The 72089-nt window shown below is 38.1% G+C and overlaps 3 protein-coding genes and 2 long non-coding RNA genes across 13 annotated transcripts; 3 read left to right on the top strand and 2 right to left on the bottom strand.

Annotated features, from left to right (window-relative positions):
* Window positions 1–24108: 24108 nt before the first annotated feature.
* LOC149663477 (uncharacterized) lies at window positions 24109–27723 on the bottom strand. 6 transcript variants are annotated; one of them, XR_016368564.1, is made up of 9 exons: window positions 25936–26182; window positions 25819–25863; window positions 25686–25748; window positions 25543–25593; window positions 25404–25469; window positions 25274–25309; window positions 25151–25201; window positions 25011–25085; window positions 24109–24944 (listed from the first exon to the last, which is right to left on the bottom strand). XR_016368564.1 is itself a non-coding variant. In XM_089842223.1 (9 exons), the coding sequence occupies exons 3-9, from the start codon at window positions 25880–25882 to the stop codon at window positions 25075–25077; spliced, it is 342 nt and encodes a 113-aa protein (XP_089698349.1). In that variant the 5' UTR covers window positions 25883–25983; window positions 26408–27363; window positions 27455–27723; the 3' UTR covers window positions 24109–25074. The 6 variants fall into 6 exon arrangements, 4 of the variants coding, with proteins under 4 accessions (XP_089698349.1, XP_089698350.1, XP_089698347.1 ...); XR_016368565.1 differs by having other exon boundaries at window positions 25011–25082; XM_089842223.1 differs by adding exons at window positions 26408–27363; window positions 27455–27723 and having other exon boundaries at window positions 24109–25085; window positions 25819–25983.
* Window positions 27724–33159: 5436 nt separating this feature from the next.
* LOC149663476 (uncharacterized) lies at window positions 33160–41884 on the bottom strand. 4 transcript variants are annotated; one of them, XR_016368538.1, is made up of 7 exons: window positions 41683–41884; window positions 40261–41594; window positions 37919–40196; window positions 37725–37837; window positions 35171–37647; window positions 34617–35105; window positions 33160–34535 (listed from the first exon to the last, which is right to left on the bottom strand). It is a non-coding gene; the product is annotated as an uncharacterized LOC149663476 (long non-coding RNA). The 4 variants fall into 4 exon arrangements; XR_016368535.1 differs by having other exon boundaries at window positions 37919–41594; XR_016368536.1 differs by having other exon boundaries at window positions 37919–41591.
* Window positions 41885–55560: 13676 nt separating this feature from the next.
* On the top strand, window positions 55561–56482 carry LOC149663475 (uncharacterized). Its single transcript, XR_016368563.1, has 2 exons — window positions 55561–55631; window positions 55701–56482. It is a non-coding gene; the product is annotated as an uncharacterized LOC149663475 (long non-coding RNA).
* An 803-nt stretch (window positions 56483–57285) lies between these two features.
* Window positions 57286–58402, top strand: LOC149663474 (uncharacterized). Its single transcript, XM_089842220.1, has 4 exons — window positions 57286–57414; window positions 57471–57695; window positions 57759–57980; window positions 58040–58402. Coding segments are annotated over exons 1-4 (657 nt in total). The 5' UTR covers window positions 57286–57412; the 3' UTR covers window positions 58248–58402.
* Window positions 58342–59102, top strand: LOC149663473 (uncharacterized). Its single transcript, XM_089842187.1, has 4 exons — window positions 58342–58446; window positions 58503–58664; window positions 58721–58906; window positions 58970–59102. Coding segments are annotated over exons 1-4 (483 nt in total). The 5' UTR covers window positions 58342–58444.
* Window positions 59103–72089: the final 12987 nt, after the last annotated feature.

The raw sequence follows: 72089 nt of genomic DNA, 5'->3' as shown, positions 1-72089 counted from the left end.
AATACTTAAAATTAAACATCAAATTATCATTTTTGTTTGTCCAAAACTGTAACGTGCTTAAAGAGAAAAAGAAAGTTTTCAGGCTTTAGCTTATCTAATCCCAACACCCAAATTTTTTCCGGGACTGTACCTAGTGACACTGTCTTGGTACATGCTCATCATCAGCTAAATTTTATAACTTTTTATTATTAAAATATTCTATTCAGTAAGCCAAATACCAATTCCTTACCCTCCCTCCCTTCATCATAAGTAAAGAGTACTCCTTCACTCTCTGAACTTAAAAACTGCTGCTACTTCCCTCCCTATGAAAATAGATCAATTTCAGACCTTCTAATCTTCACTCACTGCGCTTGACTTTGCGAAATTTCCTAATGGCGTAGAATTGTTGACTTTTGGTCTTCGATTCCTAGATTATATCAAAAAATACACGATTAAGAACTTTTAAATTAATAATTTATTAACTATTCTACTCCAGCAGATAAATGTTAACGAGTCCCAGCATGTGTACAAGCTCCACTAGTTTCTTTCTACATTAGAAACATAAAATAGAAAAACATATTAATTCTAAATTTTAATTAAACTAGTTTTTTATTTACAGGCCATCCAGGAGATGATTTTTTTCAAGTTAGATTCAAAGAATTTTTTCAAATTAGATTCAAAGAATTTTTTTAAATTAAATTCAATCAATTTTTTTAAATTCAATCAATTTTTTTTAAATTCAATTCAAAGAATTTTTTTAAAATTAAATTGCAAGAATTTTTTATATAAAATTTAAAGGATCTTTTTAAACTAATTTCAATGATTTTTTCGAATTATTTTGAAAGAAGTAAGAATTATTTTTTTTAAATTAAACTGAAAGAATTTCTTTTAAAATTATTTTCAAATTTTTTTAAAATTATTTCCAATAAATTTCTTTCGAAATTTATTTCTGTTAATTTTAAAATTATTTACGATTTCCTTAAATTTCAATTAACTTTTTATACCTTTTTGTTAAAATTAAACGAATGATTTTTTTTTAAATATATTTTAAACTAAGTTATTTACTATTGTTTCTTTTTAGGTTAAAATGTTCTTTTTTTCTATATTGACTAAATCTCACATAAATCGATGTTCTTTCCTAAGAAATTAAGTTTGGAATTAGTCTCGAAACTCTCAAAATATTAATAATAATATTCTTACTTTGTCTACCATTCTAGTACCCAGGTAGCAAAATCACGTTGACACAACGTTTAAACGTAGCATTCAATAAACGTGGGTATTAACGTTTTTAAAGCGGTGATCATGTCACCTTGAAACACGGTGTTTACACACGTTTTTATTTTGTCGCAAATACATGAGAAATCTCGTCTATTTCTCGTTTTAAAAACGTATATTATAAAGTAGGTTAACGTGGATAAAACGTGCGTTAAACGGTTCCAGTTATGTTTATTTTTCGGGTTATTTGAACGTGTTTAATAAGTTAATCTAACGTGTCTCAAAAGTTAATTGAACGAGTGTAACAACTTAATCGAACGTGCACAAAAATTTGTCTAATGTGTTTTATAAGTTAGTTGAACCTGTGTATAACGTTGGTTTAACGTGTTTAATAAGTAGATTACACGTGTTTAATAACTAAATTACACGTGTTTAATAAGTAAATTACACGAGTTTAATAAGTAAATTACACGTGATTAATAAGTTAATTGAACCTGTGTTTTAAATAAATTTAACGCGTTTAATAAGCCATTTCAAGTGTGAAATTCGTTAACTGAGGCGTCTAATCAGATATTTGAGCGTGCGAAATAGTTTAATTTTACGTGTGATAAACACGTTAATTAAAAGTGTTAAAGACAATAATTGAACGTGTGAAATAAGTTAATTGAACGTGTAAATTTGTTTAATTAAACGCTTATAATAAGTTAATTGAACGTGTGCAATAAGTTAATTGAACGTGTGCAATAAGTTAGTTGAACGTGTGTAATAAGTTAATAGCACGTGTGTAATTATTTAACTCGTGTTCTCAAAGTGGAACCGAAACATTGCCAGTATTAGCTTCGGCATTTTCATTTATAGATGCAATCCGAACCAATATCACAGCAATGACAGGACTAATACAAAGCTTAGTTTTCAGTTGTTATGTATAAATGTAGTATAGCTAAATCAAAAGATAACAAGGCTTTTGAAATATTAATATTAAACGATTTTCTTGGAGTTTTGAAACGAAACATAGCTTTATAGCTATACTACTACTAAAAGAATCGTAATGCCGAAACATATTTACCATATTTTCATGTTATATTTAGCAAAACCGAAAAAAATACAGTTTTGTAAGAGTTCTATTCACGCCAATACAAGGAGAAAAAGCAATAAGGGAGTATTAACCGAGGAGTAGAAACTGAAAACTTCTTATAATTAAAAAAATTTATAGCTCAGGCCTATGCATTACATGTCAACAGTTTTTTAAATAAGCTCTAATTCCTATTAATAAAAACTGTCATTGTAGACAAAGACGGGAAAGTGTAAAAGATAAGTGTAGAAAATGAATTGCCTGAAGTAACAGATATTAAAATTTTCACTTTTGAAGACATGATCATAAAACATCGATTATTTTAAAAAATTCTTATCTTAGTTTTTTCACCAAAATTAGTCAAAATATTTTGTCATGAAACATGAGCATCATTTTAAAAGTAGTATGCGTGAACATTTTATTTTATATCAAAAATTTACAATTAGTTTTGAGTATTCGGTCCCATAAGGAGAATTAAATAGTCAGAAAATGGTTGAACAAGAAACTGTGTGAAATCTTGAAAAATCGTAGTCGTTAATTTGAAAGTTTTAAAAATATCAAAATTAACGTGATGTATAGCTCCCAAAATATCTTTTGAACATTAATAACTACATCACAGTTGAACGGCCTTTGTAATTTGTAACCTAGTATCATGCCAGTATCCCTCAAAAAACTTGAAGATACCATTTTTTCTGGACTACTATATAGAGAAAAATACTTGTGTAAATAATGTAGAAAAATATTTTGAGTTTAATGAAAATTTAGTGAAAAAACTAAGATAAGAATTTTTTCAAATAATCGATGTTTTATGATCATGTCTTCAAAAGTGAAAATTTTAATATCTGTTACTTCAGGCAATTCATTTTCTACACTTATCTTTTACACTTTCCCGTCTTTGTCTACAATGACAGTTTTTATTAATATCTGTCACTTCAGTCTTAATATTAATTCAAATTGTTCAGAATCCTTAGGAGAGTAAAAGTGTTAGGGCATTGTGCATATATTAGTTAACTCGTTTGAACTAACCAACCATCTATTATAAAACTGTCATTCCTAACTGCTTGACTTGACAATGAACGTCCGGTCAAACTCAAATTGCTTTCCCGTCATTTTCACATGCAAATACAGAGGAAGCTGTACATAGTTATACCACAAAAAGATTCCGTATACCTGAGCACCAACACATGTCATATACTTATCAAGTTCAATTACCAGTCGTCGGTACTCTGGCTTAATTACCAGTCGTCGGTAATGTAGCTTAATTACCAGTCGTCGGTAATCTAGCTTAATTACCAGTCGTCGGTAATCTAGCTTAATTACCAGTCGTCGGTAATCTAGCTTAATTACCAGTCGTCGGTAATCTAGCTTAATTACCAGTCGTCGGTAATCTAGCTTAATTACCAGTCGTCGGTAATCTAGCTTAATTACCAGCCGTCTGTAATCTAGCTTAATGACCAGTCGTCGGTAATCTAGCTGAATTACCAGCCGTCGGTAATCTAGCTTAATTACCAGTCGTCGGTAATCTAGCTGAATTACCAGCCGTGGGTAATCTAGCTGAATTACCAGCCGTCTTTAATATAGCTTAATAACCAGCCGTCGGTAATCTAGCTTAATTACCAGTCGTCGGTAATGTAGCTAAATTACCAGTCGTCGGTAATGTAGCTTAATTACCAGCCGTCTTTAATCTAGCTGAATTACCAGCCGTCGGTAATCTAGCTTAATTACCAGTCGTCGGTAATCTAGCTTAATTACCAGTCGTCGGTAATTTAGCTAAATTACCAGTCGTCGCTAATCTAGCTTAATTACCAGTCGTCGGTAATCTAGCTTAATTACCAGTCGTCGCTAATCTAGCTTAATTACCAGTCGTCGGTAATCTAGCTAAATTACCAGTCGTCGGTAATCTAGCTAAATTACCAGTCGTCGCTAATCTAGCTTAATTACCAGTCGTCGCCAATCTAGCTTAATTACCAGTCGTAGGTAATCTAGCTTAATTACCAGTCGTCGGTAATCTAGCTTAATTACCAGTCGTCGGTAATCTAGCTTAATTACCAGTCGTCGGTAATTTAGCTAAATTACCAGTCGTCGCTAATCTAGCTTAATTACCAGTCGTCGCTAATCTAGCTTAATTACCAGTCGTCGCTAATCTAGCTTAATTACCAGTCGTCGCTAATCTAGCTTAATTACCAGTCGTCGCTGATCTAGCTTAATTACCAGTCGTAGGTAATCTAGCTTAATTACCTGTCGTCGGTAATCTAGCTTAATTTCCAGTCGTAGGTAATCTAGCTTAATTACCAGTCGTAGGTAATCTAGCTTAATTACCAGTCGTAGGTAATCTTGTTAAATCACCTTTGTTGTTACTGTCTCTAAGGCAGTTGGTAACTTAAAATAAATGTGTGGGGTCCTTTTCCAACTTAACTTGTTAGCTATTACAAGCTTAGGTTCTCTTGTTTTTTACCACTACGAAAAATTGGACCAAATAGCCTTAACCGTGCTAACATCATAAACTGACTCTTATCCATGGTAAAATATCGCATATTGGAATGGTTTTGAAAATGTGAAATTAAACATACTTTAACTTAAATCTAATTAATGAAAATTGGAAAGCACAAAATCTAAATGCCAGGCTTTCGTTTAAAACCGGTTTCAAGTCAAACAGCCGAATAGTTATTGCATTACGGCTGCCACAAAATGGTTATTTGTAAAATATTTTCCCATGTTATTTCTATGGGAAAATTTTATGTTTTTCATCAAAATATCGTAAAAGTTTTATGGAAATGAAAACCACCCTTAGCAACTTTATTTTTTATAAAATAAACTATTAAATGAATCTTTTTGAAATTTTAACCACATATTGAGGGTCCGAATTGTAGTTCTGTGGAATTTTTTCAAAACAGTTAATACAATACAAAAAAAGTTATATCCAATCAAAAAACCATCCTTATACATTAAAGTCAGTATGAAGTCTTATCTAAGAGAGCTACCGCTCTCCTAGAATTAGGGCTTTCGTTGTTGATCATGAAAAACCAACCGTCTCTATCCTAAATCGACTTCTCAACAATGTCATAAGTCCCTTACTAACTTTGAATAGATTTCCCATGATTAGTATTTCAATGGGAAAACGTCTTAATTACTCGCTTCATATTAACTATGAAATGCGTAGAGTTCCAACTTCATTACTCGTTCTATATATATTTAACGGATGTCTATCCGATGAAAGAGGCTTTTCTTAAATAATTAGGATTATATGAATGATATAAATTATTTTAATCGTCACTATTTTACCTTAATTATTGTTAAGTCGATTTAAGAAACTTTATTCCTAAAATCATTTTAAACATAGCTATTTTTAATATTTTACTTCTAGTGAACACCTTTTTAAGAATTTTTGTAAATTTAGGGTATATAAGGAGATTGATTCCTAGATACTAGGATAAGAAAAAATTGCAATTGCGTGAACCTTTGGCGAAAGTCCTGCCATCGGGGGCTAGACGTTTCTCGTAACCATAGACGCTCGCCTCGTAAATTTTAACCCTAACGACAAGCTAATGTTGCAGATTGGTGTCTATGCGGTATAGACGAAAGACCAGTTCAAGGTGGTGTTTGAAGCCAATAAGAATTGATTGGTGTGTATGGTATTTTTAACCTGCGAACGCGAGGACAGATACACGTCCAGTAAAATACCTCCGTGACGTCATCGAAACTCGGAGAGGTGATAACGATTGATTATAGCTTTTGTGACGCAAGACATGTACGAAATATCAACGTTTCCGAAACGTACAGTAATAATGCAAAATTAAGGGTCATTTAAAGCCATTTTCACACGTGTTGTGAACGAACTTCTTATAAAGACTTGAAAATAAAGCTTTTGTGTAAATGTGTTTACAACTTTCTCGAAACTTAAATCAAAACGCAAAACTAACAGTCCACTTATCACCATTTCGAAAGGTGATTTTAACCTAAAATAAACGTATTAGTTATCACTTTGTATAATCGTTTTAACAACGTTGCCCAAATATACAGTAATAACGCTAAACTAACGGTCAATTGAACACTATTCTCAAACGTGTTACGAACGTAACATATAGACTTGAAATAAACGCTTTAGTTATCACTTTCTATAAACGTGATAACAGCGTTGCCGAAACATACAGTAATAAGACTTAACTAACGGTCAATTGAACACCATTCCCAAACGTGTTGCAAACGAAACACGTAGACTCTAAATAAACGCTTAAGTTATCACTTTCTGTAAACGTGATAACAACGTTTCCAAAACATACAGTAATAACGCTAAACCAACGGCCAATTGAAAACCATCCCCAAACGTTTTTCATACGTGTAAAGTACACGTGAAACGTTTTCAAAACATTGGCACCAAAAATCTACTTTAAATCAACGTTAATATTAAAAAACGTCTTGGTTTGGACCAAGGACGAAAAAACAAACGATATGTGAGAGGTTTATCAATTGACTGATGTTTCAGATATTGAAATTTTTTTCTAGTTATTTCTATCCACTCAATCCTTAATCAATATTTAATTCGATCAACTGATTTTGCTTTTAATTGATCTAGTCCCTCTAAATTAATTGAAAAAATTACATATCTACGCTTTTTCAAGAACAATTACATTTTCCGAAAACATTTTATCATGAAATTAATTATTTTGAAGGGAGTACGTGTTGAGAGATCAGTATTGAATATTTGAAATGTTTTACTGGATGTCTAAAAAGAGCAAGCGAACTTTGGTATAACTCGAATGGAAAATGTAAATATTTAGTAGATTAGGGTGTTGCGCGAATTTATACATTTAATTTCGTATATCGAAATGCTACATTTCTATTGTCGCCTCTATTAAGGTAAAGTTGCACTGGAACTTCCATTTCCGTACTTTAGAATTTCTTGGTCATAACTCAGTCTTCATTTGAAACGTCACCACCCCTTTCTACATTGTTGGCGCTACTTTTTACACTGGTTTCGTTTTTCGCGTAATCATTTTAGCAAGCGTAAAGATAATTTCGGAAAACACAGTGGCGAGGCCACCATTGGGGTGTATTCTCCCTCGCACCAAGGGTCATCGCCAGACGGTGCCAAAGTTCACTACGGGCAGGAGGCTAGTCAACTCGCACTGCCTATAGCGGTGTTTCTAAGCGAGCGAGAGAATGAGAGAAAACACCCCACTGGCAGGATCACACCTGTGTTTTTGTTTCTCTGTATGTAATTTCCAAAAAAGACCACTCACTTACAAATGTACACTGATTACACTGAGTGATCGGTCGTTCGGGCGCTAGCGAGTGTCAAGCCATAACCATAATCATTCATGTAGACGAATGTTTTATAGTGTTGGGTGAATAAGGTTGGTGGGCAAGTCCGGAGTGTCATGTACCGTTTACTAATGTGAAAAGGTTTCGATCTATTGGCTGAGTGTGTTGCGACGGCTCAGATGACCCATACACTGGAACCACTGGTTATTATTAAACGCCATATATAGGGAAAATAGAGGAAGGGAAGGGGTTTCGGAGTTAAATGTGACCTTCTTGGCATAACTAGTAATGAATGATGTGTTTAACCATATTATTTCCGCGGGAAATGAATATAACAAGTCATTGGTACTGAGAAGTATTTCTGTTTATGTGATCTTTACCCTTTACCACACAGGATAAACTTTGTTGCTTTGTCTTAAGTAGACGACATTCACTGTAAACGACAGTCTTATCAACAACTTAAAACAGATTTAAACTTCTTTTGGTGCAAACTTGAAAATTTGTCAAGCCAGCAACAATTAAAACTATGTCGGTCAAGGTGCTTACAAGTTAGTGTGCATCGACACGAAATCCCTTCAAAATAATTAATTTCATGATATAATGTTTTCGGAAAATGTAATTGTTCTTGAAAAAGCGTAGATATGTAATTCTTTCAATTAATTTAGAGGGACTAGATCGATTAACAGCAAAATCAGTTGATTGAATTAAATATTGATTAAGGATTGAGTGGATAGAAATAACTAGAAAAAAATTACAATATCTGAAACATCAGTCAATTGATAAACCTCTCACATATCGTTTGTTTTTTCGGCCTTGGTCCAAACCAAGACGTTTTTTTAATAATAATATCTGTCACTTCAGTCTTAATGTAATTAAATTTTGAATAATTATGTTTGCTTTACCGTTATGTTTGCACTCTAAAATATAACGGTGCATTCAAACGCCATTTATGCAGTTTTTTCCGGTGGCAAAAAAGACATCATTTAGGGTGTACTTTAACCCCATTTTTATGATCAATTCACGCCATTTTCTAATATTATTTGCAAGTATTAAGGAAATATTAGGCATTTATGCACCATTTACAGTGGTTTTTAACATCTTTTTTAGGCAATCTGTTGAACTTCTAACATTAATTAATTTAATGGTGTTAAAAGTAGGGAAAAAGTACGCTTTTATTAAACTAAGTGAAGTGAAAAACTGTGAAATAGTTGTTAAACATTTATTTTTTCCATATTTAGCACCACGTTTATGGTGTAAAACAAACCCGTTAATACACCATTTCAAGTCCCTGTTTACCCATTTAAAGACCCTATTTCCCCCGTTTTAAGGCCCTATTGACCCATTTCAAGTTGATTGTACTATGGTAATTAACCGCTTGCCTGCCTTACGACCGAATTCCCATTCGGCTGAAAACTACCGCAATTTGGCGGTTTTGGATTTGGTCTAATGGGACAAACATCTTGGCTTAATTTATAATTCCATCTACGACCGTTAACATCTGATTAACTTATAAAGATTGAGTGGTTATGTAAAATGAGCAAAAATCCCATATATTTTGTAAAACATTAAGCAAAATTTATTGTTTAGAAGAATGAAATATTTTTAAGTCGCAGAAATGCACCGTTATAAAGCGATTCGCTTATTTTAATTTTAAAGTCAAATTACGTAACACTGTAACGAACTTAAACGAAGTTTGAACATAGCATGAGTTCCCAAAAATAATTTTCTAACGTTATATAGTGCCTATTTTATTACATATTATTAAAAGCAAATATTTTTATTTTTAAACGCTGTCAACGACAAAACGTTTGTTATTATTGAACTTTTTTTTATTAAATTTATAGCATTTATAGGATAAATACGTCTACTATTAAGAGGCACAATGCTTGAAATTTGTGTCTCAATGAAACGTAACCTAACTAACATATGCCTTACCTAACCCGACCTATAAAACAAGCAATATTTTCAACGTTTTTAGTTGAAGGACCTTGAAAAATAAACGATTTTTTGGAAAAGGCCCGCGTTATTTAGTAATGACCTAATATTAATCTCGGTTTGTAAAATAAAAATATAATTTTTATGCCATGAAATATTTTCCAATAAGCAATAATTGAAAGCATGTATTTTTAAAAAATTGTGCATACGAAACTCAGAAAGGTTTTGAAGTGATGTTTTAAAAAGTAAAACATGCTCATTATTAAAACCAATCTGACTCCATTAGTTGTTGCCCAAAAGAGTTCATTTGGATAATTTTAACGGCATTAACTTATAATCGTGTTCATTCAGGGTTGATATAATAAGAAAGCCTTCAACGTGTACATACACAATAGGAAAGGTAGTGAAGTCCCACTGAACACGACTATAAATATTCCTGTAAATCAGGCGTATGGTCCTGAAATGGGGTGAACAAGGGTTTGATATGAGATTAATAGGGGTTTTAATTTGGGACATGAAATATGGGTAAATATGGACTTGAAATGGGGTAAATATGGACTTGAAATGGGGGTAAATATGGACTTGAATGGGGCTAAATATGGACTTGAAATGGGGGTAAATATGGACTTGAAATGGGTGTAAATATGGACTTGAGTGCTCATTTAATTGTAAAGATTAAAAAGGAAAAATGAGACTGGGTGAAAGATAAGTGTAGTTTTAATTTCCTTGTGTCCCATTCGACCGAATCCCATTCGACCGCACACGTTTCCCATTCAACCGAACATGTTTTCCATTCAACCGAAAACAGCCCAAATGTGCGGTTTTGGGAAAATATATATCAAAATTTAAAAAGCAAACGTTTTCACCTTTTTTAAGGAATTTTTTACCCTACCGTTTTCGTTGTATATATATATTGATGTTTGAAATGCAAAATTTAATTTTAAGAGTGATTGATAATGGAAAGAATTGCATTGTTTTGGAAAAGGTGGCAGCTAACTATTAGGAGAATATTTTGGAAAAGGTGGCAGCTAATTAGTAGGAGAATGTTTAAGAAAAGGTGGCAGCTAACCATTAGGAGAATATTTTGGAAAAGGTGGCAGCTAATTAGTAGGAGAATGTTTAGGAAAAGGTGGCAGCTAACTATTAGGAGAATATTTTGGAAAAGGTGGCAGCTAACTATTAGGAGAATATTTTGGAAAAGGTGGCAGCTAATTAGTAGGAGAATGTTTTGGAAAAGGTGGCAGCTAATTAATAGGAGAATATTTAGGAATATTTAGTTTAAAGGTCTATCTCGATTAAGTTTAGTTTAAAGGTCTCTCTCGATTAAGTTTAGTTTAAAGGTCTATCTCGATTAAGTTTAGTTTAAAGGTTTATCTCGATTAAGTTTAGTTTAAAGGTTTATCTCGATTAAGTTTAGTTTAAAGGTCAATCTCGATTAAGTTTAGTTTAAAGGTTTATCTCGATTAAGTTTAGTTTAAAGGTTTATCTCGATTAAGTTTAGTTTAAAGGTCAATCTCGATTAAGTTTAGTTTAAAGGTTTATCTCGATTAAATTTAGTTTTTAGGTTTATCTCGATTAAGTTTAATTTAAAGGTTTATCTCGATTAAGTTTAGTTTAAAGGTTTATCTCGATTAAGTTTAGTTTTCAGGTTTATCTCGATTAAATTTAGTTTTTAGGTTTATCTCGATTAAGTTTAATTTAAAGGTTTATCTCGATTAAGTTTAGTTTAAAGGTATATCTCGATTAAGTTTAATTTAAAGGTATATCTTGATTAAGTTTAATTTAAAGGTATATCTTGATTAAGTTTAATTTAAAGGTATATCTTGATTAAGTTCAATTTAAAGGTATATCTTGATTAAGTTTAATTTAAAGGTATATCTTGATTAAGTTCAATTTAAAGGTATATCTTGATTAAGTTTAATTTAAAGGTATATCTTGATTAAGTTCAATTTAAAGGTATATCTTGATTAAGTTCAATTTAAAGGTATATCTTGATTAAGTTCAATTTAAAGGTATATCTTGATTAAGTTCAATTTAAAGGTATATCTTGATTAAAATCAATTTAAAGGTATATCTTGATTAGGCTCTAAAATGAATGTCAATAAATAATTCATCTTAATAGCATCTTTAGTGGAGTTTTTGATTCTTATTTTACTATAAACTTTTGAATTTCGAGCTTATTAATGTACTTTGAAGATAATTGAAATTAACTTAAGTGTGAAATAGAAATATGGGGCTTTATCAACAGCTATACAGTTTTAATATTAATTAAGTAGTTCATTTAAAAGTTATTCGAGTTTTTATCCAAAATATGTATATATTATGTTTAAATTCACCCTAATTATACTTAATTGAGTTGAAATTAATGAAAGATTGTGGTTTGGCAGTATTGATTTAGCTTATAAATTGAGCTTGTTTAGATGAGTTTTTGATTAGTTCCAATTTGCGGTAACGTGAAGATTAACAATAAAATATGTTGTAACGGGGAGCTCGTTACAAGGGATCACTACAAAGATTACAATGTTAATGAATGATGTGATTCCATAGTTTCGCTTAAATACCAGTAATTAAATCAAATACCTAAACAATTCAAAGCAATTCTGACAAATAAACAAATGGCAATGAGGACTGTGGAAAAAGCAAACGTAACCCTCTGTTTCCCACATGGTTACGTTGAAAAAAATCTCCACATGGAATTTATTTGACTAATTAAATTACGTAAAGACAATGTTCTCCTGGATTAACCAGCACCACTGTTACTTATATTTCTGAATTAAACAATCCACTCTTGGTAACAAATAATTTATAAAACGAAATATTATATACGGTTTGTTGCAACAGGAAAGAATTCTTTTAACGAATGATGTCGTCCTCTACATTGGTTGAGTTTCAGGAATTATACCACACACCTTCTGAATTAGTAGCATTTTAGTGAGATTAACAAATACTAAAACCCTGTATACCTCAAATGAATGTTGAATTAACTGCTATAGAAACAGTTATTGTAACGGTTGCGGAGCTTCTGAAATTTTAATAATACTTCTAAAATAAAATAAAGATAAGTCCTTCAAGTAGCAGCTCTTTTTCTACAACATACTCTTACTATCCTAAAGAGTAAAGATCAAGAAGCATCACTATTATTAAAATTATCCAAGTCTGTAAATCAAAAACGTTGCAACATAACCTTCAGCTTAAAAACACGAGAGCGTAAGCCAAACTAGACGACACTGGAGGCTCGGAAGCTGGGTAAGTGTAACTGGGTTCTCCCGAGTCCCGACTCCGAGAATCAAGAATATATACAAATACAATACATAAATAACCTAGGCCTTGGTCTTAAAGAACATCCAAAAACCAATATCTTATAATATAATGAAATCAATTACCTTTAGTTTTATACCTGGATTGCTTTATTAAACAAAATTTCGACCTGATAGCAAAGTGTTTCTTAGCAAGAGTGTTACAGAAAATTTATAAAATGAAATAAATATTTTAAGCCGGTAAAATACTAAACAAGCGTCGACTGCTCAAAAACAAGTTCAACCATGGAGCCTGTATCTATTTAAGATTCAGGCTCCATGGTTCAACTTCCACAGAATGAATCAAACTGAAAATGTCAACTTAACTTGTTATTAGGCACAAACCTAGGCCCTCCCTTGTTCTCAATATGCTTGAAAATTGAAGAAATGGGTATCAGCGCGCTAACAGGTTAACCTGACGTTTAACTCAAGAGCTGTACTTCCGTAATTAACTAAAATTAACATACTTAGACTTAATTGTTTGTGATTAGACTAGCCGATCGCACACCCTGAATACTTAATTGTTAAATTAAGAGTATTCCGAAGAGTAACTTCGCTCTAGTTTTTCGGTTAGAGGTGGCTAAATATCACGAAAAACCCCATGTTAATCTCCATAGGAAAATTGGCAAAAGCATGTGAATTTTGCTTTAACGTTACAAAAGAGTATCAAGTCATATCTACAAGGGCCTACCGGCCCTGTAGAAATCTTGGATAAAATTCTTCCCTTTAAATTTAACAAACTAATTCCTCATCAATATCTTCTTCGGAAACTCATTCCTCACCTTAGCCACTAGCCTTTATTATCCTTCGCGCAAAAGTCCCAAACGAAAATTTCTAAGCTGAACTTAAAAAAAAGAAATAAATTAAAAAATAAAAGTATAATTTTAATAGTCAACGCTATTATTAACTGTATTTTATTACTTTTACTTCCATTATTGAACCAAATAGGAGCTACTACCCTACTACATTACACAGGCATTATGATCTAAACTACCCAATAAGCACTAACATGCGTCTGTTAACCAATAAACGTGACTTTCTAGTGGATTTTTATAGCTACTACATCCAATTTTCAGAGTTAAAGGCCTTCCAAAAGCAGGTTCGAGTATTTATCGAGCCTTGGTTTGATACTCGAAACGTTTTCGAGTCTCAGAAAATTTCTTATCGAGTATCGAGTCGAGTACTCGAGTCTTATCGAGTACTCGCACAGCACTAGGAAAAATGAAGGAACACCGATCCAAGAGTGGGTCGGCCTACGTCCTAAAGTTTATAGTATTTCGTCTCAAAAGGGTGAAAAAAGACGTTAAATGGAATTTCGAAACGTGTAGTAAAGAAACATATGCACCATACTGATTATCGGGAGTGTTTATTCAACTATTTCAGTTAATTCTATGAAGGGTACGTATAATGAGTTCTAAACATGAACTTTTCACAATAACACAAAATAAAATTTCGCTCAATCCGTGTGATAACAAGCGATATATTTTAGGAGGTGGAATACGTACACTTTCTTAAGGCGCATTTTCATGCTCGCTAGTAGCGGGCAAATCCGGCGTAAGCTTTCAAATTTCGCGGGCATTTTTGACAGCTAGATTATTGGGATTTCCGCTTCCGCTATACGCGTTTTTTTATTTTCATGCTTGCTCATTTGTTACCAGATGGCGCCATGTCTGTGCGGGGAGGCCAAAACCTATATCTTAGAATCGCTCTGAATGGCTGAAATAAGTCACGTGGTGTTGAGCTTTAGCGGATTTGAAAAGCTAAAGCGGGAAATATCTGTTTCGATTTGATCGGCGCGGAGAGAGAAAATCCGCTTAAGCTTTAAACTTTCAGCGGAATATTTTTGCTTTCGCGAGCATGAAAACGACTCAAGCGTGTAGCGACAGCGGATGTTTAGTGTGTTTTGCCCGCTACAAGCGAGCATGAAAATGCACCTTTACGGCCATAATTGGATTGATATTAATAAAGAAAGATGTGTTTAATAAAATATCTATGTCATATTTATTGAATATTTCTTAAACATAAATACAGATGTCTTACAATCATTAACATTTTTGTTTACAGAAAATCTTTTCAGTATTTGAAGCATTTTTACTCCTCTGCATCGATTAAGCGCAAAATATACGCAGTACCCGCCACAAGTCTGAGTAAAATCCCCTTGTAATTGGCGTGAATTATATGTTACAGTTAAACTGTTTCTTTCTATAAAGTAGTTAAATTTAAATAAATCAGGCGGGTTTCCGTAGCTCTCGAAAAACTCCGTGTTCTTCTTTCTTGATTGTATATTACACACCAGTGTTCACTGTTCCCTTTGGAAGTGTCGGTATTCACGATAAATAAGAACAGCAATGTTTTCAATGTCTTTGGAAGTCGGTCTGCTGGGAAAACTCCTCTGAATAGATTTTTGGTGTGTGTATCACTCTTTAGGATCCTTTGAAGCTGATGAGAGTCCATTTATTTTATTTTTTGAGTTTGATCAAGTAAAACAGCCCTATTTTTGTCTATTTCCACTAGAGATTGATATTCCGAATAATAAATGACTCTAACCGTTTCAGGTAACGCTTCACTAAATTTCAGTTTTAGTCTAACACTACCATTCTTTAAAAGATTAAAACATTCCACGGAACTGCAATTGAGATCGGGGGTTAAATTAAAGACGAATAGAGCGTTTCCGTTGGCAAATTCATCACGTCCAATGAAATTTCCTTCATCGATATTCCATTGACCGGTTTGAAGAAATAGATTAGCGTACGATCTTATGTATAGATTATCTTTAAAATTGGGGTTTAAGGGTTTGTGAGGTGTACAAGAACCATCAACATACAAGGCGATTTGACTTAACGAATAATTTTTAAAGTTGAAAGATGACATTTTATAATCCTCCAAAAACGTGTATTGATTTACGAGTCTAATAACTATCTTATTCGGTAATTGACCATTGAACAGATTGTCTTTGACGACCATCTTGTTTTCCTGAGAGATTGAAAACGAATTACATTCTGTTCGAATGATGGGGTATTTCATTGTACTAATTTCCAAGGTTTTGGCGTGGGCTATCATTATTTCATTGGTTAACTTAACTCTTCTTATGAACATTGAGGCGCGGTTTAAAACGACTTTACATTTAGTTCCATCCGTATGCAAACAGAATTCGTTGGAGCTTTTTATAAATTTGAAGTTGACGTCAATTAAGTTTGGAATGAAGCGATTCTGTTGACAATACCAATCAAATCTATAACACCTTCTTGCGCGAATTTGGCGCGTTTGTTGAATCCGGTGTTAGTGGTAAATTCATCAAATTTCCCTGCATCATCTTTATAGAAAAGCGATCTAGATATTAGCAGCCCCGAACTGGAAGTTTCAAATCCCAGATATTAGCAGCCCCGAACGGGACGTTTCAAATCCCAGATATTAGCAGCCAAGAACGGCACGTTTAAAATCCCAGATATTAGCAGCCCCCAACGGCAGGTTTCAAATCCCAGATATTAGCAGCCCCCAAAGGCAGGTATCAAATCCTACATGTCCTTAACCCCCAAAGGCAGGTATGATTAAATCGAATTAGTTTTCTAGAACAATTATGAAACGTTTCCAAACACTATAGTAATCTCGACTCTAATGGTCATTAAAGGAATTTATGAAATAGACTTGAATTCATTCACTTATGTTTATTAGGGGGGAATACTTGAAAAGGGCTTACAGAAAGTGTTGTATTGAATGAAAACCAAGATGCCGCTAAGCGTCCACGAATTTTGCTATGGATGATATTTTCTGAAGCTCTCCCACCAGAGAGAATTCAAGAAAACTTACTTAGAAAGACGGTCTAAAAACCAAATGATCAGAAGTTACAGACCAGTTCCGGTAGGTTTTTGATATGAGAGGTGTTAACCTGATAGTTGACTCTAGGCTCGCGCGCTCGTTAGAGATCCAGCGTCATATGCAATGTCAGAGGCAAAACCTTCCACTCCCTTCATTAATTTTCTCGGCTCTACCACTCGCCGGCGAGCGGCAAAATTATCCCGGCCAGAATCTGTTTGGCGTCTGGGACCTTCGCACGTTCCTTTCGCATAGGTTTTTTTACAGCTTTTGAAAAACCTTTTTAGCGCGATTCAGCCAAACACGATTCTTAAAGGGTATGGGAATTTACAATTTCATATCATATTATAGCACGAAAGTGGTATTATATTACACTTTCAAGTCTCTACTTTCAAAATATAAAGTTTTTAATATAATTGAACCAAAGTTTCTATTTTTAAAATCCATTGGAAAATCACCAGCTTCGATATATAACTTATTTTGTCTTGTCAGCTTGTTCGGTTGGTTTATGACATCACACAGGCAAACCTATACGAGCGCGAGCGCGAGCTATACCCGTCTCGTGCTCTGTCTATGCTTTGATAGCGGAGAGAGTGGCACCATCTCGCGTGCGTGACGACAAAAACAAGAAAACGTTGTAGCCTTTCTTAAAAACTTTTAAAAAGTGGATTTTAAATAATTTCATATGAAGCATTTTCAAATGCATATTGCCAAATAACTAGAAATCGGAGAATTAAAAGCTTGATATTTTTGAATTCACAGTAATTAATTCTATCTTTTGCTATATAAATCAGAGGTTTTTCAAACGAAGCTTCTCATACCCTTTAATAGGAGGTCCAAAACGCTTTATTTACAAGCGATAAAACCGTTATCTGTTTTCAACAGCATTTTCGGTTAATTTTATAATCCTAAGTACAAATTGTGTACGTTTTTCTTGGAAAAATTTAAAAAGGAGAGCCAAAGTGCCTCTAAACTGAGCCTTGCATTAAAGAGCCAGCTTTCACGGATTTAAGTAAAAACATAAAATTGAAGTACAAAAATCCTGCCGATTACAAATTTAGTACTTTTGGCCAACACTATTTTACAAATTTAAAAAGGGTGCCTACAAATGCCTACAGTAGTAAAACTACTATTGTAGTCGTTTTCTGTTTATTTTAAATACAGTACCGTTTTCAACAGTTTCCTGCCTTTAATTATAAATATATATGCTCTGAATTTGCTCAAGATTGTCAGAAGGTCCTGAGGAAATTAATATTTAACTATCATTGTTAAATTATCCCTCCTATCATATTATTGGGAAGAGCGCCTATTGGGGTTGGAATTTTACCAAATATGTTTATTTCAGTTAATTATGGCTGAAATTAAATCTAATTTGGTACGTAAAGTTTTAATTCACCGGTACTCAATTTTTTATTACAAATAATACTTAATGGCGGCAAATTGAGTTGTGTCTACAAGATTTAATTATGAAAGAAAATTTTACCAAAATGATATTATTTAACTTAATTGTCCAAGAAATTAAACATAATTGGGTACATTATGTTGAATGAATGCGGTGTTCAATTTAAACGCAATTAAAAGTTAATTACGAGTAGTAATCATACTTAAACTGAGGAAGGCAACAAGACTTTCGTAATCTTGTCTGTCGGGGTAAGAATTTTACCAAAGTGTGAATATTGAAGTTAATTAAGTATGATATTAAATCTAGCTTGGATTATAATGCTATTTGAACGTTCAAATTAAACACTATATAAAGTAAATTGTGCCAATTCAACCTACGCTTAGGGTGCCTTCAAAATATTGCTAAAGGAAAACCACGGCCACAGGGGTTTGAACTGTCCAAAATGCGATTATTTAACAAAACTATTAAACTAATGAAATCTAATTTGATAATGTGTCTTATGAATGTGGTGCTCAATTTAAACACAATTTAATGTTAATTGCGAGGAAATATTCTCAAATATACGAGACACTACAACTTTTAAATTTTACATAACCTGGGTGCCTACGAGACACTATTTTATCAAAACGCTTTCATTTCACTTAATTTTGGATGGAATTCAATCTAAGTTGGTACATATACATTTGAGATTGCGCTGATTAATTTAAACGCGATTTAAAGTTAATTCTGAGCAATTACTCTCAAATATATGGTGTCTACAACTTTTGAATTTTACATAACCTGGTTGTCTTCGAGACACTATTTTATCAAAACGCTTTCATTTCACTTAATTTTGGTTGGAATTCAATCTAAGTTAGTACATATACATTTGAGATTGCGATTATTATTCTAAACACAAATAAAGTTAATTGCGAGCAATTATTCTCAAATATATGGGGCCTACAACATTTGAATTTTACTTAATCTTAATTGCCCTTGAATATACAGCAATTTCGTTGGGTGTTAAATATTATTGGTACCTATAAGTTGAATTGGAAGGAATCTTATTATTTATTTAGATTTATTATAAATGTGAAAGGTTAAATCTAATAGATTTTGCGTGTAAAAATAATAATCTTTTATAGTCCATCATGAAAATGTAGGATTTGATAAGACACCATGATGACTGACTTCAACTTTTTTTATATTTTATTCATTCCATAAACGAATTTTTTATTTTAGTATGGGGCAAATCCGTAATGGCCCATTCGGCCCCTTCCTCGGCCCCTCCCACCACGTCCTCTTGGAGCTTGTGGCCCTTTCTTTGTTGAATTCATATATTTTCGATCGTCAAATAGCCGAAGAGTAGACATCCACTGAGGCCCAAAAAATAAACTGAATTTCTGCCAGGTTACTGTTCGTAGGGCCACAGTGGTAGCATCCTCTAAGTTTATGTTGTTTATAATGTTGTCTCTCCTCATTACTTCAACGGATTCGATTATTTGGAAGATGCCTTCTATTTCTCCGGCTAAAAAGGTGTTTTGTCGCCCTCCTGCTTTTTTGGCAAGGCCTGGTTAATTGAAAATAAAATAAAATTTATTAATATTAATTATTCAATTCAATGTTTATTTATTACTATTAATGATATTAATAACGTTAATAACGGTAATGATATAATTAACGTTAATGATATAATTAACGTTAATAACGGTAATGATATAATTAACGTTAATAACGGTAATGACATAATTAACGTTAATAACGGTAATAACATTGTAACCGATTCGCTTAAAAAGCTATGGTTCGCAGGGCAAGAAATAATGAGACATAATTAGGTGGCATAAATTCTATCTCTTTTATTGGTTCCAGGTCTATTTTAGGTTAGTAATTGTACATGGAAAAATATTTACTTATGGAGTTGGTTAACTTTAGTAATAAAATAATGAGCTACTTACAATTGGGAAGCGCCAGTAGGGAATGCCCGTTACAAAAATTATACACTTACAGAGATATTAAGAGCCATGTGAACAGGTGTCTGGACTAAGTACCTCTACGGACTAACTAACTACACAACTCCGCTCCTGAGGCTGTTCAGGCTATATATACTTTCCCCTTATCTCTAGTTCCGGCCATCTAGACAAGGGGGCGCCCAAGTAGTGCATAGAGCTCCCTCTAGCTAGAGACTCCATCTTATTAGGATGGATATAGGCCTAGGGTTAAGTTTATATAATTTGGAGCCTGAATGGGTAAGTCTATAATGTTATTGTGTTGTTTGTGAAGGCCCAAGTGTAGCTATCCGCTACATCCCCCCACACATTAAGAAAGGACATTCCTAATCCCTACTGGACGCTTAGTATGGGTGAAAGAACTTTCTTCCCGAGGGAAGGAATACGTTCTTGCGGTCTATCCGCCTCCTATAAGGGCAATCCCGCACGTGGTGCGGGCACCCACACCGATAACAGGTTAACCCACCCGAATTGGTTCGGGGGGTCAAATGGGCCGTCAAATTCAATAGCATTGCCGGGGTAGGCAATAATGCCAGAACTTGGCGTGACGGAGGAGGAGGCTTCGGCAATAACGCAACAGAAGATGTTTGAGGTGGTGGAGACGGTGTCGCCAACCGTCGCAGGAGTGCCCCTCGAGAAATACGCCGAGAAGGCACTCCAGCAAGTGCCGGAACGACACCAGGACGTACTATGCGCTGGTAGGCTGGGCCCACGACTGTTCCTCTTCCCGCCAAAGCACAATAACTGTTTAACATGAATGAATGAATGAATATTTTAATGACCTTTTTGAAAACAATCCCTTTTAAATCAGGGAGGAACACTCTTGGTGTTCACAGGTCCGGAATAATGATAATATACAAAATACAAAATACAATAAGATACAATACAGGACTCAATATAATATTTATAGTTAAACAATCGACTATGTACATCTATGGAGTGCAGAACGGGCTAAGGTTGGCATTGTTGGCGCAAAGTGGCCCATTTTTGGAGGATCCCTTTTGTCGTCCCTACCAATTCTAAGTTTAGCCCCTCGCCAAGCGCCAGGGCGTCCTCAATCGCGGGCAACCCAAAGGCCCTAAACGGCGCCCTCGCCAACTCCAGGGCAGGACATTCCAGGATAACATGCGCTATGTCCTCTTTGACCGCGCCACAGAGAGGGCAACTAGTAACTCCGGTCCCAAAAATTTGAGACAAGCGTTCGCTTGTTGGCAAGGCCCCCGTCCTCGCAAGGAAGAAATAGCCACTCGCGAGAGAATTGTCGTAGAACGACTCTAGGCCCGGGTTTTCCTTCAAGCTGTAAAGGGTCAAGCTCGGATGACGAGCTAGCTCCATCCGCCATCTTGCCTGGGAAGTAGCTACTACCGCTCTATCTATTTCTAAGTACCATTCATGCAGCGATGCAATAGAGCTGCGCGACAAGCCGGCGCCATATCGTTCGTGTAGGTATTCTAACCTCTTTAGCCATGTAGTTTTACGGCGCATTGTGCGAACATAGCGATACACCCAATGCGCTACGCGAGTCTCCGCCATAAACCACAACCTCCCGAGATACCGCAGCTTACTCTTGGCCTCCCTCTCTTCAAACTCGGACCACGCCATTTCACCCTTTACGGCTGCATAGGCCGTCATGAAATTGCCCCCCAACGCAGCTTTCCCTACGGAAAACTGGGCCCTATCTAATCGCCGACACGTATCCGCGCTTATACACAGCACTTCATTGGAGTAGGTTAGGGCCGGGACCGCTACCGCCTTCCATAGAGTTCTCATGACGCTATATTTGTTGTAAGAATGCAACGCTTTGTGCTTTATAGCGCCAGCCAAACGGTTTGCCTTCGCCGCCAAACTAATCTCCTGGCTCTCCATGGGGTGGCGTCCGCTGTTAAATTTCACACCTAGGTATGTCACCTCTAGCACTTCCGCCAAAACCCCACCCTGTAAATAAATGGGGTCCGTCCCGCCAGGTGTTGGTGAATTGTTCGCGAAGACGACACATTTGTCTGTGCTAAAGGTCAATCCATACTCGATCGCGTACGACCCACAGATATCCAGAATGGCTTGTAGATCGACCCTTGACTCAGCCACAGCAAAAATATCGTCAGCGAAGAAACCACCCGGGATCCTTTTTTCCTCATATACACTGCTAGGGTAACGAAGAGGGAACCCATAATTGCATTTACTGAGGGCCCTGTCTAAGGGTTCCAGGTATAGCGCAAATAAAAGCGGAGACAAAGGACACCCCTGCTTCAAACCCACCCCGCTAGGCATAAAGTCCGTGACATCCCCTCCAAACCAGAAGCGATATTTTACGCCGTCGTAAAGTCTAGCCAAGAGATTTACGAAGCTAACAGGAATGCCCAAGTACCTCAGGGTCGCCCACAATCGCGGACGGCAGACACTATCGTAGGCCTTTCGTAAGTCAAGAAACGCGAAAAACACTGGGCGTTGCTCAATTCGTGCAATGCCCATCAACTGCGAAACAACAAATAAACTATCCGACCCTCTCCTATCCCTCCTGAACCCGTTCTGCAGCTCCCCCATAATACTGTTTTCCTCGACAAATCGTTCGAGCCGAGTCTTTAAAATCGCCATGAAGACCTTCGATACACATTGGGAAAGGGCTATTGGACGGAACGAAGCGATATTCTCAACGTCTTTTCCCCCACCTTTGAATAATAACTTAATTTCTGTGAGCCCCCACGAGTCGGGAATAGTAGACTGTTGCATGATATCATTAAACAATTCACACAAAACGCGTCGCATGCGGAGGGCTCACCTGCCAAGCCGGTGGCTGTTCCTGCCCAGCAGATGGAATGGTGGGCGCAGGGACGACATCCAATGTTTCGTTCGAAACGGGAAGAGGCAGCGGCGGTGATGCCGACTGGTTTCTGGGATGGGGGTTGGACGAAAAATGTCAACGGACCTGGACGGTCTCCACATGCGGGGCGTCAGAGGTGGTGACTGATACTTCACGTGTCGAAACCGGCGGTCTTGCTGCTATAATTAATACGTCCGTTCTTACGGACACGGGTCCATCATCCAGTTCCTCATCGTCATGAAGATGCAGCACGTCCGTAAATGTATAAAATGGAATTAATATGGGCAATTTACCGAGCCATCCTGGTTATTTCCCAAGGAGGTGCATAAATCGCTCATCGAGAAAAATCAAAGTCCTCAATGGCTAGTTGAGGGTTCAGGTAACTCCATAGATACTTCGCCACGTCGTTCCGTGATCTTAACTTGATCCGGTGAGGCTGAGGTGCATAATAGTATGTATCTCGCTCTGGACCACCCGGCTGAACTATCCGCCGCTGCACTACTTCTCTGATGTAACCATGTCGAAATGGGCTTATGGTTCGAGCGGTAAGGAGAGGATATTGTAGAAGAAGCTGAGGGAGAGACGCTGCAACAGTTGCCGAGACGTCATCCTCAGGTGCAGGATCTTCATTAACAATATCCAAGGTAGTAGCTTCCGATATATCAGAGATACTACCAACTCGAGCCAACTTGGGAGAGACTTCCCAGTCCGTTGAAGTCGACGAAGAAGTGGCAGGACGTTTTCGTTGCAGCCTGATGGGCGTAATCCGGGCAGGGCCTCCCAGATCCGGTGGTGGAACATACTGTGGTGCCGAACTCGGATCAGGCTGTGGTGAAACAGGACCATGATCGTCGTAAGGACCAGTATGAGATTCGATACGTGGACGAAGTTGTGCGGAAGGCGTCTTCGCTAGAGCAGTTGGACGAGGAGGGCTAGGACTGGCACAGGCCCAGTCTCTTAAAGTGTAACATCGTGGACTGGTATGAGGCGACTCTTGTGGAAGCGTTGGCTCATCAGGAACGCCTTCTGACTCAGGTTCTGAGTCAGTCGGGTGCAATGCTCCTGAAGGCGAACCATTTTTTCAATATTAAAGAGAAAAGTGAAATAAAATTTCTGGCTTACTAAAAAAAATTTTTAGAACAACTCACTCATTTCAATTTCTATATTTTATTTAAAAATATATTTTTCTCGAAAAATTGTTACTTTTTTAAAATTTTTAAAATTTATTTAAAAAATATTTTTCAGTACAATTTTTTTTTTAATTTGATATTAAAAATATTTTTATGCTTTTGGATTTTACATAAAAAATATTTTTCACAGGAACTTTGTTTTTATAACTATTAAATTTTATTTACAGAAATATTTTATTAGGGAAACTCCCTTTTTTCAAGTTTTAATTTTTAATTAGGAAATATGTTTCTATAAAATCCTACATTTTTTGAAATTTTTAGAGAATCATTTACATATCATTTTTCAATCTTATGAAAACAATCTTTTAAGAAAAATTTTCCTTTTTTAAAGTTATTAAATCTTTTATAAATGAAATCTTATCGTTTTTTTATGGTTTAAATATGATGAAAGGATTCATACTATTTACATATACATTATTGTGTCCGTACAGTTTTTTTTAATTTGATATTAAAATAATTTTACGCTTTGGGATTTTACATAAAAATATTTTTCACAGGAACTTTATTTTTATCACTTTTAAATTTTATTTAGGAAACTCTCTTTTTAATTTTTATTTCAAAATTCTTTCTAGGAAATCCTACTTTTTTTGATATTTTTAGAGAATCATTTATATAAAAATGTTTTCAATCTTATGAAAAAAATTCTTTTAAGAAACATTTTTGTTTTTTAAAATTATTAAATCTTTTATAATATTTTTCAAATGAAATATTTTTCTTTATTTTAAGGTTTAAATATGATAAAAGGATTCATACTATTTACATACACATTATTCGGTGAACGTTGTCCTCAAAAAATCCTGAAAGTCTCTTAACTAGTATTTGTGCTTTTGTATCTCTAAACATGAATTAAATTTTTTAAAAATAGTTTTTCAACATGTTCATAAAGGTCTTCTTTAAATTTTTTAGCTTCTGGCTCTCCATCTTTGTCTTCCTCGTTTGCAATCGTTTCAAACTACCCACATAATCCCAATTGCAAACTGGAAATTTATGTTTCACGTATATAAAATTATATATTCAAATGACTCCAAACTTGTTAGACTAACCACCGGCCTCATTCATTGCTTCAAAAATTTAGCGGTCCTCCTTCAATATTTCTTCAGAGTTTTCTTACTTTTCTACTAAAAAGAAATTTTATTTACGAATGATAAGTTATAGTATAATCTTAACATTTACTGTATATCACCTTCATCGTTAGACGCGTTGATATTATCATATATTTCTGACGTTGATTCTCCTAATTTGTCGAACAAAAAATGAAATATTATTACAATAAATAAACGTAACACAATCATTTATCATGTATTACCTTGATAATTAGTTGTTTTCAAATTTTCGGAAGTCTCTTAATTTGTGGGGAAATAATGAAATTTATTTAATAATAAATTTTAAAAAGACGTTTTAGTATAATAGTAACACAATCATTTATCAGTTATTACCTTCATCATTAGTTCTTCTCAAATTTTCGCCTATCTCATCTGTCCTCAATTCTCCAATATTCTTCTCTGAAAAATTATTAATTATTAGTAACTTTAAAGTTATAGTGTAGTTTTTACGCAACTATTTACTATATATCACCTTGAACGTTAATTGTGTTTAAAATATTTTCATTTTCTCTTCTTGATATCCCTAATTGGACCACCAAAAATGTAAATATTAATAACTTTGAATATTTTTAAGGCTATAGTATAATCGTAAAGCAATCATTCATTATATATAACCTCGACCATTCGTTGCTCTTAAGTTTTCGTCAGTCTGTGACACTAATTTTCCTACATTGTCCACTGAAAAAAATTCCATTATTAACTTTTAAATAATCGTAACGAAACCATTTATTTTTGTAGTATTTTTTACCTTGAACGTTCGTGGCGTGTCCATCATAATCGGCCAATGTGTCTACTATAACATTAAAAAACATTATCGAATTTATAGTTGTAGTATAATTGTAACGTAACCAGTTTTATAGATTACCGTCAGCGTTTGCAACTTCCTTTGTACTTGACTCAAGAAATACGTTGGCTGTAAAATAAGTGATCATTAACAATAATTTTAAAGTTGGAACACAATGGTCCCGAACCATTTCTTTATCGTTTTTGTTAAAAATTTATCAACTAAACGCGTTAAACATTTTAGGTTTTCCAAAGTGTCAAACATCAAGGTGGCAAACTACGCCGCGCCTTTTTATTTCTATAATAGGTTCGTAGCTTATTCAATTATAATGCGCGGCCTAGTTTACCTTAAACTTTATTTTGTACACTTACGTTTAATACTTTGAAAATGAAGAGCTTGTTAACAATTATCTTAAAGTGTTTTGGATAGTCATAGATTTAAAAATAGTTTTTAAAATGGTGAAAATGAAGAGCTTGTTAACAATTATCTTAAAGTGTTTTGGATAGTCATAGATTTAAAAATAGTTTTTAAAATGGTGTTCAATATGTCTTACCGTACTTTAATTATTTTATTCTTTTAATGTGTCTGCAAAAGTGTTTCCTTTTAATTCTTCTTGAAGTTGTGCTAATATTGGTAATGATTCAAATAAATACGACACTCTGCCACTAAAATTCTGTGGGAATTTTTCCCTTAACGTCTCCGCTACGAAGTCATTGTCTTTTTTGTTTAATAATTTATTTCAAATTTTCAATTTCTAGTTTCAATTTTATAAGGCCTTGCTCCACTTGCTCCATTTCTTCTTTTAGTGTTGTTTTATGTTCTTCCATTTTCTACAGGATAATAATAACCGGCATGCCCATTTTTAGAAATACTAAGAATTACTTAGTATTAAAATTTATTTTCTCTTTCAAATCCAATAAGCCTTCATGAAGGGCGTTTTTTTTGTTTGTTTCGTTTGTTTTTGTGCCACTTCTTCGACTGGCGTATCTGAAGCGTAAAACCAACTTGCCGATAGTTAATGCCTGTTTTATCGTTAAAAAAACTAAATAGGTCATATGTGCTTATATACAGTTTTCAGACATAGAGGCCAGGTTACTTGAAGCCTAGTAATCTAGGCGCATTGAACGCCAAGCAGTAGCCCAGCTTCCTCGCGTAAATTGTACGAATCCTTTAAGTCTGAGATTTATTGTTCCAGGCATTATTTTCCAAAAATTTTGTTGTATACGTAATTTTTCGTAAGTTACCATCCTGAATTGATTGATCAACCCCCTCCGATCTCATTGACGTTTGCACGAAAATCGTTTTACATGACACAAAATTTATCTCACCGTCATTCAAACATTCCAAAGAAGGATTACATTCGTTTCCAGCGTATGGGTAGCTCTCTAATAGCTCTCGAGGCATGCATTTTTTTCCAAATTGGAAATAGTTCCACTATATTTTTGTAGGCTTCTACGATTTCTGGTTTAAGCTGTTCCACTAGCGATGTCGTTTAGCCATATTTTGCGACTTTACATCCAAATAAAATTGATTAAATGAAACCAAGCGAATTAGTCGAAGTAAATCAGCTTCGTCGTAAATATTTCAAAGTGGCACTTACACAATAGTTTTACTATTAGTGAAGTCACTAAATCAGCGAATGGGCTCGCTCCTTTCTTGTTTATTCTTTTTCTCATGCATTTAGCGAAACTTTTTGAAGATTTATTTATGGTTGAACTAAGCTTTGTTCGCCTAAATGTTAATAAAGAATAAATTTAATTTATCTTAACCTGTTCTATCAAAAGGTGTACTTGTATCAATAAATTGAGGTTTAAAGTTTAGCGATTTTAAGTGGAAATTTTTCTATTACTTTTTTACGTTCGGGTTACCGTTATGGATTTATGATTTTGAGTGTTTTTCAAATTATTCCTAAAATTTAATGAAAATGATGCTAATTATATGAATTTAATACGTTTTCAACTGCGCGCGTTCAATATAAAATCTTCGAAGAACTGGACGAGCAAAATAATATCGCGCCAAGTCCGCCGTAGATTAAATTTATACCGCGCTAACTTATTACTTTTATTTTCAGCTTCATGTTTAAATTTAAGGCGTCATTAGAAAAACATTAAAATTTCATCTCCAAAACGGTCTCCCGTTTCGGCAAGTTATTGTATTACGCAATTTAATTACCCCCGTCCAATTTTGAGTATTTTAATATTTTTTTCTAATTACGTAAGCCTTCATAGTATGAGCATGTGTAAGTAGGAGGTTCATGAAATTTGATTTTTGCTTCTAGCATAGGTAACTCCCAATCTCCCATAAAAAAATTTCCTCCCGCTCATCAGTTATCCATGTATGACTTAGATGCTATAAATGGTCTTTCTTTCCTACGTTTCTTTGGGGTATCATTAGTACATAATTTTGTACCATGAATAAATTTTTTGGGATTTGTCCTTGCGCATGTTGGGAATTTACTCCTCCAAAGAGTCCGTTAACCATTTCAATGCTAATTTCAGGGTTTGAGCATAACAATATTAATAGTTTAAGTACGTCTTTCATTCTATAATTCTATGATTTTGGTGCCTCAGCATCCATGGAGGAGTCTAGGTCAGAAGTGCCAGTGTTCAAAGTAGAGGAAGGGGAAACTACATTACAAGCAGTGGTAACGGTAACGGCAACCGTGGTCAAGGGGTAAGGGGTTGGTGGTGGTAACTGTAGTGATAGGATTAGTTGCGGCAACAGTAGGAGTAGTAGAGGCGGTGGGCGCTGTAACTGCCTGTAAGGTTTGGAGCGGTGGTGTTAACGGTATGGGTGAGAGCAGGAGAAGCAGCAGACGTAGCGAAGGGGCATTTGAGCATATCCTACTCGGGTCTAGGCCATTTCGGTGCGGCTTCTTTAGGTGTCGACTGTTACGGTGCTTCCACTTCGGTGTTTGTGATTTAGGTGTGTAGGTCATTACGGTGTGGAGGTAGATTAGGTGTGGCCTGTTTAGGTGCGCAATAAAACATATAATAAAAATTGCTAATAAATATTTTATTCATGTTGAATTAAAAATCAAAGTTATGGGCAACTCCTTGTAAATAAGAAATTGACTCTTCTACATTATAACTATTGGCTAGATTCTTAAGTCGTTCCTGTGTGGCTTTATACATTTTTTGTCTTTGTTCGTTCCCCTCTGTTGAGTTTCGCCAAGTCTGTACTGGCAAGCGCTTCTTGTTTCTTGAGTTTTCGTAAAAATTTCCAAATGGTCACGTCATTTCCTTCGGTATGGATTCTAGCTTTGCAAACGTCTTTCCAGTAGCACTGCCAATATGTCTTGTTTCCCACAGTCCTTTCCTTCACGTATTCATGATTATCAAAAACTAACTTTTGGCCCCCTCGTTTACTCATATGGCCGGTGTTGACACAGCTCGCACAGCGAGGTGGCAGATTGACGCTGATCATGTGTCTGACGGAGTCGAGGAAGATGGTGAAATATTCCGGAAGGTTTTTAAAGTCATCGTTGGATGCAAAGAGAACGTTGGCCTCTCGGCGGGCGCAATGGATGTGTTTGAAGTCGGCCATTGTGACGGCGAATTTTTCCCTGGACCGTACCATAGCTTGAAAGAACGCTGTGAAGCATATCATCGGTGACCTCGGGATGGAGACCTGATAAATGTTTTTTTTTTTCGGTGCAATGCCTAAAGGGAGGCACGGAAGGGTAGTCATTCGGAAATGGAGTCCATCGGCATTAAGCTGAAGCGCGAATGACTTCTCAGAGAAATAGACGAAAACAAGGCCATTTTTTCCTCCAAGCATCGGTTATATTTTTGGAAGGAACTTACTCCGCAACTAGATAATCTTCTATTGATGCTCTCTGGTGAGTAGAGCGGAATGAAATACCACGGTCAGAATCCCGCGTTTTAGATTTGAATACTCCGCAACTAGATAATCTTCTACTGGTGCTCTCTGGTGAGTAGAGCGGAAGGAAATACCACGGTCAGAATCCCGCGTTTTAGATTTGAATACAAATGTATGTGGTGGAGGGTTCACGTTGGTAGTAGTTGGCATTGCCGCCTGCCCGTACGAGAGAGCGAGAGACAGCGTGTAAGCCCTGGAGAGTGTAATGTGCGGTGAGACGTAGATGAAACGCTTTCAGACTCATAAGCGTTGAAAAGCGCAAACAAAGATTCGTACGATTCCTCCGAATCTTCTTCCGCCACAGGTGGTGACGTATGCGATGATGATTGTAGCATTTGTACTCTTGTAGGAGGTGCGCGAGCGGAGGTCGCAGGTGCTGAGCGACAAACGGAGCTGAAATGGTTTTGCCTTCCACAGTTGTGACAGGTCTTGCCACGAGCTGGACAGGGTTGATGAGAAGTGTGCGGATACGGTCCACCACACAACCCACACGTGCTATTTGTAGGCGATGATGGTTTCAGATGGCCTTGATTTTGATATTTGGACTTTGGTCGTAATCCAAACGCAGTTTGCTTTGGTGCTGACGTGGTTTGTGAACTACAACGTTCGATAGATGCAGCTAGAGACTCTGAAGCTTCCATCAGCCTTGCTTTTTGCATGAAACCCGCTAGATCTAGGGAAGGGTCTTGCAAAGATTTTCTTCCGAGACTCTTCGAGGTACAGGTTTGTACCAGCTGTCGTTTCAATTCGAGGTCATGGTCCGAGAACTGACAATAGGTAGCCAAAGAACGTAGCCAAATGTGGTATTCGTCTAGACATTCACCAACACACTGAGTAGCCTCACGAAACTGGAAAATTTCGTAATCCACATTTTTTTTGGTGCAAAATAATCAGTGAGTAGTGCTTTGGCGGCGTCATAGTCCGAAACAGCGGTATTATTCGGTAGTGCATAATACAGATCTTGAACGGACTCACCCACGCAATGTAGTAATAAGGCCTTTTGCGTAACGGAATCCTTAACTCCGGAAGCGATGAGATAATTGTCGAATTTGTTACACCACCTGGCCCAGGCAGCATTCAGATTCTCCGGGTCAGCACGCATAAATTCAAACCAGGATGTGGTGTGGTAATCAATCTGTGATGGTCAAACAGAAATTGGTAATTTATTTATCGATTTGTCCGGAGAGTCTGAAAGATCGCGTGCGCCATCCATAGCGGCTCGGGAAAATAAAACGCAGGCGAAAATATGGGCGCCAAGGTCCGAATGAAAAGGTACCGACTAAAAACGCTCAAAAGCGATTTAAATACATTGAAAAAAGGTAAATACCTTTCTAACGGTCCTTCAAAAGCGTGGTACGAAAAAATCCGCACATAAAACGAAATTAAAAGAACTTAAAAAGCGCACTAAAAAGGGCACTTAAAAAACCCACTCACACTCAAACAAATGAGAGAGAGATGCAGTAATGCCGTATTTGCTCTTAAGCCGTCCACTGGTAAAAAGAATTGGTGGCCAACGAGAGATCACCCTTTTTAGGGATAGTGTCGTTCAAGAAGCCCTGAATGTTGTGGGATTGAAGAAAATTGCTCCCATGTGTAGGGGTAGAGGTCGACATCCAAATCCCAAAACGAACGAGTCCGAAAATGAATTGAAGAAAATTGCTCCCATGTGTAGGGGTCGAGGGAGAGGTCGACATCCAAACCCCAAAACGAACGAATCCGAAAATGATTTGTTATATTACCCACCTCCATAATACCACCGCAATTGGAGAATTTTTCCTTCAGTTTCGTTACATTCGGAAAGTATGGGCGATGCACCTCCACGACACCCCTTTCCTCCAAGCAAACCATTTCATTAAAGTACATGTTTAATTTAGTATAAAAACCCCCTGACCCATTAGAGTCAAGTATCAATATTCGAGAAGGCCTTAAGCTTACAAGATGGAAAATCTAGAAGCTGTCAAAAGGAAGATAGGTGCGACTTACGAACGTAAAATTAACGGGAGATTCCATATATCTAAAGAGTTGTTCTTAACAACTGGATTTGTAATCGGTACGCTGGATCCCGAATTTCTCCTAAGTAGGAAACAATCCGCAAAAAGCTTCGCCATTTCCACAAGTACATGGGAAAAGCTGATTCCACGTTTACCCATACTACCAGGCTGGATGGCCGCACACGAAACCAACAACTTTGAAATCGTTTTAAACGACATCGCAAACGAAGAAACAACTGTCGTGGCGTATTATAATACGTGTCACATTAAAGACATGTTAAAGGACGATTCTATTGTTTTGAACAGTATGGAAACAGCGGCCTTGAATCGAGTTTCGAGTGCTGTTAAGGAACATTTTATTAAGATAAATGACCATGAAATTGTGTTTACACACATGGCAGATATTATCATAGAGTTTTATAACGCCATTTATGATAATTTATACGATACCCTCGATCGTATACCCTGTTAAGATGGACAGCATGAAAAATTTGACGTCGTGTTGGGCTACTTCACCAATTTTTACCTCTCCGAGTAACGTAGTCCCGGAGAGGTATTACACCGGTCTTGTCTGTCTGTGTGTGTCTGTCTGTGTCTGTCTGACAGACCCCACGTGACCGCGTTCGTAGTTTACAAATCGGAGCAAACAAATACCCGATTTCCGGAACGCGTGCGCGGTTCACGGAAATTTGGCCATTCATCTGCCAACACCAGTCTTTACTAACTGGCTTCTAAGGACCACAATCTGCTAGTCTTTGTCAATCCCACATGGACACTAGCCTGTACTTGCTGGCTCGTAAGCACCACCATCTTCTGTTCTTCGTCAATCCCACATTGCCACCAGCTTTTATGCACCACCACCTTCAGGTCTTTGTCCATTCCACATGGACGCCAGTCAGTACATTCTGGCTTCTTTTCCTTCGTCATCGTTTGGTTTCAAGATATACGCGGCGATCGGCTAGGGTTACGAGAAACGTCTAGCCTCCCAATGGCAGGGCTTCCACCATCGGTTCACGCGAATGCGTTTTTTATCTATTATTATAATGGAAACAAATCGTATATATATCCCAAAATTTGAAAAAAGCGGACAAGAGGGGTACCCTTCACTTTAAACGTCAATATTAGCAAAGTTTCGAAAGATAATAGGAACAACTTTATTTTAAACGATTTAACTATTTTTAAAGTTATTTACTGGCGATTAAAATATTTAATATCATTTATATTTAATTAATTATTTAAGACAAACTTATTTCTATGTAATGACACAAGTGAGAGTTTATATAGAACGAGTAATGAAGATTGCATCCGAATCGAAACACTACACGCATATCAAAATTAATTTAAAGCAAGTAGGATGAAAAGATCTCTTACAAAACGATAACATTTCCTTTTTGCAGAATATTAAATGGAAATATTTGAAATATTTTTCGGAATTACGATTCTTTTAGTAGTTGTGTAGCTATAAAGCTCTGTTTCATCTCAATATTCCAAGAACATCTTTTGATATTAACATTTCAAATTTGGTGTTTACTTTTTAATTCAGCTTTACTACATTTATAAATAGTGTAAACGCAACTTTTAATTTCACTACATAATCTGGATTTTAATACTTCGTCTCTCTATAAGTGTTGAAGCGATTGGGTCTATGAAATAAGAGATCCTAGATTTATACCAGAATTGACCTTGTTTCGTGTCCTCTTACAAGAGGTGTTAACGGTTCAGAGTGAGCCGAAAGTTAAATACACACTTAAGTGATAGATATAAGGTCCTCATTAGAATTATGAGAATACACAGGGAAATGTTAAACGATTAAACCTTTACAAATGACCTTCGCGATATCCCGCCATTTTGAGCTACGTATTTCCGGTTTTTCTCATTGACTGGTGGATCCAAGGACGAAGTAATACTGAAGAACCAATGGCAGCCCATTACTGCCCCCATTACTAAGCGACTAAACAAACAATGTAAAGCTTACTTCCCCCTTTTCAGCCCCAAAATGGAGGGTGTTATGAAAATGCGGAGTCAAATCTCGGAAAACGCTAGCGCCATCTAGACATAATAAGACGTTAGCTGCTTCCTTTTTTAGAACGTTGATTCCCCCACTATCCGGTTTGCTACTATCTGCCGCTAGAAGGCGAATTAACAAGTATTTTACAACTTTCTCCCTCTGCCATCCGTCCTTCAGTACTGGTTCGTCCATGGTGGACCTGTGTTTGGAAAGTAAATTCGTCTCGACTCGGAGAGGTTTATTTTGGTTTCCCAACTTGTGTAAGTTCGTACCAGGTGGTGATGAAATTTAACACCGTTCTTCAAGAAGAAAATCTTGAAAAAAAATTCTATAATTACAATTTTTTCTCTGTGATTTCGGGTCTAATAACGTTTTTGAAAAACAAAATGCATATATTAATTTTTTATTTTATCTACTTGCTAATTAGTTTTTTTGGTGTTTAAAATAAATTGAATTTAAAACCGAAAAACTGGTCCCTTTTATATAACTAATACTAAGCACATCTTTTGTTTCTTTTGCTATTTAAGCCTAAACATTTTTGACGCTAAAAATATACGCTTAATTTAAATAGAGAAATATAAAAAGCCAAACAAAATTTATTTATTTTTACAAAATTTTTTTTTACATTTTTTGCATCCCTCCACCCTCCCACTCACGGCAACGAGAGGGTTTGCACGAGTGCACGAAAGCCGCTGAATATTAGGTCATCTCGACCTTCGTACACCCGAGTGTGGTGCGCGGTGACATCCAGAAACCGTACTCGACGGTATAGGTACAACCGTGAGAGTTCCAGGATAACCCTGTGAGGGGGAATAGAGAGAGAGAAAGAGAGAAAAGAGGGTTAAAAAAGTATTGAACGACTGGTAAAAAAATTAACTCACCGGAACCCGCGACAGTCGAATGCCAGGAGGCAAAAAAATTAAATTTAGATAAAATCATAAAATAATGGGTAAAAATTCACTCGTGAGGAATAAAAGTACATTTGTTGTACAGCCGAACTTCTTTCAGCCGGTCGTGCATGAGTTCATTATCCTCGACGACGGCCAGGTACATCGTGATCTGGTATATGAGGCTACGAGTAAATAGAGACTATAATTTCATGTTATAATGAATAAATTAAATGAATCTATAAGTCCCCGTTGATGTTAAGATCGTCCTCTCCCGGCCATGGCATTACTTGCCAAGGATAGTATATAGCCGGAAGAGGAATGTAAGGCACTGGTGGGGTGGGGTGGGCGGCGGTGAAGGGCTGGGTGGTGGAGACGTGCTGAGCTGTGAGCGTCGCTGCGACCCAACGACGCAGCGAGGGCCTTGTGGGACCCTGTCCCCGAACGGGACGTCCCCGGCGTGTATCGATGCCATGAATATAACTATAGATAAAGATTTTTTAGGTCTTCTCTAAAAAACTAAGTTTTAAAAAAAGTTTTTTTCTTACCATGTTGATGAAAGGTCCATCGGTTGATACATTTTAGGATTTTGGTTCGAGAGAAAATGGTATCTTTCGGGGTCTAACCCCAGCCTTTTATACCTTTTGCTATGGTCAAGGCGTGTTCGAGAGCAAACACGTGACTTCTAGGTATTTAGCACGTACAAGGGTAAAGATTTTCGAGGGCAAAATTATCAGGAATCTTGCCATTGGACTAAAACATTTTCAGGTGTATTTCTTTTTGGAGACATTTGGAAAAACTCCCTTCAGCATTTCTTTGATCTACCGTACAAGGGTCTTTGGTTTAACAGTAGAAATCTTACCATCTCGAATAGTGACAGTCCTTGATAAAAGCTTAAAGAAGCTACTACAGTGAAAGGCAGGATGATGTCCTTAGTTTTCAAAATGATTTCAACGCGTTCATGGTGGTCTCCCGCACTTCCCCTCCACACCCGCGTGCCGTTTGGGGACTCCCCACCCCAAGTTTTGGGGTTGACGACCCTGGGCGCACATGCGTTCGCGTATTAATTGAATACGTTTAAGTATGAATGGCAATTACAAATTAGTTTCAAGACAATAATGGTGGAATTGTCAGCCCCAGGTTGATTGTGAAAGTACCTAATGACGCCCTCGCAAACGGCGTTAATGAGGACGCTTTTACCTCAGTGACAAATAGGCGGAGAAACTTAGTTTTGAAATGGCAAAAATGTAGCCAAATTCTTCTCCCTGCTTTCCGTTTAGACCCTGTACCATTTTGACATACTCTCTGTCCTCTACTATACGAACAGTTTGCACGACTGTGTAATCTGGTACACGGCAATCGGGGTTTTCTCGTCCGATGTCTGCCGTAGCATCTCGTACGCAAGCCAGAACGGCGAATTCTGGCTCATCCATCGTGTATTAGCGATGTCTCTCATCTTGATGTTCCAGTATTGGTTGCACATTACCCACATCTACTAGGGGTTCACTTTCGAGGAATTCTACCCTTGCTTCGCAAGTTTCATTTACAAATTCTTTTCTTTTCCGCGAAATCAGTTCCAGATTCGCTTCGTAGACTTCTTTGAAATCTTTTTCCAAAACATCTGTGGTTTCGTTGCGCCAAGGATAGAAAAAGAGAATTTGCTCTCTGTAGAAAGAAGGTATCTTTCTCGATACTGCAATTCCTGTATCGGAGGACTTTAGCTTGTGTACGTTTGCGTAAAAAGCCATGGCTATGGTTCAAAGCGATCCAAACCGAAGCTACATTAGATTAGGGCTCGCTATCAAGTCGTGCATCCTCGTTTAGACTTGAAACTTGCCGACCTCGGCCTTTTTCCTTATTGAATTCATACCAAGCTGAAAATTCAGCCAAACAGACTGATTCCATATCATCTGGCCTTAAAGGGTAACAACCGATTAGGCCTTCCGAAAAAAATATCTGTACTATCTTCTGGTAAATCATCAAGCTACTCTTTGGCTTGAGAATATGAACTCTTTACTCTGGCATATTTGTGTTGATAAAGATGGAAGCTCTACTAGACTTAGACACGGTTATCTGTAGGCATAAGTATGAAGCTTCTTGGGCGGAAATTTTATGACCAATGAGAAACTTGTCGTCGATAACTTTTAGCCTCTCTTTAACAGAAGAACCCGCCTGACTAGCGGCTCTCATAGCTTCCATAAGTAATTGGGATATACCACGCTGTGATTTTCCAATGTAAGCGATGCCGTACATAATGCACGCGTAAGCATCCAGAAAAAATTGAATGTCCATATTGGCTCTCCATAATCCAAGAATGTCTTGGTTGTAGGCATTCGCGCTTACTTCCAGAGGAGATCTCTTCAATAGAATGGTTTTTCACTTAAGATTTTTGGAAAGCAATCAATATAGACCCGTTCGGTCATTTGAAGTGGACGCAAAAACTCTTCAAATGTTTTAGGAGAATTTTCAGATGTCAGAGCCGCTATGGTTTTTTTTACTTTCTTATATTCGAATGCGATATGTTCACCGTACTCCTTTGTCCAATTTCTTAAAACAGGATCGTGAACATATGTTGTCGGCGTTGGAGGCCAGATAATCCCAAAACGACAAATAGTTTCTTCTCCCCGTTTTGCCTTGCAAACATAACAAAATGCCAGTCAAGAACCAATTAAAACTAGAAGCCAGACGGAGTTATTGGAAAAGAAGAAGAAACCCCCGACAGTGGTTATTTGGAAAAGAAGAAGAAACCCCCGACAATGGTTAGTAAGAAAACCGGAAAAAAGTTGTAATATCTTCACCTCCGATTTTAATTGATTGGGACGAAGATGTATTTTAAAAAAAAATAGACTTCTTCATTGCTTGTTTAATAAAGAAAAAGTTTATTTATTTTGAAACTTAGCACAGGTTCTCTATTTTTAGGTTTTTTTCTCGATTACATTTGGCTTCCTTGACTCTCGAAAAAGTCTTTAAAAATAAGATACCTGGACCTTTCGTGCTCCTGGATGAAAGATTCCAGTTTAATCACCTTGTGAAAACATGGAACAATGATGTAATTAACCGAGAGAGAGAGAGAAAAAAAACATAAAAATACCCCCTATTTACTTCAGGAGCCGATGTATATTGGGGTAATACTATACGGAAACGTCAATTGACGAAATCTCCGGTCATAGATCAAATCGGATGACGAATCCGATGTGGATAGAACGTACCATCACCTTAAACAAATGAATAAAAACGTCGTCATGATATTTAATTTTTAATATAAATATAAATTAATTTGTTAAATAAATTCTTACCTCCAAATCCCGGAAGGTCCATCTCTCCCTGGTATTGGCCCCAGGATGGCTGTATATCTAATGTTGGCTTTTATTTCTTCACCAACGGCAAGACTCGCAGCCATTTTTTATATTAAATTGCGTCTTTAACTTGAAAATCTTATTCGGGAATGATGGTTCTTGAAGGCAGGACCGATACTTTCATACTCTATCGCTAGAACGAATAAATTAGTATAGTATAAAATATACACAATCTGAAAGAATTCAAACCCTCCTATGACAATACCCCATAATCGTTATTGAGACATTTTAGTAACGATGGATGTATCTGGGATTTGATACCTACCGTTGGGGGCCGGGTGGATCTGGGATTTGATACCTGCCGTTGGGGGCCGGGTGGATCTGGGATTTGATATCCGCCGTTGGGGGCCGCGTGCATCTGGGATTTGATACCTGCCGTTGGGGGCCGGGTGTATCTGGGATTTGATATCCGCCGTTTTGGGCCGGGTGTATCTGGGATTTGATACCTGCCGTTGGGGGCCGGGTGTATCTGGGATTTGATACCTACCGTTGGGGGTAGGGATGCACCGATATGGGTACAGCCGATATATCGGCCCATAAAAAAAATAATATTTCTCCATGAACATCGTTTTCAAGAGTAGAATCAGCATTATTTTGGACCATTTACGTTTTTACTTTGTTTTATTAGAGACATGTGTCACATCGTTTTCGTTTAATGTGGTATCGATACATATATTAGCCTTTCCTTGTTCAACATGAAGTAGCGTTTTAAGCTAACTTAGGGACCACAAGTGAAAAGTTCAAAGTGTAAATTAGTGACACCAAACACATTAGAGAGCGTCAGTGTCGCTTGACTTCGATTGATTGCGGGAGGTATGGGAAACTAGGGAAATTACTTTCTCATGGTCGTAAACAGCGGCATATAACAGAGATTGTGGTAAACCTTGCATGTTTAAAGGGAAATGTTAAATTGTGGGAATAAATTTGTGTGATATGTTTCAATTAGTATTCATTGAGTACCTTATAACTTGTCAAATTTTTCCCGAAAATATCGGTTTACACCAAGCCGATATTGGCCGATACCGATATGAAAAAGGAAGGCCGATAAATCGGCCGATATATCGGTGCATCCCTAGTACGTAGCTAGAGAGAAATATTTTTTAGGTCTCCTCTAAAAAAAGTATTTCTTCCTTTTTTGAGGAAAGATCCATCGCTTCTTGGTCGCTCATAATTGTTTCAAAAGTGGTATGTTTTGGGGTCTCAACCACTCTTCATACTTTTTACAGAGGTCTATTTTTACTCACTTGCAATGCTATACACATTTTAACCACAGGTTTTCGAAGTCGGTGATGTCTCTTCTGGAAAAATCTGGCGATCTATTTGATACACGTAATTGGAGACCGCTCTCAGTTACTGATACAGACTACAAATTATATGGTAAATGTCTCGCGATACGGCTTAAGACTGTCGCTCCCTCGGTTATACATGAATCGCATTCGAACGGTATTCCCGGTCGTACGATTCATCAAACCGCATCAACGCTACCTGACCTTCTTCCTACCGCGAACACTTCCAATGAACCCCTGGCCATTGTCAACATCGACTTTGAAAAGGCTTTCGATCCTGTGGATCATGCCTATCATTTTCGCATACTCGAAGCTTTCCACGTTCCATCTTCGTTCCTGAGTCATTTGAAAGTGCTTCATCGCGACTCCGTGTTTCGGTTGCGCTTTAATTACTGATGTTATTCGGCAATATGAAACACGTCACTAAACACGGGTGTAAAAAATTCGATCACGGCCGATTTAGCAGTTTTAGCCTTTTGGGTGATGATACCTTTATTTGAAAGGTCGTCGAACTTTCCGGCTTCGTCCTTTTTTGGCCGTGGGTCCGTAATTTGAGACAGTTTTGATAAATGAAGTGTACGAGCAGTTTTGAGCGGATGGAGCAACTCGGGTATTGTTCAAGAAAACATCGCAGGTTCTCCACAATGCGAGGATAGCGTTGTTCTTGAAAGCTGCCTTGGCGGAATCCTGAAGATTACTTCCATCTTCTTCGGTGATTTTGACTTTGTTGTAATGCATGGTGTGGGCTACATTGTTGTAGCTATCTCCATTACCAGAGATGTGGTAATTAAGGGTAGAGGTTACACTAATGGCGGCCAAAGGTTTGGCCCATACACATTAAGAATGTTCGACACTAGTTTGAATAGGCACGGGAGCAAAAATGTCCAGTTCACTCTTAAGAGCATGGAGAGAAATCATGATTTTTTCAGGATCTAAATATATCGCGTGGTGTCTGCTTTGACTGGCGGCAATAAACTGATAGGCGTTTAAGTTTACGTCTCTTTATCTTTAATCCTGAACCTTGCTGAGCAGAAGTTATTGTCTCACAAGTTCCGCCAATCTCTTTTATCTCCTCTCCCGGCTTAACCTTGTGATGAAAGAAGTACGCCTCCAAAAAATGCGTTACGGGGATTAAGTGGTTGCCACGCATCGATTTGGACATGGATGGAAGAAAGAAAGTATTAATTTCTGGCTCTTGCTACCTTAATTTGTAGAATACGCATTCCCACATTTCAATTACTTTATACCCCAGCTCCCTAAGCTTCTTATAACAGTTCAAAGTATCAGAATAGCGGGAGTGCAAAGTTTGGGTGATGTCACCTTGCAATACCAGGTCTCTCAGGGTTTCGCATTGAATAGTGCCTTGGATGGCACGACAGCACACATTCTCAAGCACTGTTGGCATAGGCATACAGTGTCCGCATAGGCAGAACAGTTGCTCCCTGCGCAGGGGGTGAGGAAGAGGAGGACATTCCCCCAATCTATCGCTTGTTTGTGCGTCTGTTTGTGGTGCGTCTCCGAATCCAGGGTGGTCGTTTTCACGTAAAACTATTTCATTAAAACATTGAATATTATCAACCGTTCATATTTTAGGCTTTGCAACTAAAATTGCATGAGAGAAACATAGAAGTTTGAAACTGATTTGAGTAGAAGTGTGTGCGTGATACTTAGGTTTGGTCAATGAGCGATTACCCTTGGTTCGGGAAGCTTATTCAAAGCAAGGAGGGTATAATGTAGAGGGGTAGAAGGCTGAGGTCGAGAGTTCTCGCTTTGTGCATTTTGCAGCATGCGGGCGTATCTTTCACTGCCCTCACATTGGTTGAAATATAGTAACCGGGGAATTTTAAATTTCCTTCTCTAACTTCTGTTCATTCAGCGCGCCATCGCATTCGCCTCTCTCTATCTCTCCAAGTTGAACCCTGTCTTCCACTCCTTAAATTTACCTTTAGCTTCTCTCTCTCTCTCTCCAAATCGTGCGGCGTCCGGGAAATGCCAGACGCTTGGACTTTACCATAAATATAATTCTATAATTCTGTGTAAAATTAAAAACGAAAAGCGAGAACTCTAAAAATGCCTTGTCAAAGCCGTTAGCTTCTACTTCTCTTCTTTCTATCCTCTTCATTTGAAGTATAGGCTCCTGGCCTGTGACGTCATTTCATTCCCCCTTTCTTGTCCCCTTGCTGTTTACAGGAGTATGTCCTTTCAACGCCATATTCACTAACCCGTAAACCGGCTTTAGACCCCTACTTCTTATCCCATTTTTTTCGTGCAGAGACCGTATTCATAGTCGTGTTCAGTCAGAATCTAAAATAGCATAGAAAGTAGGACTACTGAAGTCCAATTAAAAACACAGCTATAAATGTCTATGGAAAGATACACGGAAAGTCTCTGTTGTTAGACAATTAGAAAATGTCTTACTTTCTTCTAAAATGGCTTGCGATTCCGGAATCAACCGGGCGAATCTTCGGAGAAGTCTATCTTTAGTGATGATATCTAGACCGTCCATAACATCCTACAAAAAATGTCGTTTACCTTTGAATTTAATTAAATATATATATATACACTTAGGCTTGTCGCAGCCTTTTTTAAGCCGGTAGAGGCACGGAGTCTGGTTCGCATCTTGCCCGGGCACCGCGACTCCTACAACGTTTCTTAAGAGCAGGGGTGGGCTATAGAATTTATATTTTGTCCTTTACATCATATGAAAACTAAAAAATGGGGCTGTTATTCAAATCATGCGTGCATGCAATATTTACCCTCGAATGCTTTATAAAATTATTTTATAATGGTCTTTAAAGAAATCTGGCCAATTAACAAAGAATGACAGGCTAATTTCACGCTATGCCACGCTTGATGCGGCGGTCGCAACACTAAAGGTTCCGGACCGTCAAACTGGCCTTATTTTTTATTAATTTTATTAAGTCAAAACCTAACCTCCAGCTCGGAAAGTTCTTTTGAGGATGTATCTTCGTTGGGATCCTCATCTTGGAAACTTTCACGTCTTTTCGCCTCGGTGTTCATACTAGTTATGAAACCCAGCGATCTTTTCCGTTTGCTTATATAATTCAACATGTACAACACCCCCCTAGCGGCTAAAATAATAATTCATGCCCAGACCCGTTCGCCCTCCCCCCACACCCCTAAACTTTAACTTTAACTAAACTCAAACTATATCAAGAGCCGACCCCCACCCCACCCCCCCATACCACCAAACTAAACCTATAACAAGAACTAGAACTGCTCCCCCACCCTCTCTCTCTCCCCTATCAATCATGCCCAGACTTGTCAGCCAGCCAGCCCCTCAGACGTTCTTTGTATACATAGTTGTTTACGACATTCGAACCAAATGGATCCCTCCCCTAGCGGCTAAAATAATTCATGCCCAGACCCGTTCGCCCTCCCCCCGCACCAAAAACTAAACTTTAACTAAACTCAAACTATATCAAGAGCCGACCCCCATCCCACCCCCCATACCACCAAACTAAACCTATAACTAGAACTGCCCCCCACCCTCTCTCTCCCCTATCAATCATGCCCAGACTTGTCAGCCAGCCACGCAGACGTTCTTTGTATACAAAGTTGTTTACGACATTCGAACCAAATGGATCCCCCCAAGATTAAAGATAATTCGGGCCCAGACCCGTTCGCCATCCCTGCTATGAGCCTCCCCCCCTTTACAAATGTTGTTTACGTCACTCGTCTGCAAATAACACGACCAGACATGTTCTCCCCCCCCCTTCAGAGAATCTGTTTTCAAGCTGTAATATGTGTATGTTGAAAAAATAAAATCATTTTCAAAGGAAAAAATACATTTATTCATTTTTTTACATGTAAATATCATTAAGGATATCTAGATTGCACGAAATATTAATTTCGGCCTTGTTAGAGTGCGCCCATAAGGCGTAAATTAAAGCCTTGTCAAAGGCGCAAGCCGTTCGGTGCTCACCGACGGGGTGAGGGTACAAGCACCGTACGGGAAGAGAAATGATGTCCGCGGTCGTGGCTTTCGGACACTTGAAGTCGTTCAAGTCGTGAACCGTTCTGTTGAGACGGTCAGAGAGAAAGGTGACTTTTTCGTCACCCTTTGAAAAGATTAGGTCGACCCCCTGTAGACCGGCGGCGAGGCAATCGTCGAGTTTGGCGTATGAGGTCAAACCGGCATTCCAGTCCAATCGGTGCAGATTACGCGAAACCCACTGGTTTTGCCGTTGTTTTGAAATCGAGACGTGTGATTTATTGTACGGCGGCGCGAATGTCCAGGAAACGGTAGCCGGCTTGGCCTCGATGGTTGTTATGGCCAATTCTTTCACGATAATGTCCGTGCTGCCATCACTACGAGTGCGTCCGTTCAGGTATTCTAATTCAATAACGGCGGACTTCATAATAATAACTAGCAGCGAGTCTGTGGGTGACTGTTTAAAACCGAGCCGGGAGTAGATATGAATCCTCTAACGACCGTAGGGCTTCTTTTATAGAGATTGGTTGACGTCATAACACCAACCGAGTCGGGATTGGATACGAGAATTCACGGGGTGTGTGTTTCTCTTATAGAGGCTGGAACGGCTGACGTCATAACACGGTCTAATACCGAGTCGGGATTGGGTAAGAGAATTCAGTGGGAGGGCGTGGTTCTCTTATAGAGGTTGGAAATGATGACGTCATTCATCCACGGATCCCTCTTAAATTTCTTGAAAAACATGTTTGTGCTTCTTCTCCTCGTTCTGTGCATAATGTATACAACGCAGTATATACCGCAAGCGGAACTGTCGGGGGGCTGCAAAGCCCTCCTATTATAGTTTATTTTCGTAGAATTTTCTCTCATAAATGTTTTAATATCTTCTGTCAAGGGACCCAAACCCAAAGAATCAAAATAATAACATTGTTTATTCCCATCGATATAGAGACAAATCCAATGACTACCGTTTCCTTTGTGATTATCTAGATTTATAACAATGGAAGCCGGGTATCGAAGGATATATTTGGGTAGAACATCGCGCGGGTATACGCCCATGAAACCGCGGGTGTATCTCAAAACCCTTCTTATGGTTGAAGCGTTCATGGCGAATCTACAACGACTGTTCTATTATGATCTATGTGCATTAAACTTTGAAATTCTGAATAAACGATCAAACTCAGCGTTTCGGGTACTGGTTCTTCGAACCCGAGTTCAAGTCGCAATTGTCCTTGTCGTATAGGGTTGTAATGATTTATATCTGACGCGGTACCATCTTGAGTCAAATCAAAACAGTAAAGCGTATAACCTTTGGGATACTCCTTCATAGATATTTCGTTACCATCGTCTTTGTAATGAGTACCAGATCCGGTAAACAGAGAATAATATGATCTAGTGTAAAGACCCTTTTTGAAATTTGGTCGCAAAGGCTTAGCTAGTACTTGTTCCGAGCCGATAATCGGATTAATATAATTCACGTTAAAGTTTTGGAAGTCGAAAGGGTTCCAACTCAATTTGCCGTTATACGAGTTATGAGTTACTAAACCCGCTGTTACTCTGTTTGGTAAAACCCCTAAATATACGTTATCTATAGTAGTTTTTTGAATATTTGCCGAAATGGTAAAAACTTTCACTTCTGTCCTAGTGAATGGATATTTTGCCGTGGCTTTAGTCCAAGCCGATTCCAAAGCTAGCATTACTCGAGGGGCTACTCGCACTTTACGAATATATAAACCTGCTTCGAGTATTTCGTGTTTGTACCATACGCCACCGGGGGGAGGAGCTCCGAGCAAAACAAAGCCTGGTTTATTTCGGGTCATCCTGACTCTAAGACTAACGCCATTGGGTATGAATTTTGAAACGTTAAACATATCAGCGTGTAGGGCTCCGTACATTTCAATCTGTTTCGAACCCTTTGCTAGCTCTTTCCTAACAAGATGTCCCTGGTTTTCAGTTGCAGAAGCCATTTTCCCAGCCGTGTCTTTATGCCATAAAGAAGAAGTTAAATGAGATTTTTCGCGTCTCCTCCATAGTTTAGCAATGTTTCTAGATAGGCTTTGAAGGCGTAGTTTCCGGTTGAAGATGAAATAGGCGTATCATTGGCGGTTACTTCTACCGTATCCCAGAGCGAATGTAAAAAATTGTTGACGGGCGCTACGTTATCTGTGTCATCGATATCGGTACCGTCCGTATGTACTATTTTAGCTCGAACATAAAGCATAGTTAGAGAGGCGTCAATATATTCTTCACCATTTCCAGGAACGTAAAATTCAATCTGAGAGTCTCCATCCAAAACCGAAATAGGTCGATAGCAAACATATTTGGCCGATTCTACCGATGTTTGAATCGGGACAGATTCGAAAAAGTCCAGCTCAGATATTGTCGCTTGAAACATGTTTAGGAGAATATATCGTGTCGTCTTGACCTGTAGGGTATACGACGGCGAACTGGCTTTATTTTCCTGGTAGCCGCTCGTTTTATACCTTTTTTACTTTGAGCCCGTTTTCGTTTCAAGGGTTTTTTACGTCTGCGACGTTTCCCCCCTCCCCCATGCTGTGTTCTAATATCATCTAAAGTTTCCGTTACTCTTTTCTTAGCAGCCTCTTTAATATCCTTGCCCGATACTACGTCACTGAAAATTTTGGTCCCTGTACTAACGGCTTTTCTGCCAAGGAATTTGGCACCGCTTGTAAGCAAAGGCCTAACAAACCTTGCTAAGCCTTGGAAGAACGATCCTATCCCATGTCCTTTCAAATTAGGGTTAGTCCCTATATAATAACTTCCGGTTCCGGTTCCGGTTCCCGCTTGATTATTGTAATATTGCTTGTAGCAACATTGTCTCCGTTCTAAGACGTCTGGCTTAGGCATCGCAAGTGTAGTTTAACCGTTAAGCTCCCGTATTCAAATGGCGCCGGTTCCCCTAAACTATTCCTTATATTAACTTCGATGATATCAAAGTAATTTTTACCAACGGGTACGTAATGAGGATTGGTAAAGGTTTGAAATATTTGAGACCCGTATGGTTTCTTGGCATCAACCGAAACGATCCGTAGTAAAGGAACCGAGTGGTCGCCTACAATCTGATCGCTAGCGATATTTAAATAGATAAATAACTGGTCCGGAACGTGGTAATTCAAATTAGAGGGTCTTTCGCTACGACCGATACATTCGCTAGCTTCATCGTATCCGAGAATTTCGGCAATGGGTTTTTCGAATTTTAAATAAGGTTTCAATAATCTTTCAGGTTGGTTTATAGTAATGTGCCCGGTTACGTTATCGTAAATCAGCCGCGGTGATGGGCCATTTTTGTCAAACGAATTATTTATGACGTTTATTAAATGTTCTATAGACTTGTAAAACCCCGGGGGAACGTCGGGCGCAACTATGGTCTCCCGCCTAGCGTCTTTACTTTTTCTCTCTCTTTTCTTTCCATCGACTACCTCCCCTACTGTATATTTGCTCCCGTATCTGGAAACGTTATGAAAACTAACATCACGTTCTTCCTTAGGCCTTGGCACGTTGTAAAAAGTAGACGTATACATTATATCTACTAGAGACACTTCCCATTTTCCATTTAAATGAATAGGGTTAGGTAGCTTGGTACAGTAATGCGCCCTGGTATTATCGGGAAATAACGAGCCGTTGACGTTACTTGGTAGGGTTAGGTAAAACGATTGATTCGACATCTTCTCCACGAACCCAAGAGGTTTGGGTTTTCGGGTAACCTTCCCAAGATACTAAGAACTCCAATTTTCCGCGCCTTTTTCGCCGCTTTATAATTTTTTCAATGTTGAACCTTTCAGGTTTAACCGTTTTCTGAACCTCTTCGCGATAGAACACGCCACTTATAGGGTTTCCTTCCAGATCCTTTAACTTGTAAATCACTGGATCACGGGCAGTTCCGATAAAATCAACTTGGAAAAACTTCGGTGGAGTAATTGGCTTCGTAACCCTTTTCAAAAACCATTTTTACTTTGCTAACCCTAACGTAATCACCCACTTTTATTCGGGGAGGAGGGCGTTTTTTCTGTCCTTTGTTTTCAGTCCCGTAAATATTTCTATACACTTCTAATATATTGGTTGGCTTAACGTTATTCGGCGTCATCTTAATAGTACTATGCCAAGCGCCGTTATACGCCGACACTATATCTCGTAGGTGGTCGATATACCTTCTAGTATGGAGATGGGTAAACAGTTTAAACATACGAGACTTTAGCGTTCTATTCACTCTTTCTACAATGGGGGCGTGGTGGACGTCATTCTCGGTTGTAAAGAATTTAACCCCCTTTTCTTTGAGAAATTTTCTGACCGAGGAATTCAAAAATTCCTTCCCTTTATCCGTTTCTATTCTAATCGGTATTTGGTCTTTGAATATAAGAGCTAAGGCTCTAACAACTTCTTTTCCCGTCTTACGTAGTAAAGGCACGACCCATAGTTTTCTACTAAAACAATCTATACACGTCAATAGAAACGTGTAGTTATCATTATCTTTGGCCAAGGATCGCATGTCAACCAAGTCTATTTGGTACAAATCACCGATATTGTGAACTATAATTTGTCGTCTCTTAAACTTTTTACGAGCCGTTTTATGCAAAGTATACGGGGTGGAACTTTCCAAAAACGAAATTACTTCCGCTTTCGATATACCATCATCTTTAACAGCTCGATGTAAAGCGTCTATTCCTGAAAACGAAGCGGGGTTAGAAGGATCATAGTATATGGTTTTTAATTTTCGGTGTTGTTGGGTTGAAGCTCAGCCATTTTGGTATTATAGAAGAAGAAGATTTCCTTTTCGTAACGTAACGAGCCCCACTTGAATTTTCTTTATTGTAATTTCTTAGCCGTCTCTTTAAGGGCGTTCTTTTTGGCGGGGAAGTGAGATGAAGGAGAGGAGGAGGGGGAAGGATGGGGACTGGTTCGGGAGAGACGGCGTTTTTTGGTCCTTCAATTTCTTTTACAATGCTATGAAAATCGCTCCAGCCTTCGGGTATTTCTTTAAGGGGGGTAATGTAATGGTATACTAACTGCGCTATATCAGAATTTTTGATCTCTCGTCCGTTTACAAAGACTCTTCCTTCTTTCGACCACCTTAAGGTCTCGCCAAGCGATTGCAACTGAGTAAAAACCTTCTTTGCTCTCCCCTTATATTTGAGGGGGAACATGTCAATCCATTTTTCGGTCGGATCCGGCACGATTTCTCGAGAAACGTTATTGTACCTTTGGACTAGCTGTTGGTACATAATCCATTTGGAGCGATCGTCTAACGATTTGTTGTTTAAAACCGTTTGCATCTCCCTATTCAATTCTTGCATAACATCTGTCTTTAGAGTATCAGCGGGTTGAATAGTGGGTTGAGACGGTATTTGCCGTTCATTCAAGGGTACCAAGGTCATTTTATGGTACATTACGAACTAAAAGCTCCGATAACCGAGGAAAGAAGCGGTACGAGTAAAGAAAAAAGACCTTCTCCCTTTTGGTTCGATAAAATAGCCCTTTTCTTTTTCCAAGCTATTCTTTTACTAGCTATTTTGCGTAGGTTATTCTTATACCTGTATAGCCTACTTCTTTGAGCCAAATTCAATTTCACGTTTCCGTGTAGCGTATTTAAAACTTATTCTGATATAGCGTCTATTAAACCTTTATCCGCGGATCTTATAAAGGCGTGTCTAGGTCCTTTTTTAAGTTTACTCAAGAGGGCGAGAACGTCTCGCTGTGATGTAATCGCACGGCGTTTCATAATTCAAATGAATGCTCGTGTATGATACGAGTCTTATTTATCTCTTTTTGGGCACGTACACTACCATGATCTCATCGGGAAATATGTTTGTTCTAACCCTATAATCTTCGGGACAGTTTTGCTTAAAATCTAATAGCAAATACGAATGAGGTTGTTCAGTAGCGTCCATGTAACTCTCCATTAAAAATTTCGGGTTACGCGGGTACATTTGTCTAGCTAGATAATTTATTTGCAATTTATCTCTAACCTGCTTGAACAGTATCAAATAATTTGTGTTTAAACTTATGTCCCTAGCATCGCTGGATTTATGATAAAGATTTTGAGTTAAATATAGCACGCTTAAATTACGATGATGACTAAACTTGGTAAAAATTGAACCAATCAAACCTGATTTGTTCTGATCCATTAAATCGTCTATTACTAGAAGACAATTTTGAGAGCCGTCGTACTCGTTCATATCCGGCAAACCTTCCTTAAAGACAACCAAACCTTTCAACCTGTCGTAAAATGGTTGATATTCTGAATAATAGAAAATAATTTCAGCGATATTGGGTTCAAACATTTCCCGATGATTTTTAATGATTCTTTCGCAAAGAAACGTCTTTCCAGCCCCACTCGGTCCATTTACCGTTATGGTACACGGATGATAAAAGGGAATCATTGTTCTCCGAGCTCTCGAGCTTAAATAAATTAAACTTTAAGTGGCCAAACGTTAATATAGGGGTCGCGCGCGTCTTCTTCTTCTTCTTCTTCTTCTTCTTCTTCTTCTTCTTCTTCTTCTTCGTGTCGCGGAAATGATCGCGTCGTGCATAGCAAGGAAACGCGCCGCCTGTCGCGTATGACAGGGAAGCGCGTATGACAGGAAGCGCGGGAAAAAAAGGAACAAAATCAGTTTAAATTTTTTTTTATTTTAAATATACAATATACACTTTTAAAAAAATAAATTAATAAATTAGTCAATAAATTAATAAATTAGTTTTAAATTAGTTTTAAATTAATAAATTAGTTTTAAATTAGTTTTAAATTAATAAATTAGTTTTAAATTAGTTTTAAATTAATAAATTAGTTTTAAATTAATAAATAAATAAATCAATAAATTAGTTAATAAATTAAGTTGGGTTCTGGTAGCCATAGGGGACTGTTTTGAAATTGTCTAGTATACGGATTTTATCGACCGTGGCTCTATAAACTTTGTGAGTGTCTATAGAGACAAGCGTGTGATTGGGAAGCCTCGAAATGTGTCTCGGAATTGGAACAGTTATGGACAAAAGGGGTTTGTCTAAATCAACGCCTAGTAATCCTTTTAAAGTTTCGTGATTGACTAGTTTCTCGTTAGAGACATTAAGACGAAACCCTTTGACTTTGGTTGTATTGAACCTTTTGCCAGAGTCTGGATCTGTTACCCAATAACTATAGTTTTTGCATCCTCCACTGACAAAGGTATCAATGTAGGCGTTTTTACCATAACCTTCCAATTCGTTGGTCATTTCACCCAGAAAGTTACCAGTTTCTATTAGCGGTATTCCCAGGGGGGACATGTACACAAGAGAATCTGTATCGTAGTAAAAGCATTTATCCCCGACAATTTCCAGATATTCTAATAAACAAAGACGGGCCATGGCCGTTGTATAGCAGGCTATAGAGACGTTGGTATGCTTCAAAACAACGTCGGCCTCAGTCGTAGGAACCCATTTGACTAGCAGCGTTTCTTCATTTATGGTTAAAACGCTTTTTACTTCAACATCCGGGTTACTTAAGAGTTCGTAAAGTCTGCGGGGTTCTTTGATAATTTCCGTTTTGGTTGGTTTCACTCTTTCCCCGAATTTACCCCAAAGACTATTCAAGGCAAGTTTTGCTACGCTACGCAACCCTTCGTTTCTTTTAATCTTGACTGGGTCTAAAAGTACCCCCTCTCTAATTTTAAAATTTTTAATATAATTGTCACGTTCCTCGGGGGTAACGCAATTCGAGGGGTAACCACTAGCCGTCTGCTTATGAAGAAGGAACGAATCAACGTATTTTTGAAACAAGCCGGCCTCGCCAGTTTCAGGGTTATATTGTCGCACCTTGTATTTCCAGGCCTCTATCTTTTTTAGGATAACATAACCCCGATTTACAGCGGCACGAAGTTCATCAATCACCCAAGTGCCGATTAGTTTTCGCTCTTCGTCGGAATGGCGACAGTCTCCTTGGAAACGTTTCAAGGCACACTCCCGGCAAAGAGTGAAAACTAATTTATTGTTTAACCTTGTGGGCAAAACAGGGTGAAAGAGGCCAATTGGCGGCAAAACTTCGCATTTCAGAAATCCATCGAATGTGAAAATGTCGGGAATATTATCCAGTAAAATTTCTGGGTGCCCGACTGGCAGCTTCTTTCTCTTGTTGACGAAAGGATAGAGACTAGTTACGTCAACGTAATGCATTTTCTCGCTGCCGGATACTTTATGGTATAGTTTAAGTACCGACGTTCTTCCACCAAAAAAGGCATCGCGAGGATTTAAAGGTTCGCGTACTTTTTCTTTAATGTTTTCTGCTTCCAGAAAAACACCAATAGCCGGATTATCGGTTTTATCTTTAGTCCAATCACATTCCCACTTCGTTATTACTTTAAAACCCGCTTTCTCGATTCGTTCCTTCTTTTTTAAAGTTCTGACGTACAAGGTGTTCAAGGTTTGACCAGGATCACCTTGCAAAGATTGGTTACGGTTGACTTTGTAGCATTTGGGGCAACCATGGAAATAACACCCGTTAAACTCTAGAACATCTTTATCACAAAGGCCGTCCACTTTCATTTTCAAAACTTTGGCTTCAGAGCCGTTAAACGCAGACTGTATATTTACGCCGTTTTCGTGAGCATACCAGGATAACCATTCTATAGCCACAAGTGACTGATTATCAATCATTCTATAGAGGTTATGAGGAATAATGCCTATAGAATCTTTATCCATAAAGTGTCTCCTGTATACCCAGCTACACAAACCGGCTATAGTACACGCGACCTGGAAAGGTTCCACCTGGGCAATGTCCAAGAAAATTTTTCTAAAAGCTAGACAACCTAACTTTAATATCACAACATCCTTGATGCAATAAAACTTTAATTCCTCCAGAAAATTAAAGCCTTTTTTCTCCTCAATTTGTTTATCGTACCACTCCATAAACTCTTTGAGATTTTTGGAGGTTAAATTTTCCGACCCGTAAGCTTCTGGAGGAGGCATTTGGTTTTCTAAGACATAATTTGTTGCTAATTGATTATTAAGGTCGAAGACGTGATCTTTAACCACGTTAAATAAAAAATGAGGGAAATAACCCTTTGCCGCATCTTCTAAGCCGAAAGTGGCGGCGAATTTAGAGAGTGGTACGGAGATAAAATTGAAAGAGTCAAGGAAATTTAAATTAAAGACAGTTAAATTTATAATTTTAGTGCCGTTAGGTTTAAATTCTTCGCCTAGAGCCATAATCTCTCGCAATAGAAACTGATTATCGTATCCGCTAGCATTATGAGCCAATAAAGTTACCTTCTTGACAGAGGCTAATGTTCTTAGAAAAGCTAAAAAATTTGAAACAGGGTTTGCTCCTTCAAAAACTCTCTGTCTCGGACCTAGTGACCCACATTTCCCGCAGACGAAACCAGCCTCGGGCACATCGATACAACTTTCGCATACCATCTCTGATACGCAAAGGAGAGGCTGGTGGACTAACGCCCCTTTTTTTTCCTCAGATTCTAATATCTGAATCGCTTCAAAATCATAAAAAAAATAAAGCAAATCAGGGACAACTTTCTGTTTCTTAGCTTGGCGAACTTTAGGAGGTTCTTCTTTAATTACCTGAACGTAACAATAGTGTGGACTGGGAGTGTATCTACTGCACACAGAACAATAGGTCTCACAGCACGTATGGGGCTGATTTTTACGCTTAAATAAATTTATTTGCGTGAAACATTGTTTGCAATGAAATAGTTGCGCGCAAATACTCTTCCCGTCTACACCATCTTGTTTATGATAATTAAAACATTCATCTCCTTTGAAAACCTTGAGACATTTGTCACACGCTCGGTCAGCACCCGTACAAGTTTGATCTCGTAAACAATTGTAACAATAAAGATTGCAACTATGATCTCTCTCTGGTTTCTAAATCCTACCAGACAATTTTCACAGTAATGGTCCATCCCGAACAAAGGTCTTAAAGACGTGACGACGTTGTAATGTCTATTTTGATTAATTAATATCAAACGAGGTCTATTGTCGTCATTGTCGATTTCCCCCAAAATCAACTCGGGCAAATTATTTTTAAAAATATATATTAATATATTATATTGCGCTAATTCGGCTTTAAATTTTTGTATAGATTCTACTTTACCGCAGTCTTTCGGGTTAACTTTAGCTTTGCGGCAAAGCTCTATAGCGGCATCTCGTTGAGAGGCCGTATCGCCTCTATCCGCTCGTGTGTACGAAATCGACTTAAATTTGTTTTTAAGCGCGATATTAGTCGGGTTTTTCTTATGTTCCGAATGCGCAATTGCCACGGAAATCGCTCTCGCTAGACACAGATTATCATTGTTCACTATCCTGATAATTCCTCGAGAGTCACGAGAAAAGATATCAAAGGACCGCACTCCTTTGGGAGCAGCACGGCCAAACCCTTCTACCGGGATTCTCACCACGTGAAATTTTAAGACGATGGGTCCCAAAAAGAATCTTTCAAACTCATCATCGTATAAAACTGACTCTATCTCATCTAAAACAGATTTAGAGTCCAATTGGTCAGCTCTACGAAATGAGAGTGATATCTCGCCCCTGTTTGGCAAGCTTAAACTTTCGGCCGTTATCTGAATCATATCAGATGGAGCTAACCTATTAAGAACGGCCTGGACAATATTGGCTAAGCCTTCAACCAAATTATTAGTTATTCTTACGGTGATTTCTAGACCCGTTAGGTTAAATCTAGGGTACATTTGCACTCTTTGATCCGTAATTTCACAGTGAGGTAGAGAATCTATTGGCGTCATAACTGCCCCCCTCGCTCCGCCTCCAGATTGGTCAGGGAAATTACTAAGACCCGAAAAATCTATAGAGGCGAAATCGTTTTGAGAGGCGAAACCCAGCTCTGGATTATTGTTTAAAAAGTCGCGAGCTATACGATCATTCTGGGAAGATTCAAATTCCCGCACAATTGATTCTTCCTTTTCGAAAATGTTAAAAGCTTTAATCATGTTTTCATCTTGCTCATCCACTAGTAGATTTTCAGCTTGCATTTCGTCTATATCGCGTTGACCTATGTCAAACGCCCTTTTTTCGAAACGAGCCATATATTGCTCACTACACGTTAAAGGTAGATTATTAAAGAATGTTTCCAACTCTTTAATGTCGCGGCATTGTTCAGGCTCACGCGGTACGCTTAACATATATTTAAATATGTCTGTAAATGTTTCAAGAATAGCGTATCCTCTATTAGATAAAAAAATCGGTAATATTTCCCCGACTGTAGCGGGGTTAAGTTTGAGTACTGTACATAAATTAAAGAACAAAGCGTAGATTTTCTCAATGGGCCAAGGTCGTGAAACAACCAACGACTCGATCTCTAATAAAATAGATTCTTGAGCGTCTATATCGCGTTGATTTATTTCTAACGCTCTTTGTTCGAAACGGGCCCTATATAGATCACGATACGCTAAAGGCACATTATTATAGAGTGTGTCCAACTCTTCCGCGTTGCGGCATTGTTCGGGTTCACGCGGTACGCTTAACATATATTTAAATATGTCTGTAAATGTTTCAAGAATAGCGTATCCTCTATTAGACAAACAAGGCGGTAAAATTTCCCCGACTGTAGCTGGGTTAAGTTTGAGTAATGTACATAAATTAAAGAAAAAAGCGTAAATTTTCTTAATTGGCCATGGTCGTAACGCGGCCAATTCCTCGATCTCGAATAAAATAGATTCTTGATCCATCTTTACGCGTTTTTATAGTAAAAAAAAAAACTTACGTTAAATGCTATCCCCATGGAAAACAAAAAAGAATATAAAAATACGTTACCTTTCAAATCAAGACGTGTCCGGGCAGATTTTGTAAAACTTTTCTAAAAGCGAGACTATGCTATTCGTCTTTACTTTATAACTCTGAAGTAGAGAATGAGTTTTGCATACTCAACATATCGCCTTATATAGGTCATAACACTCAGCTTACCCCCCTCCTCCCCCCACATGTTGTACGTAACGGCTTTTTACGAAGCAAAAATGTAATCTTTTTTAGATACATCCCCCCTCTCTCCCTCTAAAGAGCCCGTGCTATAACAAGAACCGACCAACGCAGTTTCGTCCAGGCCTGTTTACCCTATATGAAAGAGGCCAACCTTAAACTAGAACTGCCACCCACCCTCTCTCCCCAAAACCAAACTCTAACTAGAACTGCCACCCCCCCCTCTCTCCCCAAAACTAAACTCTAACTAGAACTCCCCCTCTCTCCCCAAAACTAAACTCTAACTAGAACTCCCCCTCTCTCTCTACCCCCAAGCTAAACTCTAACTAGAACAAATCTTTGCCCAGACATGTTTACCCTATATGAAAGAAGCCAACCTTTAACTAGAACTAACCCCCTTTCTCCCCCCTCTAAAGAATGAAGACATAAGCCATGTTAGGGCTCACTTTGATTTTGACAGTCGAATAAGAAGGTCGCTTGAATTGTAAGTAGAATTTTTGCGTAACAGTTTTGGGCGCTCGCTTGGTATAATAGCAACGGTTGCTTTTTTAAGATAAGAATGGAAGTTGATAATTTTCGTAAACGAAAACTCCCGTCCAAACCTCGTAAAATCAATTCGAGATTTCATTTGGGAGAAGTATTTCTATCTTTCGGATTCACGTCTGATCTCAATATAGAGATTAGAATATGCCAGAAAGAACCAGATTTGTCCACGTTTCGCTTTGATGTTGACACCTGGCAAGCTTTTGCATCCAAAATTGGTCCGCTTAGCGGATGGACAAGTTGCCAAGAACCCACATCATACGACGCTATTTTAGCCGATACTCCATTATCTTCGACATCAGCACACGCAACCTTTAACAATCTAAAGCTGGAAACGAATATCAGGGGTGGAGACAGTATCGACTTCACATTGAACGCTTCAGAAGCAAGCGAGTTAAATCGATTAATGCCATATATTAATGAACATGTGAAAAAGCTTGTATCGAACGAACAGGTGTATTTATTACTTGGTGATTTGATCTGCGCTGAACTTATTACCATATATAAAATATTACACATAGATTACGGTGAATTCGTTTCTTTCGAAGAAATTGAAGATCATATTAATTTTGATCGTGTACTATCATATTTTGGCTCGTACGTTTCACCGTATAAAATATTAATGGCTTTTGAAAGTAGATTAAAGGAACGCGGAATAAGTTTTGATTTTCAATCGTATAATATATTTAATATATTAATGTCTCAAACTTCTTATTTAAAGAAACGTATAAGCGTTGTCAATCTTTTTGGCCTGGTGTAAATTTGTATTGAAATAAATTTTTTAAAACGTAATTTTTGTCATTTGATCTGGATAGGCATATATATTTATAGGACCATAACAAGACGTTTCTAAAGCATTGTGGACAACATTAACTAGTCTACAAAGAAATCGGCTAGGATTGTGTTATTATCGTTAGAAATCATTTGAACTCGGGGTCAAATTCTTGTTTTTTTTTAGGATTGTGAGAGGGTCTAGACTTGTTTTTATTAATGTATTGAAAGACATGCGGCTAGGGTACATGGAAATCGGTGTTATTATTATCGTTAGAAATCATTTGAACTCGGGGTCAAAATTCTGTTTTTTTAGATATGTGAGTTGGTCTAGACTTGTTTTTATTAATGTATTGAAAGCTAGGGTACATGGAAATCGGCTAGGAATGTGTTGTTATTATCGGTAGAAATCATTTGAAGTCTGGGTCAAATTCTTGTTTTTTTTTAGGATAGTGAGAGGGTCTAGACTTTTATTATTAATGTATTGAAAGACATGCGGCAAGGGTACATGGAAATCGGTGTTATTATTATCGTTAGAAATCATTTGAACTCGGGGTCAAATTCTGTTTTTTAGGAATGTGACCGCGTCTAGACTTGTTTTTATTAATGTATTGAAAGCTAGGGTACATGGAAATCGGCTAGGAATGTGTTATTATCGTTAGAAATCATTTGAAGTCTGGGTCAAATTCTTGTTTTTTTTAGGATTGTGAGAGGGTCTAGACTTTTATTATTTTGGGGTCTCGTTTGCTTCAATAACAACTTTTGTATTATGGAAAGATCATAAGGTTTTTGTATTGGGGTATATAGAAAGAGCGTCGGAGACTAAAAGAACCCCCCGGTTTCTCCATGGTTTCTATAAATACGGCAGTTTACCCAATACAAAAATCACTCTCAGCCTAAACACTGACGAACCACTACTACTAAGACTAAATCCTGCACCAAACTTTCAACATGTGAGTATAATGTTTTTTCTCCTGAAACCATAGAATAAGTTTTTTTTGTTATTTAGGGCACCCAACCCTTTACCGTTTGGGAATGAGGTATTTGAATTCCTAAACCCACCTGTCCAAGATGAACCTTTGGAAGAAGAACCTTTTCCTCTAGCGGAACTAGAGGAAGTGGTGGTGGAAGGAGGGGAGGAGGGAGGGGAGGAGGAATGGGAGAATGAGGAATTGGATGAGGAATTGGATGAGGATGATGAAGATCCTACGCCATTGGATTGCAACATCCAACGGTAAACATTCCATGTTTTCTCCTATTTTTTAGTAGCTATATTTCCTCCATAAAATTTGATCAGGATCTTAGCCCAGATCCGTCAGGAGGCCGAGGAAGAAGAATGGCTTGCCAACAACGAAGTACGCCCGGCCATCGAACAAGTGTACTCGGTCGAGACAAATTATGTTATCGAAGCCCTGGGTCAAACCCTGTTGGGTTTCATGGTATTCCCTGTAGAGCCCCTAGAGGGGGCACCCCTAGTCGAGGAACAGCCCTTAAACATAGCTAACTGTTATTCCGGCTTGTAAGTTATATAGTTTTTTTCTTTTTTAAGACCATTTCTAATTTCTTTTTTCTTTACAGTCTCAATACGGCCATCTTAAAGTTTTTTAAAAGGAGAGCCCGAATATACAGGGAATCCGAAGGGGAGGTTGATGCTGACGGCGTGATTGACGCCGCGTCCGTTCGGAGAGCAACCGAGCACGACATACGTCGGGCGAAACTGTTCCTCGACAAAGTCGCCTACGGGGTGCTCGCCCAACAGATGGTAGATCTAGGGCTTTTTCGATAACATCCGCGTCTCGGGGGGCTATTCAATTTCCCGCCCCTAGCCCCCAAAGGTAAGAAACCGTTTTTGTATATTATAGGGGGGGGGGTAAAGAGTGTCTGGGTTTCAACGGTCCCCCTCCATACTATATATACGGAGATTTTCCCAATACTAAAATCATTCTCGCTTTAGCTTCGGCCAGAACATCATCCACCATTATCATGTGAGCATACTGTTTTTTTCTGAAATCGTGGAAAGACTAACTTTTGAACTTAATAGGGCGTACAGTCATATTGACGATGTTCTTTTATACACGGACGACGAGGAGGACCCGAGACAAAATTTTTACGAGTGGCAACAACGTCAGCCACCCCCACATCAACCCCAGGAAAACCCGCCGAGAGTAAATGAACATCTGCCAAATGATTGCAGCCTCTTCAGGTAAAGTCTCTATATTTTTTAAAACTTTAATGGCTATATTCAAACATTTTTTATAGGATCCTTGCTGATGTCCATAAGGACTTAGTGAGGATTCGCGCGGACAATCTCGGACATGGTTTTGATCTCCGCGAGGACGACGTTGTCTTCCGGGAGTTGAGTTCTCGACTCATACCATTCGTTGACATAACACCCACTCCCGGAAACCCTATGCCGGTTTACGTTAACACGTCTCTCTCGGGCTCGTAAGTTAATTAGCATTATTTTTTTAAAGATGGATCCCTAATATCTTTTCTTTCTATTTTTAGTCTCAATGCCGCTATCACCGACTATTTCAAGGGGAGAGCGGGTACCCCCAATGAGGGAGTCCTAGACCGGTTTAGGCAAAAGCGTTTCCTCAGAGCTGTAGCAAATGAAGTTCATTTACAAACAGGCCTTTAATCTTTCAATTTTTTTCTATTTATAATTATATATATATATACAAATAAAACATGGATAAAATATTTAAAATTATATATATATACAAATAAAACATGGATAAAATATTTAAAATTATATATAGACAAATAAAACATGGATAAAATATTTAACGCCTCTTGATTTATACATATTGCAAAAGTAAAAAAAAAAATGCCCCGCTTTAAAAAAAAATATTACCGGAATTAAAATTCCGTGTAAAATTAAAAAAACGTTGGGATAGAAATTCCTAGGCTTGTACAGGCATTCCCCCGCTTTGCACGCGTAACGGAGAAGAGGAACCCGAGAGATATATTCCTATAACATTTCAGTGCTATTCGGAGAGAAAACGCGAGCCGCTATGGTTGTACACGCATTCCCCCGCTTTGCACATGTAAAGGAGAAGAGGAAACGACGAGAGATATATTCCTATAACATTTCAGTGCTATTCGGAGAGAAAACGCGAGCCGCTATGGTTGTACACGCATTCCCCCGCTTTGCACGCGTAACGGAGAAGAGGAAAAAAAGAGAGAGGAAAAAAAACTCTCCTTCACAGCGCTCTCGCGCCGCTAGGCTAGTACATTCGCAAGCGTAAAAATAAAGAGACGGTCAAAGGGAAAGAGACGGTGAAAGTCAGGGAACCAAGAGAGAGAGAGAAAAAAAAACTCTCCAGCCTTCACAGCGCTCTTGCGGGTATCGGGCTGGGTAAAGAGAAAGTGAAAGTCAGAATAAAAAAAAAGGGGACTTAGCGCAAAGAGAGAGCATACACTCAAGAACAACCTCCACCCTTCAGGTGGAGGAGGTGAGGGGGAGACACACCAACCCCCCTCCGGGGATGGAGGCATGGGGGCAAAAATTCGTCCCCCCCCTTCGCGGGTATAAACCATGGGGGAAAAAAATTCATCCCCCCCTGCGCTGCCCGCGGGTATCGAGGCTTACTATTCTCTTCCGTCCATTTGAACCCATGAACGACATCAAAAGATGAAAGCCCCCATTCCGTACCACTATTTTTTTAATATCGTTGTTTTTTTCTTCAGCAGCTACCATCTCTGTCGCTTTTAGGAACAAAGGTGGGTCAAAAGTGACTATACACGCTTTGTTTCTATATTTGCATTGTTGGGAGGCAAAGCTCAGGGCTGAGTAAATACTCGACTGATTTCAGGGATCAACATTGATAAATGGTAAAGCGATTACGTTGGTTGTCTCAAAACTTGTTTCTTGTGCTACAACTGTGTGCAGAAATCCCATCCAAGCTGGTAAACTACTTTGGTCGCATGCAAATCCACTCAGCCACAAAACGTTTAAAGGAGCAAATGCGTCCAAAGCAAAGGAGCCAATGCCTTTCAGAAAAACATTTTTTAAGCCCAAAATTACCTGGTTTCCTGTAGGTTAACAAAGGAATCCGAGTGGATTGGCCGGTTGAGAATGCACTTTTCTGTCGAGGTACCGCAATCGTGGCTTCCACTGATCTACAGGGAGTGACCCATTTAATTCCACCCATGGCGTGGAACGTATTGGTTCCATCAAGAGTGATTATGTTAACGTCAGCGTTATCAAAAACATATTGGACAAATGCATCATCGCTTTCGTTTGGTATTCCAGAATTAATCAACGACTGCTGATAAATTTCTCCTTCACTATAAGAAGCGCCCATACCCAGTGAATTTAATATTTCTACGAGGTGTTTCGAACCATAGCGACGGATTAAATATATTGTTGGACTTGTATGAATAGGCGACAGAAATGACCTAGGTCTCACGGCTGAAATTATGGAGTGGTTTATGACTTTTCGTTTTCGAATAATATCGGGTGATTCATTTTGTCTCCTTTTGTTTAGGTGTAAAGTTCCAATGTTTCTGGTACAATATTTTTTCCACCTTCAGAAATTTCTTCAACACTTGGGTAGGATGTTCGATCGTACACCATTTTTTGAATGTCTTCACGTATTATTGAGGCTGCAGTTTCGACGATTCTCTTACGTTCAGACAACAAGTCTTTTTCTCTCTACACACCAGCTATTACAGATACGTTTTCGAAGTTCGAAAGCATGTTGTTGTAAAGAGTTAGTAAAATTTGAATTGAATTGAATAATAATCATAGATCTTTCTAATCATAATAATTCAATTCAATTCAATCAAGTGTTTATTGCGTGTCCATAACACCTTTCGGCTTTTTACAATGGGTCACGACGTCTTAAATTAAAAATCTAAAATTTAAACTGATGTAAAACAAAATGTAAACGTTTCGAATACAATATCTAAATTCAATCACGGTAATTAAATATAACTAAAAGATAGGTAGCGTGAAATTGAAAGTTCAAACAAAAAAAATTTTCAATTAACCAAGTTTTCTCTCTCCTTAAAATAATTTTCTATATAAAAAAAAATAAGTCCAAATCTTTATAATCTTTCTAGACATGGGTTTTCGTTGTAGCGGATTATTTTTTAATCAATTAACTAAGTTATCCTTCTTTTTAAAATATTTTTTATATAAACAATTGAGTGAGTAAATAAGTCCAGATCTTTATAAAAGTTTCCAGTAACTTGTATTCTAGAAATTGGATTAAGTTTCTGCGGTTTTTTGTAATAAAAATTGGATTTTAGGCGTGTATTACGGTTGGGGACATTAATACCGATTTTCGATAGCAAATAAGGACTGTTTATTTTACTTGTTAATAACTTCTTTAGAAAACATAATTCAAGCATATGCCGCCTATATCTCAACGATTGGAGTTCCAAGTATTCCATTACTTTAACATAATTATATTGAGTTTCACATTTGAAATTAAAATAATAGTACTCTATGAACTTTCTTTGGACTCGCTCAATTCTAGGAGAGCGGTCGCTCTCTTAGATAAGACTTGATACTGCCTCTAATGCTAAAGGAGGGTTTTTTTGATTGACCGTAACTTTTTTCGTATTGTGTTTACAGCTTTGAAATTTTGCCAGTGAATTAAAATTCGGGCCCTAATTTTGTGGTTAGAATTTCAAAGAGATCCAACTAATAGTTAATTCTATAAAGAAAAAAGTTGTTAAGGGTGGTTTTAGAATCCATAAAATTAATCAGACATTTGGTGAAAAATACTACATTTTTCCATTGAGATAACATGGGATTTTTTTGAAAAATGACCTTAATTGGGATCGTGTATAAAGAAAACTATTCATTCGTTAAGTTTGGGAACCATCTTAAATGAAATATAACAGTCCATAGATGTGCCTTTTCTTAGTTTCATTAAGATAAATTAAGTTTAAGTATTGATTTTTATCATTAAAAACACTTACTATGACTTACGTTGTTTTGGGTATTGAAGTTACAGTGTTTTAGCACTGTTAGAGAAACGCATTTTAGCCCTAATTTTTTATATTGGATTTACGGCGTTTTTGTCGTGATTCACGCCGTTAGAGGGACTTTAGCTAGATAAACATGGCGTTTGAGCTCTCGGTTAAAATTAAAATTTTGGATTTGGAATTAAACAGAGGCTAATTAGGTATGATTTTTATTGTTTTCACAACAACATTTGAATTATAAATGTGCTGAGAGCTATACAAGTTTTCTCGCAGCCAGTTACTGCAGCATTAAAATCAATGTTACAATTAAACCAAGTCAAGGTTGAAGAACGCGAGAGCCTGGAAGTTACAATTTTTTTCATGGAAAACGTTAGAAAATGGTTTGAGATACATGATGTATGCAACAAGGCCATTGTTGTACAATCATGCTCGCGATATCTCTGATATTCTTCAAATTAGAAAAAAACTAACTATGAAAGCACTATCCTGAAAGGTTTTAAAAGTATGAATAAATAATTAAATGCTAATTGCAAGAAGTTTATTTCTTAAATTAAAAACATTCAATAGGCTTATATTTGTTTCCTATTCTAAGTCAATAGGCCTAACAATGAATAGTTTCAGTTATTCTCTTTCTGATAATAATAATAATAATAATAATAATAATAATAATTAATTTAAACTCTGTACATCTGTAAAAAGTTCGAAAGCATGTTGTTGTAAAGAGTTAGTAAAATTTGAATTGAATTGAATAATAATCATAGATCTTTCTAATCATAATAATTCAATTCAATTCAATCAAGTGTTTATTGCGTGTCCATAACACCTTTCGGCTTTTTACAATAGGTCACGACGTCTTTGGAATATCATCTGCATCAGAAGTGTTCCAAAATGCGATTCGTGAAGTCATCAGTGGTATTGACCATGCCATGAATCTCACAGACGATATTGTGGTGGGTGGTAAGAATCAAGCTGAACATGATGCAACTTTATCGGCCGTGTTATCTGCTCTATCTGAAAGTGGATTAACACTAAATCCGGACAAATGCGATTTTAATAAATCGTCGATATCGTTTTACGGAATGATTCTGAGCGGACAAGGCCTGACCTTAGATCCTAGTAAGATCACAGCTGTCCAGAATATTGCGCCTCCGAAATCAGCGAAAGAGTTACGAAGTTTTCTGGGCATGGTTACGTTTTGCTCTCGATTTCTTCCACGATATGCTACCATCTCCGAACCACTAAGGAGATTAACCAAGAAAAATGCTATATTTGCTTGGGGGAATGAGCAAGAGGAAGCATTTGAACAGCTTAAACAAGAGCTAGTCTCAGCGAAAAGCCTTGCCTTTTTTGACCCGCTACTGCCTACAGAACTCTATACCGATGCAAGTCCAGTCGGTTTAGGTGCCATTTTGGTACAAGTGGACAAAGATCCAGTCTTACAAGAAGCAATGAGACTACTTTCTTTTAAGAAATGGCCAATCAAAAAGAATAATACCTCTCCGCAGAATGAACTTTCGTTACTACAAACAGTCAAAGACGAACTATCGGTTGTGCATAATATCCTTATGCGAGGATCGAGAATCGTTGTTCCTTCCTCACTTCGTGCATTAGCCATCGACCTTGCTCACGAAGGGCATCAAGGGACAACTAAGACCAAACAATTACTTCGTTCCAAACTCTGGTTTCCCCATTTGGATGAAATGGTGGAACGAGTAATTAAAAATTGTCTACCCTGCCAAACAACGGGATTACCCAGCGAACGAAATTCAATCGTACCTTCGCCACTACCGGAATATCCATGGCATTCCATATTTGTAGATTTTGCTGGCCCATTACCTACCAATGACTATCTATTAGTTTTGGTGGATGATTTCTCACGTTTCCCTCTAGTGGAAATCGTAAGGTCAACGGCAGGAGATAGAGTTATCCCAATCACCAAGAAGTTGTTTTGCACATTTGGTATTCCACGGATAGTCCGTTCAGACAACGGTCCGCCTTTTAACGGTTGAGACTTTGCCGCATTCGCCACAGAAATGGGTTTCGAACACCGTCGAGTAACACCCCTATGGCCGCAAGCTAGCGGACTAGTTGAAAGACTAAATCGAACGCTCAAGAAATCTCTACAAACATCTGCGGTTGAACAAGTAGATTGGAGAGACGCGCTTCACCAATTTCTACTGAACTATCGATCTACTCCCCATTCGTCAACGAAATTGTCTCCAGCAAGTATTCTCTTTGGTAGAGATATCTATTGTAAGCTACCACAAGTAAACATGAATGATCCCCAGGACAAAGCTATGATCAAAATCCAACTTAATGACGCACATGCGAAATCCAGAATGAAGATAAACGCTGATCGTCGTTTGCGTCATACATCACAACATTTCAATCTGGGAGATCAAGTTCTAGTTCAAACGAAAAGACAAAATAAGCTTACTCCAGTCTTTGCTGCTGACCCTTTGGTAGTCGTAAAAATAAAGGGTTCGATGATAACTGCTGAAAATGATCACCGATCAGCAACCAGAAACCAAAGTTTTTTCAAACAATTTCATGGATCTAAAATACACGAATGGAAAGAATATAACAAAGAAGATCTTGATGATATGGTACCTCCGCCAATTGTAGGAATTTCTATTTCACCAATCCCACCTATGGCCGAATTGCCAGAAGCACCTGCTGAAATTCACAGGGAAGAGCAACCTGCAAGAGAACGCAGATATCCTCAAAGACAACACCGTCGTCCCCCTCGATTCTTAATTGACGAAATGTAATTGAACTTTACATTAATTTTACAAATTTTGTTCTTTGATAATATTGCTATTTTTGTATAACATTGTTTAAGAATTAATCTATATTATATCAAAAATTTGAAAAAGGGGAGGAATGTAGAATCTACCAGTTGTTGATTTAAATTTACCGCGAAAAAGTAAAAATGTTATCACTAGTGCCATCTATAAAAGATATGCGACAGTATAGATGCCATGGAATGTAAACTATGGTGTTCAAGTTTTAAGTAACTCTGTTGCTAAATCGCTAACCTTCATGGAGGAGACTGGGGCTCAAAATTTCCAAGGTTGTCAAGCGACAGTAAAATTTATAGAATCAATTGATAGGTACTTAATCCATACAAAAGTATACATTCCTTCAATAATTACCACAAATTAATTATTGCCTTTAGATGTTTTGATATCCTGAACTCACGGTCTCCATTCGCTAAAGGCTACAAAGCTCCTATTAGAAAAAATAAATTTGAGCTTACCAGAAAATCTTTAGAACAAACTAAAGAATTACTTTTAAACTTGAAAGACGAGGAAGGAAATCTTCTCGTTAAAGGCAAAAGGAAGACTGGCCCATTAGGGTTAGCTATTTCAATCACCAGCATCCTGGCAATATCAGAAAAACACCTCATTCCAGAAATGCCTCAATTAGAGTAAGCAATAGCACATGAAAAAATAAATTTGAGCTTACCAGAAAATCTTTAGAACAAACTAAAGAATTACTTTTAAACTTGAAAGACGAGGAAGGAAATCTTCTCGTTAAAGGCAAAAGGAAGACTGGCCCATTAGGGTTAGCTATTTCAATCACCAGCATCCTGGCAATATCAGAAAAACACCTCATGCCAGAAATGCCTCAATTAGAGTAAGCAATAGCACATGAAAATGAAAACATCTACATTAATCATTTAAATGCAACACTAACCAAATGTCTCCTTCCTTAAAGTTATTTACTTACCTACAAATTTTCCCAAGACCACTTGGAATTATTTTTCAACACAATTCGTGGAAAAGGAGGCTGGAATAATAATCCAACAACAAAACAGTTTGAAGGCGCTTACAAAAGATCTTTAGCGACTCGCCTTACTCCTACTTTAACCGGAAATGTAACTGCTCTTGACGACACTGAAATCCCCAGGCTTTGCAATGTTCGCCGTTACCCGGAATATGACACTGAAATGCAGGCGTCAACAGTAGGAGAATTTCAAAATCAAGAAGATGACGAAATTAAAGAATTTTACATTCAACAAGAAAATTCATCCATTTTCCGAGAAAATTCAGTTTTCTACATTGCTGGCTTTGTGGTATCGCGTCTTGGAAAAGTCATACGCTGCAAAACCTGTCTCCAGGCACTCGAAGAGCCCCCAAATGAGCATAATTATGCTTTTAATATGCATTCGCGGTTTACGCAACTGAAAGACAATGGTGGGTTGCATAGACCATCAAAAAGTGTTTTTCAGCTATGTCGTTTAACGGAGTCCTGCATTCGTCAAAATGTATCAGTTTCTATGCCATGCAAAAACATAACTTTGGCCATTGAACTTGCTGTTCTACGAACAATTGTAGGAATGGATATTTTCCCCGATCTACATGAGCACATGTTTGATGCGGAAGTGGGTATTGAACACCATGCAACCACTTTAATTAAAAAAACTATTAACTTATACTGCAAAGTCAGGCTTCACAAATTGGCTAAGGATAAAAATCTGGAATTGAAAGGCCAAGCCATCAGGCATAAACTGTCAAAGCTAATTTTATTTCAAGGCCAGTAACCAATAAACCAACCACTACCAACCTAACCCAGACCAAGTAGATATCTACTTTTGGCCTTGGCCAATAAAATAATTTTTTTTATTAAAATATTCACTTACGTTGCTTATACGAGTACAGATTATTACAATTTAATAATTACTTTTTATTTATTCCAGGCGAGTAATTATAATAATAAAAAAGAAATAATCCACAGCTGTTAAATAAAGAGAAATAAAACCAAAAGTATACAGATTTATGATCTCTATACTTTTGTTAAAACAGAGCAAAAAAAAATGATATCAGCATGACGACTTTAATACCTATTTTAGTTTTGAAACTTACCGATAGATGTCGCTTTATACGGCTACCCCCAGAAAATAGCGGCTGTCTGCTCGTTGCCCCTTCCGCGTCGACCTCCCATTGGATTGTGTATCTACCCTTTTAACATATCTATGGTTGAGTGTAAGTTCGCCGCTTTACTCGCGCTCCAAGTTTTCCCCTCGTTTTTCGATTCCTACTTCGTTCTGTTTCCGGATTTTTGCACATTTTGACGTCTAACGTCTTCCGTTAACGGTATTTAAACTTAATTTACAGTAATTTGGACTATTTTTCGTGTATTCGCTGTATTTTGGTGTTACCTACTGACAGCGGTTTGCCATAGTTGTGGAAAAGCTCGTATTGTTTGTTCCGCGGGACTCATGACGGGTCATTTTCTATAACTGTGTTTGAGACCTTACAAAAAACACCTCCAGTTTGCACGGTCTACGTTTTTCGGTTTTCGAGTTCTCCGCTGCCCTATGGGAAACTTTTGACTTATGGCCGGTTCCAAGGACTTATGCCAAGTTTGTAAAGCACCCTTCTTCGGTAAGCAGAAGTCACTTCACTGCACTTTGGGCTGTAAGAAACGCGTACACGGAGCCTGTCACTCGGCTTCGTCTTTCACCTGTCGGGGTTGCAAACCGGACTCCATGACTGCTAGGGCTTCTAGAAGTCCAACTCGTCGGAGCAGCGGGATGGCTGGTAACAGTGTCCCTTCGCCTATAGTGGTCAATGAATCGTCGGTACCCCTATCTGTTATCCATGAAGCTCTCAATAAACTACTAGAGCCTGATAGTGTTACACGTGATCCTAACTCGATTTTGGATCGTATCCTGGCGAAATTAGACAGCACTGAGACGCTGGTCCATACTCTCCAGCAGCAATTAGTGAATCAACAGTCTATTATCAATGCTCAAGATATGCATATTAAGGAACTTTGCACTAGAGTAACGGCATTTGAAAAGAGCAGATGCGAAAACACTTTGCACACTGACGGTCAAAGTGACGGTATTTACAGCCCCGACTGGCCGTTTATTACCAACCCAGCGTCCTTTACTCTACTCCAACATACTTTCGAGTACCTTGCCCATGCCTCGGGCTTTCGGTTCCCAATCGGCGAGTGCCATCCGACCGCCCCCACCGAGGCCTGCCAAACCTGTCTTGACTGGCTCTGCTACTAATTCTAGGCTGAAGGCAGTCGCCAGAGGGTCAGGTCGACGTGGCCCCGTGCCCAAGGCACTTTTCGTTAGTCGCCTGGACAAGGATCTGCTCTCGAAAGACCTTTTTGTTAGACTTAAGAAAGACGCTGGCATTGCCAAGCCTATTTGTATTCGACTCAAAACGATGCACCCTGACGCCGATCATTCATCCTTCTATGTCGCCTGTGAGGATGATAGTGATTATGCCAAACTATCTGATCTTTCATTTTGGCCTGTCAATTGCATCATCACTGAGTTCAATGGCGTTCCCCGTGACGCTAACAAGCATAGTAGTGAACTAGACAATATTGACACCGCTCCCAAACAATGATATCTATCAATTGCGTATCAAAATGTCCGTGGTTTACGGACAAAATTTATTGAATTTTTTTAGAAATGTTGCTACTCAGGATTTTGACATTATTTGCTTAACTGAAACCTGGGTTAATTCTACTCAATTTACTACTGATTATTTTCCTAACCATTATAATGTTTTTCGGTCCGATCGCCCAGATCCGAATTTTAATAACGTTCGGGGTGGAGGCTCATTGATTGCCGTTCGGCGTTCCTTGCACTGCTGTCGGCGTCATGACATTGAGGGAACATCAGAGAGTGTGTTCATTGAAATTAAGGCGTCAGCCCATCGTTCAATCGTAATTGGTACTGCTTATTTTCGACCTTCCCTAGATGACATGACCTATGCCCTCTATAAAGACAGCTTAGTGCAGGGTTTAGCTGGCGGCTCATCTGATATTATTTTGCTCGGCGACTTTAATCTACCTGGTGTCGACTGGCTTAGCTGCGGGACTCGGGGCTGTTCTGCTCCTATACGTACTAAAGCTAACCACATCTTTGACGTTTGCTATGACTTAAATCTCCGTCAAGTTGCCCCTTTTTGGAATGAGTGGCAAGGCAAATATACCCTTTGGATATCGTGTCTTAAAGTTTGTGCTGGGTTAAAAAGTGTCTTTGTCTTTGCTTGTGGGTGTGTATAATTTTTTATATTAAGTTCAAAACTAATTTTATCGTTTAATTTTGCATGTGTGATTGCTATCTTACTCGTATGCTTTGTGCAAAACATTGTCTGAACCGACTCCTAGTGTGGAAACAATAGTTTGAACCGACTTTTACTGTGCAAAACATAGTCTGAACCGACTCTTAGTGTGCAAAACATAGTCTGAACCGACTCTTAGTGTGCAAAAAATAGTCTGAGTCGACTCTTAGTGATGTGTTTGTTCGGATCAAAATCGTATTAAATCAGTTTCCAAGAGGAACGCAGGTATATTAAGTTTGTCAGTATGATGGGTACGGGTGAATATAAAATGATTGAAACTTTTATCCTTTCGTTTAGTTACAAGACCCTTCAGAAGCTGAAGATGATACCAGCATTCAATCCCATGCAGAAGTATTAAACACTGAGCTGAAACGCGGCAAATGTGACCAGAATATAATTAATGAGAAAATGATGAAAACCTTCAACTTCCGTCGAAAAATGTCTTTTCAAAAAGATATCGCCACTATCCTGAAAACATATCCAGCTTTGCAAAAAGAAAATGAAGTGAGATTTTTTGTTGTTTCTTCAATGGAAGTTGAAGTGGACTATCAGTGCTATTTTATTGATTCTTCTACTATAGGCATAACTATTAGATCTATCTACATAGTGAAACATCACTGAGATATAACCAAACGATTTTAAAAATCAAAAAAGATTCAGGCTTCATCGATATATTTAAACTCCTCACCTCCAAAAAACCGTGTGACTCCCATGCCTTGCAGTTAACAAATTATTCTCGCGTGCCACGATTATCACGTCGCGTGAATTTTCTATTATATTTCACGCTGAAGGTTCCCTCGCAGTTACGGCATTTAATTAGTCAATGGAATCTGAATCTACATTGAAATTTAAATCAGTCGGATATGATTCCTGCTGTTTCACTTTGCACGCAAGCGTTATAATTAGTAGAAGATCGAAAAAAACTATTTTGCTCTTCACCCTCACTTTAAATAATTTGCATATACAAGTAATGTTCTTTACAGTTAATTGAGGAATTGGCTCGAATTTGCGGGAACCATGCGGCTCTGAAATCCAGCATATTTAAATTATATGGCTCAGAAGAAAAACAAAATTATATCTTTAGCGCGGAAACAATGATCTTCCAAGAAACTTATTGAACTCTTAGACAAGAAAAAAATAATAGTTACGGAAACAGAATTTGAGGGTTGGGCACTTACACTAAATTGAAGTATATATGCTAAACTTTTGTGATGGTTACTGCACAGTTGTTTTATTTTACAGATTGCTCGGGAAAAGGCCAAATCGGGGTCTGAAACGGTCTCCACCACCGCTGGGCGTGCGGCGGCACGTAACACCCAATTGAAGAGGCCTAGAACGGAGGATTGGACTCCCACGCCCAGTATCTCGCAAGCGGCGGCGAAAAAGGCTAAGTCCTATAGAGACGCAGCCAGCTCAGAAAATATGGCCATTCTTAAAAAAGGCAATCCGACGGTGGTCATCACGGAGGAAGACGTGGGCCCAATCCAGAAGGCGATTCTAGGGGCGCTGGATGGGATACCTTCGGGGAGCCCTCTACCGCGCCTTGCGAATTTTAGCCTGACGGCCGGGGCCCTGGTATACTCCTGTGAGGATTCGTTCACTGGTCAATGGTTGAAGGAGAACTTAGCCTACTCGGTGGTGGGGGATGCGGTGCTCTCAGTAATGAGAGCTAGTGAACTCCCTAAGTCGTTTAAGGTAATGTTCCGCACCAGGGACCAGATCACCAAATAGCCGGCGGTGCTGTTCTGGCGCCTAAAGGCCCTTAACGATGGCTTTGCAACCGAACGTTGGAAATGTATCCGGACGTACGTGGGCAGGGTCGTACGGTATTGTCCATTGATGGTTCCTCGTTGGACGCCATTAAGAATGCTGGCTTCGTGGGCTTCACTGGAGTGGACAAGGGTTCCTTCAAACTCCTTCAGTACACGGAAACCACCCAAACCACTGCAGCCGAGTCTGCGGCAAGGGGTCGGACTAGAGAGATGGGGATCTCGCTGTGGAGCTCGCTGGTGTCGCTCTAGGCACAGAGGGAGAGGGTGGGGGGCTCATTCGGAAGTCTGTTCTTCCATGGATGAGTCCACCCTACTGGAAGAATCGGATGGGACCCTTCGGGGTCCAGCCGATCTGAGTTCTAGTGGTCCTGATGCTTGCCACAGCTCTTCAATACCACTTCCTTCCATTATCCGTCCATTTGAACCCATGAACGACATCAAAAGATGAAAGCCCCCATTCCGTACCACTATTTTTTAATATCGTTGTTTTTTTCTTCAGCAGCTACCATCTCTGTCGCTTTTAGGAACAAAGGTGGGTCAAAAGTGACTATACACGCTTTGTTTCTATATTTGCATTGTTGGGAGGCAAAGCTCAGGGCTGAGTAAATACTCGACTGATTTCAGGGATCAACATTGATAAATGGTAAAGCGATTACGTTGGTTGTCTCAAAACTTGTTTCTTGTGCTACAACTGTGTGCAGAAATCCCATCCAAGCTGGTAAACTACTTTGGTCGCATGCAAATCCACTCAGCCACAAAACGTTTAAAGGAGCAAATGCGTCCAAAGCAAAGGAGCCAATGCCTTTCAGAAAAACA

Source organism: Phalangium opilio, unplaced genomic scaffold, assembly GCF_054372755.1.
Source record: "Phalangium opilio isolate 3A_F unplaced genomic scaffold, DU_Popi_V2 ptg000062l_1, whole genome shotgun sequence".
Taxonomy (NCBI): domain Eukaryota; kingdom Metazoa; phylum Arthropoda; class Arachnida; order Opiliones; family Phalangiidae; genus Phalangium; species Phalangium opilio.
Note: the sequence above shows the minus strand (reverse complement) of the source record. Positions and strands in the feature narration are given on the sequence as shown.

Excerpts from the sequence above, each read along its gene's own strand:
- LOC149663474 (XM_089842220.1), top strand. Across the intron at positions 57,696-57,758 it reads TTGGATTGCAACATCCAACG|GATCTTAGCCCAGATCCGTC; the intron begins GTAAACATTCCA and ends AAATTTGATCAG. Across the intron at positions 57,981-58,039 it reads GCTAACTGTTATTCCGGCTT|TCTCAATACGGCCATCTTAA; the intron begins GTAAGTTATATA and ends TTTTCTTTACAG.
- LOC149663477 (XM_089842221.1), bottom strand. The coding sequence starts at position 26,044 with ATGGTTCGGGACCATTGTGTTCCAACTTTAAAATTATTGTTAATGATC. Across the intron at positions 25,864-25,935 it reads GGAAGTTGCAAACGCTGACG|TAGACACATTGGCCGATTAT; the intron begins GTAATCTATAAA and ends TTAATGTTATAG. Across the intron at positions 25,470-25,542 it reads AAACACAATTAACGTTCAAG|AGAAGAATATTGGAGAATTG; the intron begins GTGATATATAGT and ends ATAATTTTTCAG.
- LOC149663473 (XM_089842187.1), top strand. Across the intron at positions 58,665-58,720 it reads AATGATTGCAGCCTCTTCAG|GATCCTTGCTGATGTCCATA; the intron begins GTAAAGTCTCTA and ends CATTTTTTATAG. Across the intron at positions 58,907-58,969 it reads AACACGTCTCTCTCGGGCTC|TCTCAATGCCGCTATCACCG; the intron begins GTAAGTTAATTA and ends TTCTATTTTTAG.